Here is a 72,089-nt window from a genome sequence, read left to right on the forward strand (position 1 = left end):
TTGAGAGTCTCTTAATAGCATGGTACTTTTCCTAATAATAATATGATTGGTATTCAAGATTTGCGAAACTTTTCTTTTGGGTGAGTTGAATACTAAGAAAAGATTGAAGCATGATAATTGTTTTGAGATATGGAGGTGATAATATTAAAATCATGCTAGTTGAGTAGTTGTGAATTTAAAGAATACTTGTGTTGAAGTTTGTGATTCCCGTAGCATGCACATATGGTGAACCGTTATGTGATGAAGTCGGAGCATGATTTATTTATTGATTGTCTTCCTTATGAGTGGCGGTCGGGGACGAGCGATGGTCTTTTCCTACCAATCTATCCCCCTAGGAGCATGCGCATAGTACTTTGCTTTGATGGCTTCTAAATTTTTGTAATAAGTATATGAGTTCTTTATGACTAATGTTGAGTCCATTGATTATACGCACTCTCACCCTTCCACCTTTGCTAGCCTCTCTAATACCGCGCAATTTTCGTCGGTATCGTACACCTACCATATACCTTCCTCAAAACAGCCACCATACCTACCTATTATGGCATTTCCATAGCCATTCCGAGATATATAGCCATGCAACTTTCCACCATCTAGTTCATCATGACACATCCATCATTGTCATACTGCATATCCCGGTACACCGCCGGATGCATTCACATAGAATCATATTTTGTTCTAAGTATCGAGTTGTAATTGTTGAGTTGTAAGAAAAATAAAAGTGTGATGATCATCATTATTGGAGCATTGTCCCAGTGAGGAAAGAATGATGGAGACTATGATTCCCCCACAAGTCGGGATGAGACTCCGGACGAAAAATAAAAAAAGGCCAAAGAAGCCCAAATAAAAAAAAGAGAAAGGCCATAAAAAATATAAATAAAAAAATGAGAGAAAAAGAGAGAAGGGACAATGTTACTATCCTTTTACCACACTTGTGCTTCAAAGTAGCACCATGATCTTCATAGTAGAGAGTCTCTCATGTTATCACTTTCTTATACTAGTGGGAATCTTTCATTATAGAACTTGCCTTGTATATTCCAATGATGGGCTTCCTCAAATTGCCCTAGGTATTCATGAGGAAGCAAGTTGGATGCACACCCACTAGTTTCTTTTGTTGAGCTTTCATATATTTATAGCTCTAGTGCATCCGTTGCATGGCAATCCCTACTCACTCACATTGATATCTATTAATGGGCATCTCCATAGCCCGTTGATACGCCTAGTTGATGTGAGACTATCTTCTCCCTTTTTGTCTTCTCCACAACCACCATTCTATTCCACCTATAGTGCTATATCCATGGCTCACGCTCATGTATTGCGTGAAGATTGAAAAAGTTTTGAAAAAGTTAGAGTATGAAACAATTGCTTGGCTTGTCATCGGGGTTGTGCATGATTTAAATACTTTGTGTGGGGAAGATGGAGCATAGCCAGACTATATGATTTGGTAGGGATAACTTTCTTTAGCCATGTTATCTTGAGAAGGCATAATTGCTTTGTTAGTATGCTTGAAGTATTATTATTTTCTATGTCAATATAAACCTTTGTCTTGAATCTTTCTAATGTGAATATTCATACCACAATTAAGAAGATTTGCATTGAAATTATGCCAAGTAGCACTCCGCATCAAAAATTCTCTTTTTATCATTAACTACTCGAGGACGAGCAGGAATTAAGCCTGGGGATGCCTGATACGTCTCCAACGTATCTATAATTTTTGATTGCTCCATGCTATATTATCTACTGTTTTGGACTATATTGGGCTTTATTTTCCACTTTTATATTATTTTTGGGACTAACCTATTAACTGGAGGCCCAGCCCAGAATTGCTGTTTTTTTGCCTATTTCAGTGTTTCAAAGAAACGGAATATCAAACGGAGTCCACACGGAATAAAATCTTCGGGAACGTGATTTTCTCACCGAGCGTGATCTAGGAGACTTGGACCCTGCTCCAAGGAACAAAAGAGGCGGTCACGAGGGTGGGGGGCGCCCCCCCTAGGGCGCGTCCCCTGCCTCGTGGGCCCCTCGTTGCTCCTCCGGCGTACTTCTTCCTCCTATATATACACACGTACCCCCAAACGATCAGAACAGGAGCCAAAAACCTAATTCCACCGCCACAACTTTCTGTATCCACGAGATCCCATCTTGGGGCCTATTCCGGAGCTCCACCGGAAGAGGGACGTCATCACGGAGGGCTTCTACATCATCATAGCCTCTCTGATGAAGTGTGAGTAGTTTACCTCAGACCTTCGGGTCCATAGTTAGTAGCTAGATGGCTTCTTCTCTCTCTTTGAATCTCAATACAAAGTTCTCCCCCCCTCTCGTGGAGATCTATTCGATGTAATCTTCTTTTTCCGGTGTGTTTGTTGAGACCGATGAATTGTGGGTTTATGATCAAGTCTATCTATGAATAATATTTGAATCTTCTCTGAATTCTTTTATGCATGATTGGTTATCTTTGCAAGTCTCTTCGAATTATCCGTTTGGTTTTGGCAACTAGATTGGTAGTTCTTGCCATGGGAGAAGTGCTTAGCTTTGGGTTCGATCTTGCGGTGTCCTTACCCAGTGACAGAAGGGGCAGCAAGGCACGTATTGTATCGTTGCCATCGAGGATAACAAGATGGGGTTTTATTTCATATTGCATGAATTTATCTCTCTACATCATATCATCTTTCTTAAGGCGTTACTTTGTTTTTAACTTAATACTCTAGATGCATTCTGGATAGCGGTCGATGGGTGGAGTAATAGTAGTAGATGCAGAATCGTTTCGGTCTACTTGTCACGGACGTGATGCCTATATACATGATCATGCCTAGATATTCTCATAATTATGCACAATTCTATCAATTTCTCACCAGTAATTTTTTCACCCACCGTAGAATACTTATGCTCTTGAGAGAAGCCACTAGTGAAACCTATGGCCCCCGGGTCTATTCTCATCATATCAATCTCCATCACTTTTATATTGTTTTGCTATTTACTTTGCCTTTACTTTTTACTTTGCATCTTTATATCAAAAATACCAAAAATATTTTATCTATCAGATCTCACTCTCGTAAGTGACCGTGAAGGGCTTGACAACCCCTAATCGCGTTGGTGGCGAGTAGCTATCGCTTTGTGCAGGTACGAGGGACTTGAGCGTGGGCTCCTACTGGATTGATACCTTGGTTCTCAAAAACTGAGGGAAATACTTACGCTACTCTGCTGCATCATCCCTTCCTCTTCGGGGAAAACCAATGCAAGCTCAAGACGTAGCATTGTGCTCGGCTGCTCGCCCACCACTGACTCCACGAAAAAAACATTGTTATCGGGCCCAAAAGGAAAGCAAGCTCTGGTTGGGCCGTCGAATTGCGTCGTTTTTTTGTGAACATGCTGGCTCTATTTTTTTTGCATAATTTGAAATTACACAACAATTGACATTGCATAGAAAATTTAGTTCTTTTTGTTCTATACAAATGCAAAATGACCAAATTTATAAGAGCCAAATTTATTTTTATCATGCAAAATGGCCACAAGCCCTTAAAAATTGTCTCTTTTTGTTCATATAATATATATATATATATATAACCACGGATTCCCATGCGTGCAATTAGCTTCTTTTTCTTCTCTTTTCAAACCATCGTTTCCCGCGCATGTACACTCCCAATGCTGCGGTGGGTTTGAAAACGGACTACTAACTTCACCCCCGTTATTGCCACGGCCAAATAACATGTAGCGCTACGGCTATTTAAGCCACCCTCTACCTCTGCCATCTCCCACGCTCTCCCTCTGCCATCCCTCATCCATTTTCCCTTCTTGCTCTTCGACCCATTCTCCTTCTTCTACACATCCCTCAGCCATGCAGTACACCGGAACAACCTACCGCTTCTGTAATGGTATATTTATGTATTGTGTGAAGTGGCGATTGTAAGCCAACTCTTTATCCCTCTCTTATTGAGTACATGGGATGTGTAAAGATTACCCCTCTTGCGACATGCCTACTATGCGGTTATGCCTCTAAGTCGTGCTTCGACACGTGGGAGATATAGCCGCATCGTGGGTGTTACAGCTTCCCACCCATCGTGCCGGAGAGGCTCTACCCTACCGGCGTGTACGTTGATCGCACACTACGTGTGTGGGTGATATCAAGGCCGAGGATCGCAAGGAACTTCACCGAGTTCTTCCTCGTGTCCGGCTACCACCACTCTCGAGGGGATCTCCAACGATGTTCCGCGTCGAGGAGGTCATCCAAAACCGGGTGGTGGTTGCTTTCCTTGCCCACTTCACCAATACATTCGACGCCTTCTACCTCCTCGGCTGGGTGTTTTGGTGTGGCTCCAAGTTCATCGCTTTCACCACCCACAACAGGTTCACAGAGTACACCAACATCTTCCCCACCGCGATGCACATGCACACTCTTCCGTACCCCATTGACAACGCCCCAGAGCAGCAGTGAAAAGGGCGCCTGGAGGAGGAGCGAGGTGGAGAAGGCGACAGCTAGGGTTCTAAACCCTCTATCTTTTTTGGTCTATGTTATGTTAAGTTGTAATTGAACTATGTTGGAGTTGCTATGGGCTTCCTGGCCCTTTTCTTAAGTTCTATTATTAAGTTTTCTATCTATTCTATTATTAAGTTCTTCCTAGTTTGAACTATGTGATCGTGATATGGGCTTGTTGGCCCTATCTACATATTGGGACTACATATTTGTTGATTGTTTTCTTAGAGAGCTCGGCTTGTTAGTAGGGTTCCCTTGTTAGTAACCACCTAGTGCATGCAAGCAAGCTTTGTTAGTAGGGATGAATGAGTAGAGCTAAGCAAGGGAGTGGCTCTTTTTTTACACAAGCCACAAATATGTAGCCACCTAGGTAGAAGAGAGGAACCATCGGCAGTGACCGTTGCTGCATCCCTGGCGGTTGGCATGCAAGAAAGTTGCTCAGTCAGTGCATCGTGGCGGACGCATCGGCATGCAGGCTCAGTCAGCGCATGCAGACTCGATCGGCGCATCGTGGGATCGTGACATCGGTGCATGCAAGCTCGATCGACGCATGCAGACAGGCTTTGCTTGGTGCATGCATAGCAGGCTTCTGTCCTAGCGGCACGCGCAGATGTTTAATGCAAGGGACGGCCCAACGAAACCATGGCCCAACGGTCGAACAACGACACCACCCAACGCGGCCCCACTTGTCAGGTCGAACGGACGACACGGTCCAGCGTGGCCCCATTAGTCAGAGTTAACGATCAAGCCTTTGACTCGACGACAACGTACATTGTGACCAATTATGAGGGTTTCTGGCAAAGGAGTGGAGAAAATTGAGCAAAAGTTAAGAGCGCGGGGATAAATGAGTAGAGCTAAGGAACCAGGGGCACATATGTAAAAAACCTTTGAAAGAAAGACAAACAAGATCAACAACCTATGGATGGAAAAATTGTTCTATCATCATCATCGTGACATGATGTTACAAGATAATATCAATTAACCTTCATCGTATCAATAGAAAACAAACTTATTGTATTCAACTTCTAAACTAATTCAGTGACAAAAATATCCATACTTGGGATTTCACATCTATAAAGATACTCACTTTACCTACATGCCTGTTTATTAAATTTAGGCAAGTCAATTTTCTGACCATTGATGTTTTGTCAAGATTCGTGCTATCTTTCCCCTTGTGTTGTTTCTTCACTTCTTGGGCTGAAATTTTGGCTTGCCTTTTTGGGGGTCACTCAATTTTCTTAGTGGCCTTGAAGCCTGTTACCAGTTACCTGTTTGTTCGGTCCTTTGTTTCTATGCGTTTTTGCTATTTTAATTCGTTTGTTAGTATTTTTGGGATGTTGGAATACCGTAAATGTATACATGCAAGTACTATACAGTATGCATGTAAATTATAGTAGAGTGATAAAATTGCATTATTATATGGTTATTCTATTCATATTACAAATATGCAATTTTAGTGCAGCGTTGTGGACAAGTTTATTTTTATCTTCTCAAAGAGTAATACCAATGCCATAAATTCCTTCTTACTTAAAAAGTTCAATTGTTTTTTTAGTTTTTATTTCATATGTTCTTTATTTAAGGGTAATACCAGCAGCATCAGCACCAGAGGCGGGAGTGGCCAGAATTGTCCATGGCGTCGGCGGCCAAAGCGGACGAAGTCGAGGTGCAGGTGGGCGTCCGTGGGAGGCGAACGTCAACGGGGACGGCGGCACAGGTACAGGCGGGCGCCAACGCAGGTCGCCTTCGTGGTGGTCAACGCAGGTGGGAAGCCGCGGCACAGGTCCAGGCGGGCGCCAGAGCAGGTTGCCTTCATAGCGGGTGATGCATGTTTATAAGCGTATGCGCAGGTCCAGGGCAGCTGCGCTGGTGTTGGTCACGCGCTCGGCGGTGGCACTGGTGCTAGTCGTGGCGCGGGTACAGGTAGGCGGGCGACGTAGGTGGTATGTCGAGGGTGCGAGGCGCGGGCGAGGGGACAGGAGGAAGGAAGGAGATGGAGTTCCTCATGATGGATTTAAAACTCTGCGGTTTTTTCCCGAAAAAAGCAAATACACTGCCTTGATGATATCCTTTCGGACGGAGGGAGTATTGCAAAATTGAAGGCACGGTGATATTTGCTCAACTGTTTCCCTAGCATCTATTAATGGACGAATCCATGTTTCTGTTTTCCGGTCTAAGTATTAATCCTTGATGATTTTTCAATCATTAGTGCTTTTATTTTAATAACATGATTTCTTTTTTTGTCTCAATTAATTAAAAGATCGAATACAACCGTTCATTACAACATTCATCATGCAGTGCAGAAAATTATTACATAGAAGGACGTCCGACCTATTATCAAAACTAAACTTAGCTATCTGATGAGCCATCTTGTTTGCCTATCTTTTGATCTTCGCTAGCTTAAAGTTTGGAAGAAGCTTGGTAAGGGCTAAGGCTTCCTTCTTGAGATCCACCAGAGCCAATCTATCAAGGTTAGCATGTGCAAGAAAAGAAACCACAAAAGAGCAGTCTGCTTCTAAAATAACAAGCTTATGGAGAGCGATATCGATATATAGTCCCGCTAGACACGCCCGGACTTCCGCTTCATCAATACTGGTCCATGAACCAATATAATCCCAAGAGGAAATGACAACGTCGCCAACCGAATTCCTGGCCACAACTCCCACACTCGCAGAACAAATGCTCTCCACAAAACTAGCATCCATGTTGATCTTAATATAATAACGATAAAGGGTTTCTCCCGCTTTATATTATAAAGCAAACATATGATACATCCAGCTCGCTGGGGCCGCAGCACAGAGAAGCCCAAAAGAAAAACAAGAAAAAGAAAGAGAAATAAATGCCGATACCAGCAGATCAATGAAGAAAGGAAGACTGGCAACCACTGCACCCTCCGAAGAAGTACCACCACGTTCCCAGGATCCTAAAGTGTCACACACCAAGCAACACCTTCATGAAGGAATGCGTGATGACGCTGCTATTCCCCGAACAAGTTCTAGGGCTTCCCCCAGTACACGAGGGATAGTGGGGAAGGGATATACCCGACGCCCCTCAGGAAGGTCCGACAGCGCCCGCAAGCGTCATCTCGTCGGTGCCAGACAGACCGGCAGGAGTTTCTCCCGAACCACAACCACCACCACCACCCCAGTTATTTCGAAATGCACCACCCCATCAACCGCCCACCAGCCTGTGCCACCACGATTACCAAACAACCCTCGCCGCCTCACTGGAGCTGCCAACACGAGATCTCAAGAAGGAAAGGAGACACTGGCCACGGGAGCGACCACAACTCGACTAGAGGGAAGGGACAACCTCCCCCCGTCGTAGCGGAGCCGGCCGGACATGGCAACGAGGACTTGCCGGTCCCCAACGGCCCGGTCAGCCCCACTTGGACCCGCATAGTCCTATCACCACGCTGCAGCTCGCCGATCGACGAAGTCCTCACCGACCGAGGCTGCCGCCACCACGCCACCATCAAGGAACGCCACCGCCGAACGCCGAGCCATCGGCCCACCTCAACCCATATGGGGCCCAAAAGGGCCCAGATCTGGGCTGGCGGGTGCCGCCAGCCACCGTACCACCGCGATGCCTCACGCCCAACGGCCGCACCGTCGTGTCAAGAGCCACCGTGGCCCGTGGCACCATCACCGACGCTGACCGAGGAGCACCGCTGCCAGCCACCACCGTCCGAGCAGGGGGGCCGTGCGTGGGGAAAGGAAGGCCCGCCACAGCCAGCACCACGCGCCCGAGGCCCGATGGCGGTCACCGGTGGCGGAGGGAGGAGGGAGGGGCGAGGGAGGAGTGCTGGAGGGGAGCGGGGGAGGGTCCCCCGGTCGCCTCGCTCGGGAAGGCGACGCGGGGGTACAGGGAAGGGAGGGGGAGGGGTAGGGAGCGGTAGATGGCTAGCGGTGACAGCGGGCTCCGGCGGCAGCGGTGGCTCCGTGTTGGGGAGCCGGCGGTGTGGGAAACCTGCTAGGAGCGGGGCAGGGAAGGGAGTTCTTCAGCTCGTGAGAAGATAATGCAGTCCATCTTAATACAATCAAAAGGCGGGGCACCATACCTCACAGATATTCGGTGGGGAAGTACGAGACTACAACCCCACCTCAGATCCTTACCTTTGACTCCTGTGACGGTTTTTGCATGATAGCAAGATGAGAACTTCGCCCAATAGTTATCCCCAAAATTAGCCGAGTTTGAAACAGACTCTTTCAAACAACAATAACAACAACAAAGCCTTTAGTCCCAAACAAGTTGGGGTAGGCTAGAAGTGAAACTCATAAGATCTCGCAACCAACTCATGGATCTGGCACATGGATAGCAAGCTTTCACGCACCCCTGTCCATAGCTAGCTCTTTGGTGATACTCCAATCCTTCAGGTCTCTCTTAACGGACTCCTCCCATGTCAAATTTGGTCTACCCCGCCCTCTCTTGACATTCTCCACACGCTTTAGCCGTCCGCTATGCACTGGAGCTTCTGGAGGCCTGCGCTGAATATGCCCAAACCATCTCAGACGATGTTGGACAAGCTTCTCTTCAATTGGTGCTACCCCAACTCTATCTTGTATATCATCATTCCGGACTCGATCCTTTCTCGTGTGGCCACACATCCATCTCAACATACGCATCTCCGCCACACCTAACTGTTGAACATGTCACCTTTTAGTTGGCCAACACTCAATGACATACGACATTGCGAGTCGAACCGCCGTCCTCTAGAACTTGCCTTTTAGCTTTTGTGGCACTCTCTTGTCACAGAGAATGCCAAAAGCTTGGCGCCACTTCATCCATCCGGCTTTGATTCGATGGTTCACATCTTCATCAATACCCCCATCCTCCTGCAACATTGACCTCAAATACCGAAAGGTGTCCTTCTAGGGTACCACCTCGCCATCAAGGCTAACCTCCTCCTCGTCACACCTAGTAGTACTAAAACCGCACATCATGTACTCGGTTTTAGTTCTACTAAGCCTAAACCCTTTCGATTCCAAGGTTTGTCTCCATAACTCTAACTTTCTATTTACCCCCGTCCGACTATCGTGAACTAGCACCACATCATCTGCAAAGAGCATACACCATGGGATATCTCCTTGTATATCCCTTGTGATGTCATCCATCACCAATGCAAAAAGATAAGGGCTCAAAGCTGACCCCTGATGCAATCCTATCTTAATCGGGAAGTCATCAGTGTCGACATCACTTGTTCGAACACTTATCATAACATTATCGTACATGTCCTTGATGAGGGTAATGTACTTTGCTGGGACTTTGTGTTTCTCCAAGGCCCACCACATGACATTCCGCGGTATCTTATCATAGGCGTTCTCCAAGTCAATGAACACCATATGCAAGTCCTTCTTTTGCTCCCTATATCTCTCCATAAGTTGTCGTACCAAGAAAATGGCTTCCATGGTCGACCTCCCAGGCATGAAACCAAACTGATTTTTGGTCACGCTTGTCATTCTTCTTAAGCAGTGCTCAATGACTCTCTCCCATAGCTTCATTGTATGGCTCATCAGCTTAATTCCACGGTAATTAGTACAACTCTGAACATCCCCCTTGTTCTTGAAGATTGGTATTAATATACTCCGTCTCCATTCTTCTGGCATCTTGTTTGCCCGAAAAATGAGGTTGAAAAGCTTGGTTAGTCATACTATCGCTATGTCCCCGAGACCTTTCCACACCTCAATGGGGATACAATCAGGGCCCATCGCCTTGCCTCCTTTCATCCTTTTTAAAGCCTCCTTGACCTCAGACTCCTAGATTCACCGCACAAAACGCATGCTGGTCTCATCAAAGGAGTCGTCTAGTTCAATGGTAGAACTATCATTCTCCCCATTGAACAACTTGTCGAAGTACTCCCGCCATCTATGCTTAATCTCCTCGTCCTTCACCAAGAGTTGGCTTGCTCCATCCTTGATGCATTTGACTTGGCCAATATCCCTCGTCTTCCTTTCTCGGATCTTGGACATCTTATAGACGTCCCTTTCGCCTTCCTTCATGCCTAACCATTGGTAGAGGTCCTCATATGCCTGACCCCTTGCTTCACCAACAGCTCGCTTTGCAGCCTTCTTCGCCATCTTGTACTTCTCTATGTTGTCTGCACTCCTATCCAGGTATAAGCATCTGAAGCAATCTTTCTTCTCTTTAATTGCCTTCTTGACATCATCATTCCTCCACCAAGTATCCTTATCTTCGCTTCTCCTTCCCCTAGACACTCCAAACTCCTCCGAGGCCACCTTACGAATGCAAGTCGCCATCTTCATCCACACATTGTCCGCATCCCCTCCTTCCTCCGAAGGGCCCTCCTTAATGACCCTCTCCTTGAATGCCTGAGCTACCTCCCCCTTGAGCTTCCACCACTTCGTTCTAGTGACTTTGGCACGCTTATCCCGCTGGACACGAATCTGAAAGAAGAAGTCAGCAACCACCAGCTTATGCTAGGGTACAACACTCTCTCCAGGTATCACCTTACAGTCTAGGCACACACACACACCTATCTTCTCTTCTAGAGAGGATGAACTCAATATGGCTAGAGTGTTGGCCACTACTAAAAGTCACCAGATGTGATTCTCTCTTTCTAAAGAGGGTGTTAGCTACAGTCATGTGGTAGGTTAGAGCAAAGCTTAAGACATCTTCTCCTTCTTGATTCCTGTTGCCATAGCCAAAGCCCCCATGCGCCCCTTCAAAACCTGTGTTAGATGTACCCACGTGGCCATTGAGGTCTCCTCCTATGAAGAGCTTCTCACCAATCGGTACACTCCTAACCATGTCTTCCAGGCCTTCCCAAAACTCCCTCTTGGTGTTCTCATTGTGGCCTACTTGCGGGGCATACGCGCTGATAACATTGAGAACCAAGTCCCCAACTACCAGCTTGACCAGGATAATTTGGTCCCCGCATCTCTTGACTTCTACCACTCCATACTTGAGGCGCTTGTTGATCAATATACCTACGCCATTTCTATTTGCAGCCGTCCCCGTATACCACAGCTTGAAGCCAGTATCCTCCACCTCCTTCGCCTTCTGTCCTCTCCATTTGGTTTCTTGTACGCAGAGGATATCAACACCTCTCGTCACTTCTGCATCAACTAGCTCCCGAAGCTTCCTTGTCAGAGACCCTACATTCCAGCTACCTAAGCGAATCCTCCTAGACTCGGCTAGCTTCCTTACTGTTCGCACTCGTCGAGTCAAATGCGAAGACCCTTGCTCATTTTTCACTACATCCGGGCGCCGATGTAGCGCGCCACTAAGGATGCGACGACCCAATCCTCGCTCACTTGCCACTGTATCCGGATCAAGATACGGCGCGCCACCTGGGGGGCGGCCCGGCCCTTGCCCATTTTCCACCACACCCGGGTTCAGATGTGGCGCGTCGCTCACAGGGTTACGCCCCAACGAAAATCTTTTGGGTTTCATCTTCATGAGAGTGGCTGAGTTTTTACGTTGGCTCGCCAAGCCTATCACAACCCTCCTCCTTTACCCGGACTTGGGACCGGCTATGTTGAGACAACATAGGCGAAGTTGAAACAGACTCTTTCCCTTTGGCAAAAATAAGATCATTGCGTAAGTGCCGAGCTCTCCAGAATATGAATAAGATTTGCTCATGAACAGTAGTGGTTAATTGGTCCAACAAAATAAGCATCCAATCGGGTCCTGAGCAACTGAACACTTCTTCTCTGGGAATATTCCACACCCACCTCAACTCCATGCGTAGAGCTCTCACCTTCGGACATGTCGCCAAAGCATGAAACACACTTTCATCCTCCATACCACAAATAGAGCACAATCCCGAAGTAGAATGATGGTGCTTAACTCTATTAACATGTACCGCTAGGTTATTAGAAGCCGCCTGCCACGCAAAAATTCTGATCTTTTGAGGGACATTGGCTTTCCAAACGAAAATCGAAAGCTTCCTATCCCCATTCACACCTCCACTAGATTGCCCTTACTCTTCCTTCCCCTCCTTGAGACTAAGAGCTGGATTATATGCACTTTTTACTTTGAACAAATAACTCTTCTCATAGTGCCAAGCAATAAAATCACCCTCACCCTAGGACTGGATACGCAACTTGAAAATCTCATCAGCGTCATGGGGAAAGAACAAGTGATTGACTAAATCCACATCCCATCTCCTTGACCCAGACAAGAATAACTCTGAGACCCATTTAATCCCGGTTCTATTCATCTCCACTCCTATGAAAATCTGAGTTGGTGATGATGGTGTGCTTGCCATCTTTCACCAATAGCCGTCGAATTTAGATCTGACGCATACAAAGCAAACTGCTACAGTTTTTGCAAAAAGATGTCCACACTTGTTTCCATATTTACAAACTCCTTGTCTATCACAATCAGCCTTATCTCTTCCCCACCACATCTAGAAGGCCATGGAACAATCTTGGTGTTCTGTGCAATGCATGGGCATCTTACTAGTTTTAGCTGAAATTTTAAGTACAGACATCCTAGGTAGTCAGTTGTCTCTCCAAATATTTATAATAGGTCCATCAAAAACTCTCCAGATAACCCCCTTTTGAGAAGGTCAAGACCATGCATTATACCTTGCCAAGTCGTCGAAGTTGACTGCGAAAAAACCGTATCAAGAAGTTGTCCTTGAGGGTAATACTTTGCTTTCACTAGCTTTGTGCAAAGTGACTCTGGATTTATCAACAATCACCAAGCTTGTTTAGCCAATAAAGCCTGATTAAAAAGCCTAATATCACGAAAACGCATACCTCCTTCTCCTGTTGGTCTTCTTAATTTGTCCCAAGCCAGCCAATGGGTTTTTCTTCTGTTCTCTCCATCTCCTCACCAAAAAATCCTAACAATCTAGGACAAGTCCTCAAAAAGAGAGGCCAGAAATTTAAAGATTCCCATTGCAAAGACAGGAAGGGCTTGAATAACAGATTTAATCAGGATTTCGGTCACCCCACTTGAAGTATATTTTTTAATCCAATCACAAAGCTTTGCCTTTGGTCGATTGAAACTTACCAGCCTTCATTCTTCCTTCTGGAACAGCTAAGCCCAAATATTTGTCATCGAAATTGTCAGTCGTAAATTTAAAATAACCATAGTGGATACTTGATTTTCCATACTACAACTCTTCCCAAACAAAATGGAGCACTTGTCAGGACTCAACAACTGACATGTTCAATCTTCATAAATATTCAGAATGTTTTTAATGACCAAAGTTTGATCAATGGTCCCCTTAAAGAAGACCAGACAATCGTTAGAGAACAACAAATGGGATATACCTGAAGCCTGCCTGTTGAGATGAAAATTCCGAAGGGTCCCATTATCACACGCATTCTTAAACAATAACAATAAGACCTCTCCCACAAACAAGATATGGAGATAAGGGATCCCCTTGCCTGAGGCCACGAGAAGAAGAAAAAGAATCCAACAACTGCCGTTAAAACGTACCGAGAATTTTACTGATGTAACACAAGTCATAATCCAGTTGATCCAGACCGGCGCAAAACCAAAAGCGCCAAGCATACTTTTCAAGAAATTCCTATCCAGACGATCATATGCTTTAGCCAGGTCTAACTTATAGGCACAAAATTTCAATCCACTCAATAACATGCTTTCGTGTTTTCTTTGTGTCAAGCAGTGATATATCTGTGTGGTGGTTCCGGTGCGGATGGGAGCTTTTTGGTATCTGGTGACGACGGCTTGGATGGAAAAGTATGAATCTTGTTGTAAAATGTACTAATATATTCAAACCATGTTTTCCTAATTTTCTAATCTTTTTTTCTGTGGCTATCATAATTTTCTAATCTAACCAGTATATTTTGTATGATTAATGTGCGTAGTACATCCAAAGGCTGCAGCCGGGTACGCCTACGTGCGAGTAGCTTGCGGCGATGTAGAGGGTTACGGCGACTTTGACCCTTCCGCCGGACTAGTGGACGTGCTGCTCATCAAGGACGAAAGGGACGTTGGGGCGATGCGTGCTCGGGTGTGAGTGCGTTGCTTAGAGCAGCTTCAGCCGTGTCCTCAACAAGACCCTTTAAGTGATATTACGGCTGTCGGCGTTGAAAAATCGGCCTAGTCGCATCTTCAAAGACTTTTTTTTCGTCCGGACTGACAAGTCTGGTCAGCGCTTCATCAACTTCGTCTTCGTCCGTCTACGCATGCCCGGTGCTGGCAACATGGTGCGTACCTTCGTCCACAATGTGTCTTCGGGCTTGGCAAACCCGCCGCAACGCGTCGTCAACCACATCTTCTTCCCGGCGCACCACTACTTCGACACCACTGCGCCCATGCTAACTTAGCACCCCCTTGCGCCTGCGGCTCCACAGCGACTTTCTCGACACCGGCCACCCCAACTCGACATCGACCACGGTATTCTTCACACGGCTACCTCGATAATGGCTCCACCACTCACGCTCTTGACTACATCGACAAACGGCACAAAGGGCTACCGTCTGCTTGAGCAACCTCGTTGGTTTCCACTCCAACCACGACTCCGTGATGCGTCGACCGTTACGACTGTGGGGGGGGGGGGGGTCCGTCGGCTTGCCTTCGGATTCTTCTCCAGTCTCACCGTCTGCGTCGCTACCGTTGTGACTGCGGGGGATGTTGAGTATAATGTTTATTAGGAAAGACAAGATAGACTAGGATTTGTTCTGACTTGTCTTGTACTCCAAGTAGATGATTGTACTCCTATATATATGCCCACGAGGCTCAAGCAATACAACAAACTATTCCACCAATCCCTCTCTCCCTTCTAACACACCCCACTTGAAGTATATTTTTCAATCCAATCACAAAGCTTTGTCTTTGGTCGATTGAAACTTACCCGCCTTCATTCTTCCTACTGGAACAGGTAAGCCCAAATATTTGTCATCGAAACCGTCAATCATAAATTTTAAAATAACCATAGTGGATACTTGATTTTCCACACTACAACTCTTCCCAAACATAATGGAGCACTTGTCAGGACTCCACAACTGACCTGTGCCCTCTTCATAAATATGTAGAATGATTTTAATCGCCAAAGTTTGATCAATGGTCCCCTTAAAGAAAAGCAGACAGTCGTCAGAGAACAACAAATGGGATATATGTGAAGTCTGCCTGTTGAGATGAAAATTCTGAAGGGTCCCATTATCACACATATTCTTAAACAAAAACGATAAGGCCTCCCACACAAACAAGAACAGATATGGAGATAAGGGATCCCGTTGCCTGAGGCCACGAGAAAGAGAAAAAGAATCCAACAACCGGCCGTTAAAACGTATCGAGAATTTTACTGATGTAACATAAGTCATAATCCAGTTGATCCAGACCGGCGCAAAACCAAAAGCTTCAAGCATACTCTTTAAAAAATTCCAATCCACATGATCATTAGCTTTAGCCAGGTCTAACTTATAGGCACAAAATTCCAATCCACTCAATAACATGCTTTCGTGTTTTCTTTGCGTCAAGCAGTGTGGATGGGAGCTCTTTGGTATCTGGTGACGACGGCTTGGATGGAAAAGTATGAATCTTGTTGTAAAATGTACTAATATATTCAAACCATGTTTTCCTAAGTTTCTAATCTTACTTTTTTTTGCGGCCATCCTAATTTTCCAATCTAACCAGTATATTTTGTACGATTAATGTGTACATCCAAAGGCTGCAGCCGGGTACGCCTACGTGCGAGTAGCTTGTGGCGATGTAGAGGGTTACATCGACTTTGACCCTTCAGCCGGACTAGTGGACATGCAGCTCATCAAAGACGAAAGCGACGTTGCATTGCTTGCCATTTTTTTCTTGAGCGAACGTTGCTTGCCATTGGGTCTGGGAGAGCGAGGGGGAGAGGACGAAGTGGACAGCCGTGCCAACAAGCGTATTAAGCTGGAGTAAGACAGATGGTGTGGATGAAACGTGTTTGTCATTTCATTAGTGTTTAATCGATTTCCCTTTGTATTAACTCAGTGCTGTTGTAGTCACAACTTGTGACACAGATATTGTGACAAATCAAGTCTTTGAATGATATTTATCTTGCAACCATGCAGTGTATTAAAAAAATACCTACATTTAGAAAGAAAAAATTGGTGGAAGCAAACTTGATGTAATGATTGATTTACTTATATTGGAATTCATTTTGTATTTGGTTTTGCTATTCTTCGGTTGTAAGCAAAAAAAATAAGTGCAAAACATTTGCAACACAAATGATTCACCAAAATATACGAGAGATTTTGTGTTCGTGGTTCAACTGCACCTTAGCTCCATCCTGAAGCCTTACAAAGTCGTTTCCGTCATCGTCGAACGTTCTTCTTGTCTCTACCCCTTTACTTCACAGGTTTCTTCCATGGATGAAGAACTAGCCCTTCGATATATGCGTATGTCCATAACCATGCAATCCTTAATGTGACAGAGCTTTGCTGTGAGTAACACGTCAATAAGGCCAACTCCACCGCGTGACCCTATCCTGTCCGCACGCGTTTGTTTGGGTAAAACGAACGAACAGCGCGGCCCAGCGCACGGGCGTAAACGGACAAATGTTCGGATTCCGTTCGTTTTCAATCCATCTCCGGCCCAAACTTACGCTCGGTTTGGGATGAAACGGACGCGTGCGGATGGCCTGGACGCACGCCCTTGTCCCTCCCCTGGCCCGCATGTCAGGGACACTAGCAGTCCCTTCGCTCCCAACGCTTCCACCCCTTCCTCCCGCCCCGCCCCGCCGCCGGCGCCGCCGCTATTCTCCGGCCACCTCCTCACCACGCAGCCCCTGGCCGTTCCTACCAAACCACATCTCGACATGGCCGTCACCATGCCCGCGCTTTGGCCGTAGTTTTGGCCGTCGATCGGAGGAGGTTTGGCCGTTGCCGTCTTTGCCGGTCGTAGAGGGGACACGACCGCCGGCGACGTACCACGGCGGCCTCGGCAGCTTCCGACGAGAGCTCCAGAGCGGCCAGTAGCTGCCCGACAACCACCTCTGCTGTGTCGAGGTGATCATCGCGGCCTCTTCGCCAGCACGACCGCAAGGTGTTCGACATTTTGCCCACAAAGGTATGGACAGTGGACGATTCGTCGTCGGATGATGAAGATCTTATGGTGGCTGCACTGGTCGTTCACGACCACATTCAACGACAACTTCCTCGATACAGGGGGTCAGTCCCTGGCCGTGCTCCCAACCTGAACCGCAACAGGGAGAGGGGCCACGTCCTGCTCTATGCCGATTACTTTGCGAACACCTTGCTTTTCAAGCCGGATAAATTTCGTCGCCGTTTTTGTATGGCAAGTCATATTTTCAATCGTATCCGAGAAGGAGTGGTTTCTCATGACCCATACTTCGAGTGCAAGACGGATGCCCTTGGCAAGCTTGGATTCTCCTCTTACCAGAAATGCACCGCGGCCATCCGCATACTTGCATATGGAATTCCAAGCGATCTGGTGGATGAGTATGTGCGTATGAGTGAGACAACATGTCTGATGTCAATGTACAAGTTTTGCCAGGCTGTGATCGAGGTGTTTGGCCCAGAGTACTTGAGGCAGCCAACAGCCGCTGATACAAAGAGATTGTTGGCGACCAACGCAGCTAGAGGCTTTCCAGGCATGCTTGGCAGCATAGATTGTATGCACTGGGAGTGAAAGAACTGTCCATTTGCTTGGCAGGGCTAGTACAAGGGGCATGTCAACGCGTGCACTGTCATATTAGAAGCGATGGCTTCGCGAGATCTTTGGATATGCCATTCTTTCTTTGGCATGGCAACGTGCTGCAGTGCTCTCCAGTCTTCGCAAGGCTTGCAGAAGGCCACTCCCCACCTGTCAACTTTGAGATCAACGGCCACCAGTACAACAAGGGATACTATCTAGCTGATGGTATATCCTCAGTGGTCAGCTTTTGTGAAGACAATCTCGAAACCCCAAGGTGAGAAGAGAAAGAGATTGTGTGAGTTAATTCCTTGTGCAATAAATTAGAAGGAATTTTCAAACATATTGGTCTCACGAGACGGACACATGAATACGTATGCATGGAGTGACATGGCATTTTAATTCAAAAAATAGAAAAATGATGAGAAACACATGGAACCTTTGTTGATGTAATGTCATGCCATCAAGATGATGTCGTAAAGAAATTGGCATGTTTGACGAACGTTTGGACACGCACCCCTCACAAACTGGAGCAACTCACTAGAAGCTTCGTTGTTCCGAGAGGGAACAATGCATGTTTGATGACGAACGGGAGATAGCTTCCTCTTACGGCCTTCAATTTTTTCCTACATTTAACATGCACTAATATAACTGTCTTGTGAAAATTTGGTAAATTTCAGGGGTCATTTGACCTTTTAAAGACATTTAAGTGATTTTCTAACCATTTAATGGCTGTAATTCAAATTTGAACTACATCTACATGCAACGCCTAACCATAACATGTTGAAAAATCATATATGTGTACTTTTGTGTGAGTTAATTCCTTGTGCAATAAATTAGAAGGAATTTTCAAACATATTGGTCTCACGACACGGACACATGAATACGTATGCATGGAGTGACATGGCATTTTAATTCAAAAAATAGAAAAATGATGAGAAACACATGAAAGCTTGGTTGATGTAATGTCATGCCACCAAGATGATGTGGTAAGGAAATTGGCATGTTTGACGAACATTTGGACACGCACCCCTCACAAACTGGAGCAACTCACTAGAAGCTTCGTTGTCCTGAGAGGGAACAATGCATGTTTGATGACGAACGGGAGATAGCTTCCTCTTACGGCCTTCAATTTTTTTCCTACGTTTAACATGCACTAATATAACTGTCTTGTGAAAATTTGGTAAATTTCAGGGGTCATTTGACCTTTTAAAGACATTTAAGTAATTTTATAACCATTTAATGGCCGTAATTCAAATTTGAACTACATCTATATGCAACGCCTAACCATAACATTTTGAAAAATCATATATGTGTACTTGTGTGTAAGTTAATTCCATGTGCAATAAATTAGAAGGAATTTTCAAACATATTGGTCTCACGACACAGACACATGAATACGTGTGCATGGAGTGACATGGCATTTTAATTCAAAAAATAGAAACATGATGAGAAACACATGAATCCTTGGTTGATGCAATGTCATGCCACCAAGATTGCCGGGGTTTCTGATCCACGGGCACCTATGGGACCGGCGAACCGGGTCCCTTTTGGTTCGGCGGGGAGCGGAGGTTGCGCAAAGAGCAGATCGAGGCGAAGCAAGCGGGCGGTTGGTCGTGCGAGGGGTAAATCGAGGACGAAGCACGCGAGCGATTTACCCAGGTTCGGGCCGCAAGGATGCGTAAAACCCTACTCCTGCTTTGTGGATTGGTATTGATTTCTAGCTCGGGAGCGAGCGTGAGTGTGTGGAATTGCTGAACCTCGTGAGAGCTCTCGAGGTGGCCGACCCCCTCTACGTTGCACACGGGCCTCCTTTTATACTCAAGGGGTTACCGACATAGAGCAACGGGGGCCAAGGGCAAAAATGGAAAGGGTGCCGTGGGTAGGCATGGCTAGGTGCTGTAGTAGGCACAGCTAGCTGCTAAAGTGTTATCATACCTAACCCCGATGGCAGGGGACAAGGGCATTAAATGCCTGTCTGTATCGCCTAGACGGCACCGAAAGGGACCGCTAGGGACGCCACTGTCTTGCCACGACGGTTGTCTTGTCAGCGCCTGCGTGCCACTGCACGCCCCTAGCTGCACAGCCTCCTGCCACGTGCGCTCGGGAGGGGCCCCGGAGCGACATGTGGGTGGATGTGCTGGAGCGCGGGCGTGGAGTGGGGGCTTGCCGCGGCAAGCGCCTTGCCGCGGCCGTCGACTTGTCGCTTCCGGGAGCTTGTCGCTCGCCGGGCCTTGTCGGGGCGCGTAGCGCGCCGCGGCAAGTTCCTTGGAATGCCTCGGACGGCCTTCCCGGCAAGCGCCTCTTGCCGGGGTCTTGGGATGCTTCTGATGGCCTTCCCGGCAAGCCCCTCTTGCCGGGGTCTTGCCTTCTTCCCGGCAAGCTCCTCTTGCCGGGGTCTTGTCTTGAGTACTTTGTTCTTGAATGGTCTTCAGAGGGACCACAAGGAATCTTGGCGGTGACCTGGCAGGCCTTGCCGTGGGACGCTGCGACTTTCCGTGCACAAGTTCGGGGTACAAGGGTACCCCTACTCTAGTACACCGACAGGAGCCCCCGAGCCTGGGCCAGACACGGTGCCGAGCGCTGTTGGGCCAGGCCCAAAACAGTGCACGGGCACGCGCGGCCTAGGTCACGCCGCATATCTCTCCGCTTCCATCGTGCACGCCCGTAACGGCGCGCGTCGAACGCGGCGTCGTGGGTGACGCGGGCGGCACGCGCGCGTGGGGCTAAGCCCCGCGAGCATGCGTCAAGCCATGATGAAGGTGAACGGCCCACGCCCTCTTCTCCACACGGAGGTAGGCGTGGGGGCGTGGCGCATTTACTGGACGGGGCCGGTGCGCGATTTCTGAAGCGCCCACTCCCCGAGATCACGGGGTAGGGTGAGGCCGCCCCATCCGTCGCCTCAGTTCTGCATCTCCGCCACGCGGCTCCCATGCATTTGGGATCGCGGACGGCGGGAGCGGGGACCCGGGCCGTTGCGAGCAGAGGGGACGGGTCGGCCCACCTCCCTGCTCTTCCTGTGCCTTGATTCGCTGAGCGGGGCGGCTGGGCTCCCACTTCGCTCCTTTATAAGGAGCGGGAAGGGAGCACCGAAGCCTGCACTCTCCCGCCTCCTCCTTTCTTCAGCTTCTACTCCCCTTTCTCTCATTCGCCATGGAGAAAGGGAATCCTGGGCCTTCATCGGTGGCGGCGAGGGTCGCCGCCAGACAGCGCACCCTCCCCTTTTCGCCTGCTTGTTCTACCTCCTGAAGAGAGGGACAGGAAAAGGATTATGGGCACCTTATCTTTTTAATTGTAAGCCTTCGGGCCTTTAGCTGTATCTTGTAATCCTCTCTTTCATGTTTTTCATCCTCTATGGACTGTACCTGTATGGGATGTTTTTTGATGAAAAGGGGATGTTTGCCGGGTTATTTGCCTCGCGGGTCGAACCCACGCCAAGGAGCAAATCCTTGGTATCTCTCGGACAGGCATTCCATTCCCTGACAACAAGCCCCGCCGCCTTCCCACGCCGCTCGACCTTTCTCACGCCTTTGACGGAGGTGGGAACGATGTGGGCGCGGCCTCCTCGTTTCGTCCCTTCTGCTGCCGCGACTACGACCAAACTTGGCCCCGGGAACGCGCTCCAGGGCCTAGAGTCGGGGGAGCATGGCAGTTTCCGGGAATAAACGGGGTTTCGCATTCCCCAGTCCATAAGAGGATACATGAAGTGGGATAAAAGACTTATCTGATATTGCAGCCCCCGGCAACTCTGGCTTGCCGGGGGGGGGGGGGACATCTTGGCATTCGCAGCCCCCGGCGTTCTTGCCGGGGCCCAGGTGCCGGCACGCCCTTCTCCTCCTTTTCGCCTCCAGGTGGCCTGGCCAGGACGTGCGAGCCCTGCGAACGAAGGAAAAGCAAAGGGACGGACACTCGACCTCTAAGCTAGGGGTTAACTGCTGTTAGGGACTATCGACCCTAACCAAGGACGAGACTCAGACTCAATCTAGCATGCATGCTATAGCCCCCGGGGTATGCAGCGCTTCATTTTCTGGTGCCAGGGTCTGCGCCTGGCTCTGTACAGAGGTTTACATGCAACAGCGGCAAGACTCGCACAGAGAGGTGGTTGCCGGACGGGGTCCGACAACCGCGCCTTACGAACGAAACTTGCGAAGAGGCTCGATGTCCCAGGAGTTGCTCACTGGCGTGCCATCTTCGGTCTCCAGGCGGACAGCGCCAGGCCTGGTGACTCGTTTCACCCGGTAAGGGCCTTCCCACTTCGGCGTCGACTTGTTTGGATCTTGGCCGACTGAACGCGCCAAAGAACAAGGTCGCCTTCCTCGAAGCTTCTGGCACGGGCTGGGAGCGACGGCTCGCACAGCGGCCTGAAGACGATCTTCCTCAAGGAGCAGCGCGTCATCTTGCCGCAGCCGCTCTTGCTCAAGTTCATCATGAGCGAGCACTCGAGGTGACCCATATACGAGTTCCGTGAGGATATCTGTTTCTGCGCCAGGGTCTGCGCCTGGCTCTGTACAAAGGATTACATGCAGCAGCGGCAAGACTTGCACAGAGAGGTGGTTGCCGGACGGGGTCCGACAACCGCGCCTTACGGGTAAAACTTGTGAAGATGCTCGATGTTCCAGGAGTTGCTCACTGGAATACCGTCTTCGGTCTCCAGGCGGACAGCGCCAGGCCTGGTGACTCGTCTCACCCGGTAAGGGCCTTCCCACTTCGGCGTCAACTTGTTGGAATTCTTGGCGGACTGAGCGCGCCGAAGAACAAGGTCGCCTTCCTCGAGACTCCTGTTATTGACTCTGCGGCTGTGGTAGCGGCGCAGAGCTTGCTGGTAGCGAGCAGCTCGCACAGCAGCCTGGAGACGGTCTTCCTCAAGGAGCAGCGCGTCCTCTTGCCGCAGTCGCTCTTGCTCAAGCTCATCATAAGCGAGCACTCAAGGTGACCCGTATACGAGTTCCGTGGGGGTAACTGCCTCTGCTCCATAGACTAGAGCAAAGGGTGTCTGTCCAGTGGCTCGATTTGGCGTCGTTCTGATCGACCAAAGAACCACCGGTAGCTCCTCGATCCAGTTTCTTCCACACTTGTGCAGCCTGTCGAAAGTTCTGGTCTTGAGCCCACGCAGCACCTCAGCGTTTGCCCTCTCCGCTTGACCGTTGCTCCTTGGGTGAGCAACAGAGGCGAAGCAGACTTTGGCGCCGAGATCTTGGATGTACTGCATGAAGGCGTGGCTCGTGAACTGTGTGCCGTTGTCGGTGATTACCCGGTTAGGGATCCCGAAGCGACAAACAATCGACCTGAAGAACTTGACGGCTGACTGTGCGGTCACCTTCCTCACTGGTTCCACTTCCGGCCACTTTGTGAACTTGTCGATTGCGACGTACAAGTACTCAAAGCCCCCGACAGCTCGGGGGAAGGGGCCGAGGATGTCGAGCCCCCAGACCGAAAATGGCCAGGATAAAGGGATCGTCTGGAGAGCTTGAGCTGGTTGGTGTATCTGCTTGGAATGGAACTGGCACGCTTCACACTTGGTTACTTGTGCAGTTGCATCCTGGAGGGCTGTTGGCCAGAAGAAACCTTGCCGGAATGCTTTGCCGACGAGTGCTCTTGTGCCAATGTGGTGACCACATATGCCTCCGTGTATCTCTGCCAACAGCTTCTGTCCGTCTTCCCGGGGGATGCACCTCAATTTCACACCGTTGAGTCTTCTTCTGTACAGCGTCTTGTCGACGAACTGGTACATACTTGACTGCCGGGCTACTCTTTCGGCTTCTTCTTGCTCTTCGGGAAGTTCTCCTGTCTGAAGGAAACGGACAATCTGCTGCGCCCATGTTGGAGCCTGTGGCTCGACAACAAGGACTAAAGGCAACTCTGCTGCTGCGGGAACGTCCGCTTCTACGGCGAGAAGCTGTGTCTCTGCCGGAGCTTGACGTTCCGCGACAAGCTTGCCGGGAGCTTCAGCTTCAACGGAACAAACCCTAGGGCTTGCCGGAGCATCTGGTTCACCGGCGCTCTTGGCGTTGATCTTGGAGGTTGCTGCGGGAATATCTGCTTCGACGGCAAGAAGTTGTGTCTCTGCCGGAGCGTGACATCCCGCGACAAGCTTGCCGGGAGCTTCAGCTTCAACGGAACAAACCCTAGGGCTTGTCGGAGCATCTGGCTCACCAGCGCCTTCGGTGTTGATCTTGGGGACCTTCTTGGCGGCGGCTTCGGGAAGCTCTGCCGGCAGGTAGTCACCAGGAATCAACTTCCTCTTCTTGCTTTGTCCAGTTGATGGTGTTACGGACGGTTGAGTCAGCTTGAGCACAAAGGTCCCTGGTTCCACAGGTAACTTAAGTGCGGCGCACTTTGACAGGCCATCAGCAATGGCGTTCTGAGTTCTCGGAACGTGCTCCATTTGCAGGCCGTCAAAGCGCTCTTCTAGCTTTCTCACTTCGTCGACGTAAGCTTCCATCAACGGGCTCTGATAATTCTTGTTTACTTGGCGGACGACAAGCTGTGAGTCACCCCTGACAATGAGCTTCTTAATCCCAAGGTCTGCCGCGATCCTGAGACCGGCAAGCAATCCTTCATACTCTGCAGTATTGTTTGTTGCTTGCTCCTTGGGAAAGTGCATCTGGACTATGTACTTGAGGTGCTCTCCGGTGGGCGCGATAAGCAGCACACCGGCGCCGGCGCCTTGCAGTGAGAAAGCACCATCAAAGTACATCAGCCACTCTTTGCTTGCTTCTTTGTCGGGGATGCTCGTCTCCGGGATTTCTTCGTCCGGAGTTGGCGTCCATTCCGCTATGAATTCTGCCAATGCTCTGCTCTGGATAGTTGAAGTGCTTTCAAACCTGAGACCAAAGCTTGACAGTTCCAGTGCTCACTCAACAATCCTGCCTGTCGCTTCAGGATTCTGCAGTATCCTCTTCAGCGGAAAGCGAGTGACCACTGTGATCTCATGTGCTTGGAAGTAATGGCGCAGCTTTCTCGAGGCCATGAGAAGGCCGAAAAGCAGTTTCTGCACACCAGAGTACCTTGACCTAGCCCCCTGCAAGAGGGAACTGACAAAGTAAACTGGGCGCTGCACCGTTTTCTTCCGTATCTCCTCGTGTATCAGCGCGGGTTCATCTTTGTCGGGACCAGAGCTTGTCGGGGAAGCCCCCTGCTTGTCGCTGGATGCGCTTGCCGCGGTTGCTGGCTCATCATCTGCCTCCCTCTCTGCCACTAGCGCAGCACTAACCACTTGATTAGTTGCCGCTATGTACAGCAGCAACTTCTCTTGTGGCTTAGGCGCGACAAGTATTGGAGGGGAGGACAGGTATCTCTTCAGGTCTTGCAGCGCAGCCTCCGCGTCCGGAGTCCATTTCATTGGACCTGCCTTTTTCAATAGTTTGAAAAACGGCAGGGCACGCTCAGCAGACCGAGAGATAAACCTGCTGAGAGCAGCCACGCAACCGGCAAGTTTCTGAACATCTTTGACGCGCTTCGGGGCTTCAATCTGCTCAACGGCCCTGATCTTGTCGGGGTTGGCTTCAATTCCCCGCTGAGACACGAAGAACCCGAGAAGCTTGTCGGAGGGAACTCCGAACACGCACTTCTCTGGATTGAGCTTGAGGCTGATCTTGCGTAGATTTGCAAAAGTCTCGTCCAAGTCTGGGATCAGGGTTGCTCTGTCCTTGCTCTTGACCACTATATCATCCATGTAGGCTTCCACATTTCTGTGTATTTGTGGCTCAAGAGAAATATGGACTACTCTTGCAAATGTTGAACCGGCATTTTTTAATCCGAAAGGCATTCGTACAAAGCAGTACGTGCCACATGGAGTAATAAATGCGGTCTTCTCTTCATCCTCCTCTGCCATGAAGATCTGATGATACCCGGAGTATGCATCAAGAAATGAAAGCAAATCACACCCAGCTGTGGAGTCAACAATCTGGTCAATGCGCGGCAAAGGAAATGGGTCTTTGGGACAAGCTTTGTTAACATCGGTGAAATCGATGCAAAGCCTCCATTTCCCGTTTGCCTTGCGCACGACTACAGGATTGGCCAACCACGTGGGATGGAGCACTCCTCTGACGAGGCCTGCTGCTTCCAGTTTCTTGATTTCCTCCGCAATGAATTCTTGGCGCTCCACCGCCTGCTTCCGGACTTTCTGCTTGACGGGCCGCGCATGAGGACAGACGGCAAGGTGGTGCTCAATCACTTTCCTGGGAACACCGGGGATGTCAGACGGTTGCCATGCAAACACGTCGACGTTCGCCCGCAGGAAAGCAACGAGCGCGCTTTCCTATTTAGGGTCAAGCGTGGCGCTGATGGTGAAGGTACCACCAGCGCCATCCTCCTTGGCGGACACCTTCTTCGTCTCTGGCGGAGCCGCCATCGTCTTCTTGTGCTTGCCGGCGGAGCTCGATGGTGCGCCCTCGACGGCAGCGCAACACTCCGAAGAGGCGCGCTTGCCGGAGTGGGCACCAGAGCTTTTGCCGGACTCGGTCTTCTTGCCGGTGGAGCTTGATGGTGCGTCCTCGACGGCAGCACAGCACTCCGAAGAGGTGCGCTTGCCGGAGTGGGCACCAGAGTCCCTGCCGGACTTGGTCTTCTTGGTCCCGGGAGCTTCAGCGGCAAGTGGATCATGGTCTGCTGTGGCTGCTGCTTCCCGGTAGATCTTGTCGGCACAGATAAGAGCGTCCTTCTTGTCGCCAAGGACAGAAATGACGCTTATCGGGCCTGGCATCTTCAGCATGTTATACGCGTAGTGAGAGGCCGCCATGAACTTGGTGAGCGCTGGACGGCCAAGTATCCCATTGTAAGGCAACGGGATATCGACAACGTCGAACGTGACCCTCTCAGTCCTGAAGTTTAACTCGCTGCCAAATGTTACCGGCAGCGTGACCTTCCCCTTCGGCTTGCTCCTTCCCGGGTTGATTCCTTGGAATGTGCCGGTCTCTTCGAGCTCACCGTCAGGGATCTGGAGTTTTCGGAGCACAGCGGAGGAGATCAGGTTTAAGCCAGCCCCGTCGTCGACTAGCATCTTGGTGACCTTGAGGTTGCGGATGGTTGGTGAAACCAACATCGGCAGACACCCGACCGCGGTTGTGCGATCAGGGTGGTCCTCAATGTCAAAGATGATAGGCGTGCTGGACCACTTCAGAAGCTTGCGCGATTCGATGGGTGGCTCCGCTGCATTGACTTCCTGCACCCACTGTTTGAGTTGGCGGTGCGAGGTATGCAGGGAAGCACCCCCGTCAACGCACAAGACCTCTGTGGCTTTCTGAAACTCCTGCTCACTGGTCTCAACGTCATCCATGTCTTCATCCTCGTCGTCGTCGTCGTCGTTGTCGCGACCGCGGGGAGGTCTGTCTCCTTGCCGCTGCTTGGCCTTGCCACGGCGTCCTTCCTGGCCGGTGCGCTTCTGGCCAGGTTTCTCGGCACCCCCTTGGGCTCTCTCTTTGTCGCGCCGCTCGTACTCAGCCCTCTGTTGCTGGACGAGCTGCTCGACCTTCTTGCAGTTCTGGAGGTCATGGCCCTTGGTGCGGTGAATCTTACAGTATCTCTTGCCGGAGCCGTCCCGCTTGTCGGCGACCGCCACGGCCTGACAGTTGGTGCATGCGGCAACTTCCTTGCCGGAGCTACCAACTGTAGCCTTCGTGGCGTCACCTTCATTGCCGGACTGCTCAACGACCAGCACCTCGTTGTTCTGCTTCTTCCTATTGTTGCGCCGCCGGCTTCTCTTTGCCGGGGCGGCATCCTCACTGTCAGATCCTCCTGCTCCAGTGCTTTCTCCGGGGAATTTCCTCCCCTCCTCAGCGCGTGCACATCTGTCGGCCAGGGCATAAAGCTCGCTGACGTCCCGAATCTTGCACATCGCCAGCTCCTCCCGCATCCTGCGGTTACGCAGGTTCTGATGGAACGCGCTGATTACCGCGGCGGGGTGGATATTTGGGATGTTGTGGTGTACACGGCTGAACCTCTGGATGTACTGGCGCAGGGGCTCTCCTTCCTTCTGGACGAGCAGATGAAGATCGCTCTCTTGGCCATGAGGTTTGTGGCCGCCTGTGAAGGCGCCAACAAACTGATGACACAGCTCAGCCCAAGAGGATATGGAGTTGTCCGGCAAGTGCATGAGCCAGGACCTGACGTTGGGCTTGAGTACCAGCGGGAAGTAGTTGGCAAGGATCTTGTCGTCTCGCCCCCCAGCAGCCTGCACCGCGATGGTGTAGATGCTGAGGAACTCCGACGGATGCAACTTGCTGTCATACTTCTCTGGTACGTCGGGCTTGAAGTTCTTCGTACTGGGCCACTGGACTTGCCGCAGCTCACGAGTGAACGCAGGGCAACCTACCGGGTACGGCAGGTCACCTGGTTCCCCTGGTGCATGCATGTCGACAGAGGGTCCAGCGCGCTGGTCTGACTGACGTCGCGCTTCTCTCCGGCGCTCGATGCGTGTACGAGTGTCTTCCCGCTGCCGTTCTTGAAGAACTTGTCGTTGGTCGCGACGAGCTCGCGGATCCGACGACGCGGTGGAGTCGCTGTCGTGGCGGATCCGGCGGGTCGGCGATCTTGGCCTTCGGGGTGGGGAGTGCACAGTAGTTGCACCCCCACCAGTCTTGTCTCCACCGGTTCGCGCCTGGCTGACTCGCTGCGGCTGCAACGTGCTCGGCTGCCGAGGAGTGTCGCCGTTGGCGAAGCCGATGAGACTCTGGATAGTGGCCCTCCAGTCGTCGATCTTGTCCGCCGCTGGAGGGTAGTCTAGGAGCAGCTGAGCTCGTGCCAGAGCTTCCGCTGCGGTGGCGGGCGGCGGTAGCGAACGGTGCGAGGAGCGGGATACGCTCGGACTCCTAACCACGTTAGAAGGAGCAGTATCCCGTCCAGGCGACCGTGCCTCGCTCGCGCCGGCTTATTGACGCGCATGGTGGTCCTGGGCGCTCCGGGATCCACCAGCTCGATCTTGATCCAGCGAGCGCATGGTACCGTGAGTACCATGACGCTGCCGGTCCCGCGCCTCCTGAGATGGGCGCGGTGCATGCACGGACGCCGAGGTCTTGGAGGGCGCTCGGTCGTTGTGGGAGCCGGCCACGCCGCCGATGGGCAGCGCAGCCTTGCCCTGGGACCTGGCAGCACCAAGAGTTCCCTCGTCGATGCGTGCCCTCCCGCCGGCGCCTGCCCCACCGTCCGTTTGCTCCGGCGGTGGGTGGCTCGGCGCAGACGGGGCAGCTGCCTCCGAAACTTTCTTCTTCGGCGGCATGTTGATGAAGATGGTGAAGATCGATGAAGAAGATGAAGATCTAGCCCGCAAGAACGCCGGATCTGATTTGCACAACTTCGACGCCCCCTACCTGGCGCGCCAGAGATGCCGGGGTTTCTGATCCACGGGCACCTATGGGACCGGCGAACTGGGTCCCTTTTGGTTCGGCGGGGAGCGGAGGTTGCGCAAAGAGCAGATCGAGGCAAAGCAAGCGGGCGGTTGGTCGTGCGAGGGGTAAATCGAGGACGAAGCACGCGAGCGATTTACCCAGGTTCGGGCCGCAAGGATGCGTAAAACCCTACTCCTGCTTTGTGGATTGGTATTGATTTCTAGCTCGGGAACGAGCGTGAGTGTGTATGAATTGCTGAACCTCACGAGAGCTCTTGAGGTGGCCGACCCCCTCTACGTTGCACACGGGCCTCCTTTTATACTCAAGGGGTTACCGACATAGAGCAATGGGGGCCAAGGGCAAAAATGGAAAGGGTGCCATGGGTAGGCATGGCTAGGTGCTGTAGTAGGCACAGCTAGCTGCTACAGTGTTATCATACCTAACCCCGATGGTAGGGGACAAGGGCATTAAATGCCTGTCTGTATCGCCTAGACGGCACCGAAAGGGACCGCTAGGGACGCCACCGTCTTGCCACGACGGTTGTCTTGTCAGCGCCTGCGTGCCACCGCACGCCCGTAGCTGCACAGCCTCCTGCCACGTGCGCTCGGGAGGGGCCCCGGAGCGACACGTGGGTGGATGTGCTGGAGCGCGGGCGTGGAGTGGGGGCTTGCCGCGGCAAGCGCCTTGCCGCGGCCGTCGACTTGTCGCTTCCGGGAGCTTGTCACTCGCCGGGCCTTGTCGGGGCGCGTAGCGCGCCGCGGCAAGTTCCTTGGAATGCCTCGGATGGCCTTCCCGGCAAGCGCCTCTTGCCGGGGTCTTGGGACGCTTCTGATGGCCTTCCCGACAAGCTCCTCTTGCCGGGGTTTTGCCTTCTTCCCGGCAAGCTCCTCTTGCCGTGGTCTTGTCTTGAGTACTTTGTTCTTGAATGGTCTTCAGAGGGACCACAAGGAATCTTGGCGGTGACCTGGCAGGCCTTGCCGCGGGATGCTGCGACTGCCCGTGCACAAGTTCGGGGTACAAGGGTACCCCTACTCTAGTACACCGACAAAGATGATGTCGTAAAGAAATTGGCATGTTTGACGAACGTTTGGACACGCACCCCTCACAAACCGGAGCAACTCGCTAGAAGCTTCGTGGTTCCGAGAGGGAACAATGCATGTTTGATGACAAACGGGAGATAGCTTGCTCTTACGGCTTTCAAATTTTCCTACGTTTAACATGCACTAATACAACTGTCATGTGAAAAATTTGTAAATTTCAGGGGTCATTTGACCTTTTAAACACATTTAAGTGATTTTCTAACCATTTAATGGCCGTAATTCAAATTTGAACTACATCTACATGCAACGCCTAACCATAACATTTTGAAAAATCATATATGTGTTCTGGTGTGTGAGTTAATTCCTTGTGCAATAAATTAGAAGGAATTTTCAAACATATTGGTCTCAAGACACGGACACATGAATACGTATGCATGGAGTGACATGGCATTTTAATTCAAAAAATAGAAAAATGATGAGAAACACGGGGAACCTTGGTTGACGTAATGTCATGCCACCAAGATGATGTCGTAAAGAAATTGGCATGTTTGACGAACGTTTGGACATGCACCCCTCACAAACCAGAGCAACTCACTAGAAGCTTCGTTGTTCTGAGAGGGAACAATGCATGTTTGATGACGAACGGGAGATAGCTTCCTCTTAGGGCCTTCAATTTTTTTCCTACATTTAACATGCACTAATACAACTGTCTTGTGAAAAATTGGTAAATTTCACGGGTCTTTTGACCTTTTAAAGACATTTAAGTGATTTTCTAACCATTTAATGGCCGTAATTCAAATTTGAACTATATCTACATGCAACGCCTAACCATAACATTTTGAAAAATCATATATGTGTACTTGTGTGTGAGTTAATTCCTTGTGCAATAAATTAGAAGGATTTTTCAAACATATTGGTCTCACGACACGGACACATGAATACGTATGCATGGAGTGACATGGCATTTTAATTCAAAAAATAGAAAATGATGAGAAACACATGAAACCTTGGTTGATGTAATGTCATGCCATCAAGATGATGTCGTAAAGAAATTGGCATGTTTGACGAACGTTTGGACACGCACCCCTCACAAACCGGAGCAACTCACTAGAAGCTTCGTTGTTTCGAGAGGGAACAATGCATGTTTGATGACGAACGGGAGATAGCTTCCTCTTATGGCCTTCAATGTTTTCCTACATTTAACATCCACTAATATAACCGTCTTGTGAAATTTTGGTAAATTTCAGGGGTCATTTGACCTTTTAAAGACATTTAAGTGATTTTCTAACCATTTAATGGCCGTAATTCAAATTTGAACTACATCTACATGCAACTCCTAACCATAACATGTTGAAAAATCATATATGTGTACTTTTGTGTGAGTTAATTCCTTGTGCAATAAATTAGAAGGAATTTTCAAACATATTGGTCTCACGACACGGACACATGAATACGTATGCATGGAGTGACATGGCATTTTAATTCAAAAAATAGAAAAATGATGAGAAACACATGAAAGCTTGGTTGATGTATTGTCATGCCACCAAGATTATGTGGTAAAGAAATTGGCATGTTTGACGAACGTTTCGACACGCACCCCTCACAAACCGGAGCAACTCACTAGAAGCTTCGTTGTTCCGAGAGGGAACAATGCATGTTTGATGACGAACGGGAGATAACTTCCTCTTACGGCCTTCAATTTTTTTCCTACGTTTAACATGCACTAATATAACTGTCTTGTGAAAATTTGGTAAATTTCAGGGGTCATTTGAACCTTTTAAAGACATTTAAGTGATTTTATAACCATTTAATGGCCGTAATTCAAATTTGAACTACATCTACATGCAACGCCTAACCATAACATTTTGAAAAATCATATATGTGTACTTGTGTGTGAGTTAATTCCATGTGCAATAAATTAGAAGGAATTTTCAAACATATTGGTCTCACGACACAGACACATGAATACGTGTGCATGGAGTGACATGGCATTTTAATTCAAAAAATAAAAACATGATGAGAAACACATGAATCCTTGGTTGATGCAATGTCATGCCACCAAGATGATGTCGTAAAGAAATTGGCATGTTTGACGAACGTTTGGACACGCACCCCTCACAAACCGGAGCAACTCGCTAGAAGCTTCGTGGTTCCGAGAGGGAACAATGCATGTTTGATGACGAACGGGAGATAGCTTCCTCTTACGGCTTTCAAATTTTCCTACGTTTAACATGCACTAATACAACTGTCATGTGAAAAATTTGTAAATTTCAGGGGTCATTTGACCTTTTAAACACATTTAAGTGATTTTCTAACCATTTAATGGCCGTAATTCAAGTTTGAACTACATCTACATGCAACGCCTAACCATAACATTTTGAAAAATCATATATGTGTTCTTGTGTGTGAGTTAATTCCTTGTGCAATAAATTAGAAGGAATTTTCAAACATATTGGTCTCAAGACACGGACACATTAATACGTATGCATGGAGTGACATGGCATTTTAATTCAAAAAATAGAAAAATGATGAGAAACACATGGAACCTTGGTTGACGTAATGTCATGCCACCAAGATGATGTCGTAAAGAAATGGGCATGTTTGACAAACGTTTGGACATGCACCCCTCACAAACCAGAGAAACTCACTAGAAGCTTCGTTGTTCTGAGAGGGAACAATGCATGTTTGATGACGAACGGAAGATAGCTTCCTCTTAGGGCCTTCAATTTTTTTCCTACATTTAACATGCACTAATACAACTGTCTTGTGAAAAATTGGTAAATTTCACGGGTCTTTTGTCCTTTTAAAGACATTTAAGTGATTTTCTAACCATTTAATGGCCGTAATTCAAATTTGAACTATATCTACATGCAACGACTAACCATAACATTTTGAAAAATCATATATGTGTACTTGTGTGGGAGTTAATTCCTTGTGCAATAAATTAGAACGAATTTTCAAACATATTGGTCTCACGACACGGACACATGAATACGTATGCATGGCGTGACATGGCATTTTAATTCAAAAAATAGAAAAATGATGAGAAACACATGAAACCTTGGTTGATGTAATGTCATGCAATCAAGATGATGTCGTAAGGAAATTGGCATTTTTGACGAACGTTTGGACACGCACCCCTCACAAATCGGAGCAACTCACTAGAAGCTTCGTTGTTCCGAGAGGGAACAATGCATGTTTGATGACGAACGGGAGATAGCTTCCTCTTACGGCCTTCAATTTTTTCCTACATTTAACATGCACTAATATAACTGTCTTGTGAAAATTTGGTAAATTTCAGGGGTCATTTGACCTTTTAAAGACATTTAAGTGATTTTCTAACTATTTAATGGCCGTAATTCAAATTTGAACTACATCTACATGCAACGCCTAACCATAACATGTTGAAAAATCATATATGTGTACTTTTGTGTGAGTTAATTCCTTGTGCAATAAATTAGAAGGAATTTTCAAACATATTGGTCTCACGACATGGACACATGAATACGTATGCATGGAGTGACATGGCATTTTAATTCAAAAAATAGAAAAATGATGAGAAACACATGAAAGCTTGGTTGATGTAATGTCATGCCACCAAGATGATGTGGTAAAGAAATTGGCATGTTTGACGAACGTTTGGACACGCACTCCTCACAAACCGGAGCAACTCACTAGAAGCTTCGTTGTTCCGAGAGGGAACAATGCATGTTTGATGACGAACGGGAGATAGCTTCCTCTTACGGCCTTCAATTTTTTTCCTACGTTTAACATGCACTAATATAACTGTCTTGTGAAAATTTGGTAAATTTCAGGGGCCATTTGACCTTTTAAAGACATTTAAGTGATTTTATAACCATTTAATGGCCGTAATTCAAATTTGAACTACATCTACATGCAATGCCTAACCATAACATTTTGAAAAATCATATATGTGTACTTGTGTGTGAGTTAATTCCATGTGCAATAAATTAGAAGGAATTTTCAAACATATTGGTCTCACGACACGGACACATGAATACGTGTGCATGGAGTGACATGGCATTTTAATTCAAAAAATAGAAACGTGATGAGAAACACATGAATCCTTGGTTGATGCAATGTCATGCCACCAAGATGATGTCGTAAAGAAATTGGCATGTTTGACGAATGTTTGGACACGCACCCCTCACAAACCTGAGCAACTCGCTAGAAGCTTCGTGGTTCCGAGAGGGAACAATGCATGTTTGATGACGAACGGGAGATAGCTTCCTCTTACGGCCTTCAATTTTTTCCTACGTTTAACATGCACTAATACAACTGTCTTGTGAAAATTTGGTAAATTTCAGGGGTCATTTGAACCTTTTAAAGACATTTAAGTGATTTTCTAACCATTTAATGGACGTAATTCAAATTTGAACTACATCTACATGCAACGCCTAACCATAACGGTTTGAAAAATCATATTTTTGTGTACTTGTGTGCGAGTTAATCCCATGTGCAGTAAATTCGAAGGAATTTTCAGACATAATGGTGTCAAGGAATGCGCACATGCGTGGAGTACATGCCATGGCATTTTAATTCCAAAAAAATGACCAGAAAAACATGAAGCCTTGCTTCATTTAATGTCATGCCACCAAGATGATGTGCTAAAGAAATTGGCATGCTTGCCGAAAGTTTGGACACACATCCCTCACAAATGGAGCAACTCGCTGGAAGGTTCGCGGTTTCGAGAGGAAACAATGCATGTTTGATGACGAATAGGAGATTGCTTCCTCTTATGATCTTGAAATTTTTTCAATGTCTAACGTGCACTACTACAACTGTAATGTGAAATTTTAGAAAATTCTATGGATCATTTGACCTTTTGAAGACATTTAAGTGATTTTCTAAGCATTTAATGACCGTAATTCAAATTTGAACTACATCTACATGCAACGCCTAACCAAAACATGTTGAAAAACCATATATGTGTACTTGTGTGTGAATTATTCCATGTGCAATAAATTAGAAGGAATTGTCAAACATATTGGTCTCACGACACAGACACATGAATACGTATGCATGGAGTGACATGGCATTTTAATTCAAAAAATAGAAAAAGGATGAGAAACACATGAAAGCTTGGTTGATGTAATGTCATGCCACCAAGATGATGTGGTAAAGAAATTGGCATGTTTGACGAACGTTTGGACACGCACCCCTCACAAACTGGAGTAACTCGCTAGAAGCTTCGTGGTTCCGAGAGGGAACAATGCATGTTTGATGACGAACGGGAGATAGCTTCCTCTTACGGCCTTCAATTTTTTCCTACGTTTAACATGCACTACTATAACTGTCTTGTGAAAATTTGGTAAATTTCAGGGGTCATTTGACCTTTTAAAGACATTTAAGTGATTTTCTAACCATTTAATGGACGTAATTCAAATTTGAACTACATCTACATGCAACGCCTAACCATAACGGTTTGAAAAGTCATATTTTTGTGTACTTGTGTGCGAGTTAATTCCATGTGCAGTAAATTCGAAGGAATTTTCAGACATATTGGTGCCAAGGCATGCGCACATGCATGGAGTTCATGCCATGGCATTTTAATTCCAAAAAAATAAAAAAATGACCAAAAAAACATGAAACCTTGCTTCATTTAATGTCATGCCACCAAGATGATGTGCTAAAGAAATTGGCATGCTTGCCGAAAGTTTGGACACACATCCCTCACAAATCGGAGCAACTCGCTAGAAGGTTCGCGGTTTCGAGAGGAAACAATGCATGTTTGATGACGAACGGGAGATTGCTTCCTCTTACAGTCTTGAAACTTTTTTTCAACGTCTAACATGCACTACTACAACTGTAATGTGAAATTTTGGAAAATTCTAGGGATCATTTGACCTTTTAAAGACATTTAAGTGATTTTCTAACCATTTAATGGCCGTAATTCTAATTTGAACTACATCTACATGCAACTCCTAACCAAAACATTTTGAAAAATCATATATGTGTACTTGTGTGTGAGTTAATTCCCTGTGCAATAAATTAGAAAGAATTGTCAAACATATTTGTTTCACGACACAGACACATGAATACGTATGCATGGAGTGACATGGCATTTTAATTCAAAAAAATAGAAAAATGATGAGAAACACATGAAACCTTGGTTGATATAATGTCATGCCACCAAGATAATGTGGTAAAGAAATTGGCATCTTTGACGAACGTTTGGACACGCACCCCTCACAAACCGGAGCAACTCACTAGAAGCTTCGTTGTTCCGAGAGGGAACAATGCATGTTTGATGACGAACAGGAGATAGCTTCCTCTTACGGCCTTCAATTTTTTTCCTACGTTAAACATGCACTAATACAACTGTCATGTGAAAATTTGGTAAATTTCAGGTGTCATTTGACCTTTTAAAGACATTTAAGTGATTTTCTAACCATTTAATTGTCGTAATTCAAATTTGAACTACATCTACATGCAATGCCTAACCATAACGGTTTGAAAAATCATATTTTTGTGTACTTGTGTGCGAGTTAATTCCATGTGCAGTAAATTCAAAGGAATTTTCAGACATATTGGTGTCAAGGCATGCGCACATGCATGGAGTACATGCCATGGAATTTTAATTCCAAAAAATATAAAATGACCTGAAAAACATGAAATCTTGCTTCATTTAATGTCATGCCACCAAGATGATGTGCTAAAGAAATTGGCATGCTTGCCGAAAGTTTGAACACACATCCCTCACAAATCGGAGCAACTCGCTAGAAGGTTCGCGGTTTTGAGAGGAAACAATGCATGTTTGATGACGAACGGGAGATTGCTTCCTCTTACGGTCTTGAATTTTTTTTCAACGTCTAACATGCACTACTACAACTGTAATGTGAAATTTTGGAAAATTCTAGGGATCATTTGATCTTTTAAAGACATTTAAGTGATTTTCTAAGCATTTAATAACCGTAATTCAAATTTGAACTACATCTACATGCAACGCCTAACCAAAACATTTTGAAAAATCATATATGTGTACTTGTGTGTGAGTTAATTCCATGTGCAATAAATTAGAAAGAATTGTCAAACATATTGGTCTCACGACACGGACACATGAATACGTATGCATGGTGTGACATGGCATTTTAATTCAAAAAATAGAAAAATGATGAGAAACACATGAAAACTTGGTTGATGTAATGTCATGCCACCAAGATGATGTGGTAAAGAAATTAGCATGTTTGACGAACGTTTGGACACGCACCCCTCACAAACCGGAGCAACTCACTAGAAGCTTCGTGGTTCCGAGAGGGAACAATGCATGTTTGATGTCGAACGGGAGATAGCTTCCTCTTACGGCCTTCAATTTTTTTTCCTACGTTTAACGTGCACTAATACAACTGTCATGTGAAAATTTGGTAAATTTCAGGGGTCATTTGACCTTTTAAATACATTTAAGTGATTTTCTAACCATTTAATGGTCGTACTTCAAATTTGAACTACATCTACATGCAATGCCTAAACATAACGGTTTCAAAAATCATATTTTTGTGTACTTGTGTGCGAGTTAATTCCATGTGCAGTAAATTTGAAGGAATTTTCAGACATATTGGTGTCAAGGCATGTGCACATGCATGGAGTACATGCCATGGCATTTTAATTCCAAAAAAATAAAAAATGACCTGAAAAACATGAAACCTTGCTTCATTTAATGTTATGCCACCAAGATGATGTGCTAAAGAAATTGGCATTCTTGCCGAACGTTTGGACACACATCCCTCACAAATCGGAGCAACTCGCTAGAAGGTTCGCGGTTTTGAGAGGAAACAATGCATGTTTGATGACGAACGGGAGATTGCTTCCTCTTACGGTCTTGAATTTTTTTTCAACGTCTAACATGCACTACTACAACTGTAATGTGAAATTTTGGAAAATTCTAGGGATCATTTGACCTTTTAAGGACATTTAAGTGATTTTCTAAGCATTTAATGACCGTAATTCAAATTTGAACTACATCTACATGCAACGCCTAACCAAAACATTTTGAAAAATCACATATGTGTACTTGTGTGTGAGTTAATTCCATGTGCAATAAATTAGAAAGAATTGTCAAACATATTGGTCTCACGACACGGACACATGAATACGTATGCATGGTGTGACATGGCATTTTAATTCAAAAAATAGAAAAATGATGAGAAACACATGAAACCTTGGTTGATATAATGTCATGCCACCAAGTTGATGTGATAAAGAAATTAGCATGTTTGACGAACGTTTGGACACGCACCCCTCACAAACCGGAGCAACTCGCTAGAAGCTTCGTGGTTCCGAGAGGGAACAATGCATGTTTGATGTCAAACGGGAGATAGCTTCCTCTTATGGCCTTCAATTTTTTTCCTACGTTTAACTTGCACTAATACAACTGTCATGTGAAAAATTGGTAAATTTCAGGGGTCATTTGCCCTTTTAAAGACATTTAAGTGATTTTCTAACCATTTAATGGTCGTAATTCAAATTTGAACTACATCTACATGCAATGCCTAAACATAACGGTTTCAAAAATCATATTTTTGTGTACTTGTGTGTGAGTTAATTCCATGTGCAGTAAATTAGAAGGAATTTTCAAACATATTGTTGTCAAGGCATGCGCACATGCATGGAGTACATGCCATGTCATTTTAATTCCAAAAAAATAAGAAATGACCTGAAAAACATGAAACCTTGCTTTATTTGATGTCAATCCACCAAGATGATGTGCTAAAGAAATTGGCATGTTTGCCGAAAGTTTGGACACACACCCTCACAAATTGGAGCAACTCGCTAGAAGGTTCGCGGTTTCAAGAGGAATCAATGCATGTTTGATGACGAACGGGAGATTGCTTCCTCTTACGGCGTTGAAATTTTTTCAACGTCTAACTGCACTACTACAACTGTAATGTGAAATTTTGGAAAATTCTAGGGATCATTTGACCTTGTAAAGACATTTAAGTGATTTTTTAAGCATGTAATGACCGTAATTCAAATTTGAACTACATCTACATGCAACGCCTAACCAAAACATTTTGAAAAATCATATATGTGTACTTGTGTGTGAGTTAATTCCATGTGCAATAAATTATAAGGAATGTTCAAACATATTGGTCTCACGCCACGGACACATGAATACGTATGCATAGAGTGACATGGCATTTTAATTCAAAAAATAGAAAAACAATGAGAAACACATGAAACCTTGGTTGATGTAATGTCATGCCACCAAGATGATGTCGTAAAGAAATTGGCATGTTTGACGAATGTTTGGACACACACCCCTCACAAACCGGAGCAACTCGGTAGAAGGTTCATGGTTCCGAGAGGGAACAATGCATGTTTGATGATGAACGGGAGATAGCTTCCTCTTATGGCCTTCAAATCTTTTCCTACGTTTAACGTGCACTAATAGAACTGTGATGTGAAAATTTGGTAAATTTCAGGGATCATTTGACCTTTGAAAGACATTTAAGTGATTTTCTAACCATTTAATGATCGTAATTCAAATTTGAACTACATCTACATGCAACGCCTAACCATAACGGTTTGAAAAAAAATCATATATCTGTGTTCTTGTGTGCGAGTTAATTCCATGTGCAATAAATTAGAAGTAATTTTCAAATATATTGGTCTCACAACATGGACATGTCCATATGTATGCATGGAGTGACTTGGCATTTCAATTCAAAAAATATAGAAAAATGATCAGAAACACGTGAAACCTTGGTTGTGTAATGTCATGCCACCAAGATGATGTGGTAAAAAATAGGCATGTTTGACGTACGTTTGGACACACACCCCTCACAAACCGGAGCAACTCGCTAGAAGGTTCGTGGTTCCGGGAGGGAACAATGCATGTTTGATGATGAATGGGAGATAGCTTCCTCTTACGGCCTTCAAATTTCTTCCTACGTTTAACGTGCACTAATACAACTGTCATGTGAAAATTTGGTAAATTTCAGGGATCATTTGACCTTTTAAAGACATTTAAGTGATTTTCTAACCATTTAATGACCGTAATTCAAATTTGAACTACATCTACATGCAACGCCTAACCAAAATGGTTTGAAAAATCGTATTTTTATGTACTTGTGTGCGAGTTAAAAAATCATCAGACGATGTGAATATCTTGTGCTCAAAAAAGAAAATGTAAAGATCTGGCAAGACAACCGCCCCCCACATGATTGGCAGTCTATCTCGCGGCTCAAGGTTTGGTAGGTGAATAGCGGGGATCTTTAATCAGAGCGGTTCTGCATTGGAAACTGTCAGCTATTATGTTCACACATGGATTTTGGCTATTATGTTCACACATGGATTTTCTGTGGGAATTGTGTGTAATTCAAACTACAGTACTTGAAATTCCGGCGACCGACGTGTGTACTGTCCCCGTCGATCTAGATTCCGGCTGACAATAAATACTACCTTGCTCACGTCGTCCTGCCTACATTCTCATCTACATCCTCCCCTCGCTCTCCCTCTATCTCTCTCTCTCTCTCAAATCTCTGCCATGGCGCCGCCGGTCTGCCCATGTGCCGACGAGGAGTCGCCGCCCCCCGAGGACGCTCACTAGATTAGCAACGACGAGGACCCCTACGCGCCGCCTGACGAGGTTGCACCGGACCCCCAACTTTGGATTGGTTTTGGGGTCAGTACAATCTTTGTCTATGGAAGTTGGTGCCGCCGGCTGAGAAAGCTAGGCAAGTGGTGTTCAAGAAGGAGATGGCGGAGGAGGAAGCCAAGTACCAGGCCGCATGTGAAGCCTGTGATGCCGCCTGGAAAAAGGAGGCATCGAAGCTTTGGGGGAGGGTGCGTCGTCATGCCGAGGAGGTGTACGAAGATGGGTACTTCGCGAGGAAGGTCTTAGGCGCTGGGCGCCTCGTCACTGCGTGGAGGTGGGCCAATAAGCTCTAGTGTGCCACCGACGAGAAGCTCCGATGGGCGCCCAACGAAATGGCAAGATCGTCCGCGCGTGTTCGCCAGCAAGAGGCACATCGGTATGTCAAGCGCTGTGAGGCAGAGGAGTCGGAGTACTGCCTCCGCACTGGGAAGACGCCGCGCACCAGGGAGCTGCTGGTGAGGGGCTGCCGGAATACTGGCCCCAGGATGGATTATTAGTTTTAGTATTGTTCATTTTAAATTTTATGCATTGTACCTAGTAGTTAAGTATCATCACGTATATGTGATGATATTATATATATATATATATCTGGGCTATTCTGTTTCGCGTAACAGAATATTATTCTGTTACCCTACTTGAACTGACGTAGTTTACAGGTTAGACTAACATGGTTTTCTACTTGAACTGATCTTCCTGCGTGTATGATGGGCGGAAACAGGGGATGCAATGTGGAGCTTGCGGGCGTTCTCCGACGTGGTGCTGCGGGCCAATCGTTGGTAGAGGAGACATGTAAGGGGTTCCGCACGTGCGCGCGCTCACCTGGTCGTGTTTTGCGATCTCAAGTCACCGGAGGTAACGGCGTGGGTATTTGGCAGCGGACGTGCACTACTAGGGAAAAGCACATACACAGAAGCTTACCAGTAACGCGGTTTAAAAGGAGGCGCTACTGCTAATTAGTAGTAGCGAGGGGTATAAAACCCGCGCTACTACTAAGTTGATAGTAGTAGCGAGGGGTATAGACCCGCGCTACTATTAAGTGGTCTTCACCATGCCTCCCGGGACAGGCCATAATAGTAGCGAGGGGTGTAAAACCTGTGCTACTACTAAGTAAGTAGTTATAGCACAGGTAACACCCCCACGCTATTACTAAGCGTGTCCACTGCTGCACCATCCACCCCGGCCCGATCCACTCCCACCCCACCACTCTCTCTCTCTCATCCTCGGTCCACCCCATCCCGGGCGTCTCGCTCACCGGAGGAGTCTCGCTCGGCCTCCCCTCTCCCTGACATAGCCGCCACCTCTCGCCCTCCCGTGAACTCCATGATGACGGCTGCCTGATCTCCATCCTCGCTTGCACTGCTGCCTCGCCGCAGCCCTGGTCTTCAAATCGTGGCTGCCCCACTTCAACCTGCCCGCCGCCAGGTCTAGCATACCATCGCCGCCGGCCGGTAGAGGTAGCTACTCCGCCTCCTCCTCCCCTCTTCCTTCCCCTACCTCCCACCTTCCTGCCTCAGCCCGGCGAGCCCCTGCTGCGTGCGTGACTAGGGACAAGCCCTTGATTTTTGTTTAACAAGGGATGAGGCCTGCCAATTTGTTTCTACGGAGAGCCCTTGTTGTTTACAGAGAGCCTACACTTATGTCAATATTTTTTTGTCAACTACTGTATCTATCTTCTGTACGGAGAGCCGTATATGTTTTAGACCAAAAATTTGCTTCTCTATTCCCTTGTGATTATCATGTCTAGGTGGTCAAAACGATTACAGTAGATGGATAGACTTTTTATAGTTGGACCAAATGGACGAGATGCAGTGCCAAACTGGTACCTGTGAATTTTGCCTCAGTTTTGCTTCCTGCTAATCTGAATTTAGGGGAAGCTCTGAATTTTGTTATATTTTGCAGGGAGAGGAATAGACGCTCCAGCAACAGTGGTATTCTGTATGCACTCAAACAATAAGCATTTAGTGTTGTTTCATCGAATCAAAAGATACCAAAATCGGACCACATATGATTGCAGATTATGCGTGTGTATGTGGAGAAGATAACTGGGTCGATTGATTTGATGTTAATTTGTTTGCTTCACTCTGTTTATTTATGGCTACGATGGCGGCGGCGGCACACGAGGTAAATTAAACCCAGCCCCCTTCGCGTTCCCGTCCATTCCATCGCCCACCTTGTGTTCCTAGCTGACGAACCCCTTTCCTGCTCCCCCCTTTCCGGCGATTGAAGATGAGGCGCAGGTGGGCGCCGAGGGGGAGACCCAGCAGCCGGCGCTGGAGTACGAGGAGAGGATCCACAAGTTCCCCGGTGTGGTAAAATTACCGACCTAACTCTGAATCCTAGTTAATTTCGCTACTTTCCTAATCACTCTGCGAACAAGCAGATCGGCCAGAAACCTTATGTTTGCTGTCCAATGTCAATGGTGGGGCTCGAAACCCTGGAAGCATGTTGAACCTCATGAATAGACCTGAATATTTGTTTTAGGTAGATGCTTGACCATTATGCTTTGGAAGAGTGCACGTGAGTCTACCATTTGAAACTATAGTTGACCAATCTAATTTGGCATGACCAGTTGTAGCGTCTCGGTGATAAAAGGTTTAACAATATCGAGGGATTTTGTTCGACCTTTGCATTTTCCTCAGGTTGCAATTCGTGTTGCACAAAGTAGTATATTTATTGGTCCATGTGTTTGTAGATAATAATGGATTTGAATGTCTGAATGTCACATTATGTCACTATAAATGTCGTTTTGGACTTTGATATGGTCTTCCAGTGTACAGGTTTGACATCATTTATCTTTAAAATATGCTTCGTCGAATAAAATAGGCACATATAAGCAGAGTACATTTCATTAGGCTTGTTTTATCGGTTTGGTGTTATAGATGGTTGACGGGGAGAGACGACACTGCCGGTTTGCTGAAGTGGTAGGTTGCCATTCAGGTCAGTCCCCAATACTCTTCTTCCTTGGGCTCGAGAATTTACTTGCATTAGGGAGTTAGCCGAGCCACATTAAACCTGGTGAAGACAATATTATGACTTTAGTACATTGGTAGTCAACAGAAGAACACAACTAAAATATGCACAGAAGTTAGTTAGGCTGTAGCCAGAAGCTGTAGAGACTGTTTGGGTGTGATTCCTATCGGTGGACTGATGAAATTTTTGGTAGTTGGATGGATGAATATACCTTGCATACATCTCTAGGATTTACATAATGAAGCTAACAATTGCTTGAGCCTACTATGTTATATATGTTAGCAGTATCCTCGGCCAGGTTAATTCCTAATGATCTGAATTGCTCGAATAGATGCAAACTTGTGGCCACACAAGTTAACTTTTTATATTTTACCTAATGATTTTTATACTAGCTAGCATTTCTCATATCACAAAAGTTGTTGCTGCACTTGGGATAGAATACATGATTTTCTGAAAATGAAAGCAAGTTCACCATGAATACGACAGATACTAGGTAGTTTAGCTTGGGATAGAATACAATGCACGGGTTACAATAGAAGTTATTTCTTGTCTCACAATTACTGATTTCTCTTTGTTCTCATTTTCCTTTGTTAGCTGAAACTATGCCTTGTCTACAGATAAGTGGAAGCCGGGTTTGGAGCCACCGACATTGTCTTCCTTGGATTCGTTCGTGCAATAAGGAGGGGACCCGACCTTCTTCATGTGTCGATCAACAAGTAAGGACTAGCCTTCGGCTGTTACTATTGATTCATGTGCATGCGCAATAAAGAAAGAAAATACAATACTAGATTTGGACATAGGACGTGAACCAACAAGTTTTCACTTTCCTAACGTGGGTGCGGGGGTGATCGAGGAGAATTACCGTGGCCTGGTGGGTGTCGTTCTCTTCAACCACTTGGAGGTGGACTTCACCGTGAAGCCCGGTGACTACTGCACACGGATGATCATCCAGGTGATCGCGCCATAGGAAATCGCCAAGGTGGAGGTCCTCGACGCCATCGTCCGGGGGGAGGTCCACCGGCTTCTGAACTCCAAGCCTTGGTAGATACATCTAGAGAAGTGGTTTGTTTAGGTTGGTGGTGGAATGCTAGGGAAGGTACCCACCTTTTAGATGATGGTTGTGTTCGTCTGATGTTAAATGGGATGTCGTGATTTCTTTCAGTTGAGATGTTGTTCCTTTACACGAGTTTATTTTGCACCGGGCATGTCTATTTCTATCTAGGAATAATGCATCTAAATTTTATTTTTTAATTCCTAATTAGCTAGTAGTAGCATGGGAGGAAAAGTGCACGCTACTACTACTTAGGGTAGTAGTAGCACTGGTTGAGCTAGTAGTAGCGTGGGAGGAAAAGTGCATGCTACTACTACTTAGGATAGTAGTAGCGTTGCTTGAGATAGTAGTAGCATGGTTCCATCCACGCTACTACTAACAGACGTAGTAGTAGCGTGGGTTGCATCCGCGCTACTGTTATCTACTTAGCTGTAGCGCGATACTAGGAGCGCGGGTACCCGCGCTGCTAGTAGCCAGTTTACCTGCGCTCTAGTAGCCTTTTCTGTAGTAGTGGTGTTTTGGGCGTTGGTGTTTACCGTGGTGTTTGTAGGCCTCATTTTTACGTCTGGTTTGTTGTTTTGGATGTGAGAATTAACGGTATGTTAGAGTTTTTGGAGATTAATTTCATCTGTAATTTCTGATTACAAGTTTTGGTGTTCTTGGTCGTTTTCCACACCCGCCATGCAAATGTGTTCTTCTTTTTCTGTTGTTTTACTTTCGAATTGGCGTTGTAGGGAGAGATATGAGGATTGTATGAAAATATTTGCGTTGTCAATTTTGCTTCTTTGAGTTGTTTCTACCCCGGATTCCAATTTTATTTGGTCGTTGGCGGAGGTGGTGTATGGCGGCTGACTGCAGCCTACAATTTCTTGTAATCTGGTCAAACTGTGTAATTAAGTTGCATGTTTTTCAGTGTTGTTTGAATTGATGCCATATGTGTAGTTGGACTCCTCCATGTCAAAGTTGTCTTACTGTGCGTTGACATCGGAGTAAGTATTTTCTACTAGCTGCCTATTGATACCTCTGCACTTTGAGTATAAAGCCTGAGCCCTCTGTCACTTTCATTCTACCAGCTGCAACCAAAGAAAAGCGAGATGGATCCTAAGCTGGGAGAGGTCACAGAGGAGGAGGTGGAATACATCGTTGTGAGGGCTGCAACAGCGGAGCAGAGAAGGAGGAGGCACAGGTGCAGGCAGATGGCACGACGTGCTGCGGAGGAGGAAGTGGAGGCAGGGTTCAACAGACGCCGTGCGTGCAAGGTGATGGATACTTGCAACTCCAATGAACTGGAGCTTCTTTTCCCAGATGGTAGGGGAAGGAACCATATTCAGATCATCAGTTGGGCTAGGGCGAGAGCAGCCACGGCTCCACATCCATCCCACCAGGGCTAAATGGCGTCATTTCTTTGATCGTTATGACTGAAGTACTAAATATTATGTTTTTAATATTGTGTTGTGAGGGAGCAGATGTTTGAATGACTAAATGAATTCAACTGTCTAGCTCTGAATGTGTTGTTTTATCTTCATATGTTTGTCATGTGCAGCTTTTGAACTGCTGCTTTATCTGAAGTTGAACTGATTTGCGGTCAAATATTGCATGACTTGTATAATAATTATTTTCTACCAGCTGGCTGCCCACCTGCCTATTTATTATTTTTATAATCTGCGAGTCTCCATGGCTATAAATTCTATCCATCTATGTGTGGTGTGGGCTCAGTCTCCCCATCCTTTTTCTTCCTTCTTCCAGAATCAAATCAAGGTTCCTCCCTCTTCTCTCTGTTGTTTTCTTCCCTGTTCCTGTGTTTTCCATGGAGGATGCCTGGCAAAGAAGGCGCGCATAGCTAATGGCTATGTGTACCAATCTGGTTTGGAGCTCACCCAGACTCAGCGCCGTGGCCAAATTTCTTGACTGTTGTACATCAACCATGGTTTTCGTGCACCCTATGTGTCACATCCCTGTTTTTAGTCATGCATTAGGATTGGTTGAACCTGTGCATCATGTTTAAATTTATTTTAAACTTGAAATGGGGGCTAATCAACCCCAACACCCCCCTGAAAATGCTAATTTCCAACAATTGGATTTTCAATGAACCCAAAATGCCCTTCATAAAAGCCCACCATTTTTGGTTTTGGTTTAAACCTCTGCCAAAAATGGACTTGCAAATTATGGAGCCAATCTGGATTTTTGAACAAGCCATAAGTATTTGAATTTGGGCATTTTAAATACTATAAATATTTCAAAGTGCTCAAATATCTTGGAAGTATTTTTAGGCAGTTGAGAATATTCTCAAATGTGCCTCTGAATATTTCCAGGATTTTCAAAAATGAAATAGTATTTATTCTATTTCAATACACATAGCAGGAAATAAATAAAAGCAAACAGAAAGAGAGAGAGAATTAGAGTTTACATGTCGCCCTGGCCTGGCCCAGCTCGGCCCAGCCCACTGTCTACCGCCAGTGATCCTCCTCTCGCCAGGAGGACGAGGGGCGCGTGGCCGCCGCCCGCAGCCACACGCCGGCCACCTCCTGCTTCTGCCGACGCCCAGGACGTCGTCTACGAGTGCCACGCACTCTCCCTCGTCCCCCTCTCACTTTCCCCACTCATCCCGTGCCCCTCTCCCTCCTCTGGCTCTCTTCCATCCCCTGCCGAGCGCAGCTCGTCGCCACCGACGCCGTTCACCGCGGCCACCGCCTCTCCCTCGCTTCTCTGACCGGCCCAGAGGCTCCGCCTCGACCCCCTCTTCCTTCCACCCCGAGCCACGCCACCGCGGGAGCCCCACATCGCCGCCACGAGTCGTCTTCCCCGAGCACGGCCGCCGAACTCCATCGACGGATTCACCGTCGCCAAGCCGTCTCCGAGCAAGCCGAGCCCCTATTCGTGATCGCTGTGAGCTCCACCACCGTTTCCCCCTCTCCCCGCGCTCGTCCGCATCCTCTAACCACCATGGCCATCGGAGCAGATAGCTCCTCGCCGCCGGCCATGTCGCCACCGTGGCCACAGCCGTGCAAGCTTGCACCCAAGCTCACCAGTGCACTCAGTACATCCCCACGAGTCGAACGCGGCCACCCCAACGTCCTGTTGTGCAACCTAGCATGTTTTCCGCCGCGGACATGCTCGCCGCCGTCGTTTCCGGCCTCCCCGAGCTCCACCTCCACCACCAAACGCCACGGTTTGTCCCCAGCTACTCGTAGGACCAAACCGCAGTCGATTTGGTCGACTGTGGGCAAAACCCGAGCCCCTCCACCGCGTCTGTCGTCGCCGGCGTCAAGCCGCCGGCGAGTTGACCACGTTTTGACTGTGGACTGACGCGTGGGCCCAGGTTGACTTCCCCCTGAGCCTATGACAGGTGGGGCCGGCCTGTTAATTAGTTTAGGATTAGTGTTAACTAATTTTAGTTAGTTTAGGTCACTGACATGTGGGCCCAGGCCCCACTGACAGTTAATTAGTACTAATTTAATCCTATTAGTTAGCTGAGTCACTGATAGACAGGGCCCACTGTAAGTGCATCTAGTGCCACCCCTAGTTGGTTTTGGAGTATTGATGACAAACCTAGTTGAGGGACTAATGTGTTTGTGAGAATTGCAGGATAACACAGGTAGAAGTCCCTCATTGATTCGGTTTTACTACCAAAGATGACCCCTAAAATTGTATGAAGACATTGAAGTCAAAGGTGGTATATGAAGATATTCACATTGAAGTCTATGACAAGAGAAGACACGATATGAAGCCAATGGAGCTCGAAGACTTAGATCTTTCGTAATTCTTTTTCTCTTGTGTTGAGTCATAGGAACCACCGTAGTGTTAAGTGGGGTCCAGGAGAACCAGTCAGAATGACTGAAGTGATGCCTAAACCAAAAAAACCTATGTCTTCGAGTGAAGACAATGAGAGCAAATCTTGTCCAGAGCCGGACAAGTCAGCTTTGCTTGTAGCCCAGGTAAAGTTGCCATGTGAGTTTAAAATCTGACCGTTGGGACACGTGTCAGTTCCTTAGTGACCCAGGGTCATTTTGGACAAATCAGGTCGGGTTGCCAAGTGGCTATAAATAGCCCACCCCCTACAACCATCAACGGTTGGCTGCTCAGATTTCAGTGCACGGCTTTTGTCGTTTGAGAGCAACCCACCTCGAAGCCTTTGAGAGAAAATTCCTAGCGAGGAGAAAGCCCTAACCACCCAGAGCCAGAGTAAATTGGGCATCACTTAAGTCTTCTTGTCTGAGTGATCTGAAGACTTATTACACTTGAGGACTGTGCATCCTCCAGACGGTTAGGCGTCGCGTTCTGAGCATCCAAGAGACATTGTGGATTGCCAGTGAACGAAGTCTGTGAAGGTTTGGGAGTCTACCTTGAAGACTTACCTGAGTGATTGGGCGAGGACTATGTGACCTTAGCTCAAGGAGAATACGGTGAGGACTTGGTGTCCTGAGCTGCGTGTTCAGGACTGGGTGTCCGGGACTGTGTGTCCTAAGGTTTAAATACCTAGCCGCTCCAACCAGACATACAGTTGTCACAGCAACTGGAACTGGTCCAACACATCATTGTCTTCAACGAGTCACTTGTTTCATCTTCACTTCCTTTTACTTACTGTTACTCATTGTGAAGCCATTACATGCCTGCTATATCCTTTGTCTTCACAACATAACTGTATGATTTGTTTGGCTTCATAACTTCTTCCTACCTGATCCTTATTACACTGCAGCTACTTGTCATTGTGCTTTCACTCTATTGAATACTTGACCATGGCTTGTCTAGTGTAATCTAACTTCCGCTGCATAGTAATAGGCATATCTCAGCTGTTTGTCTTCATAACTTCCATGTTTTGAAGACTTTCATAAAAATCGCCTATTCACCCCCCCTCTAGTCGATATAATGCACTTTCACCCACCAGTCAGGTTTGACTGGCTCTGGCACCTTTGACTCGCTGATGTCACAGTGACGCAATGCTGACGCAATTATTATTTTTCTGGATTTATTTTTATATAGGAAATTCCAGAAAATAGCCAAAACTTCTAAAAATCATAGAAATCAACCATAGCTCCAAATCAAACAATTTATATATGAAAAATGATCAAAAAAATTCAATCTATCCATCTGTAATGGTTTCATGCATGACAAACCACTTTAACCTTGCTGTTTAGGTGAAACAAGCTAATACACTTTTTATGCATAAGAACTTTAACTTCCATTTGAATCTTTGGTTCAAATGGACCCATTTCAACTTGTTTCACATTGCATTAGGCAGGACACATCATTTTGCCATGTCATAGCATGCATCATATTGTTGCATATTGTCATGTGTTGATTATGTTCTGTGTATCCTTCGTGGTAGGTTCTGCCTCCGAGGATATCTCCGAGTATCCAACTGAAGGGCAGTACCCTACTACCACTACATCAGGCAAGCAACCCATTGATCATTCTGATACAAACCCATGTTCTCGCTTTTGCTCTTGTTTACTGCATTAAGACAACGCGATTCAAACTGCTGTGTGCTACAGTAGTTGAACCCTTATCCTCTGCATGACCTGTCATTGCCACAGTAACTATATGAAACCCACTAGCATGTGTAGGTGTTGTTTGAGGCATGTATGTGTTTCCTACCTTGCTATGTCTGCTATGCTTAGAGTTGTGTCAGGTCTGGTTCATCTGGGTGATGGGCTAGAGTGAAATGATTATGTCGGTAATGTGAGGGATGTATTGAACATGATTTGGTAAAGGTATCGATGAGAGGCCATGTAGGAGTACATGGTGGGTTGTTTCATTGAGGCCGTCCCTAAGAACTGAGATATGTATGTGTGATTTTAAGAATCAGCTACTACCATGCATTGGGATCCTTAATTGACCCTCTCGGCTTCTTAATCACCCTAGTACTCTGTCCAGGAGTTGCAATTAGTTTCTGGTGTTTGTAGGTTATGTGTTGGCGGCCGAGCGTAGCGCTGACCCTAGGGGTGGGCTATGTTGCGGTAGATACACCGTGGCACGGTGTACCGAGTCACCCGTTTGGTGTCTTGGGAACCCTGTTCACATCATTCGGGGCCGTATGTGGAAACCTCAGCCAGACTCCATGCGGATGGAACCTGGATAGGCGATAAACCTGGACTAGAGGCTTGAGTGTTTAGGTAGGCCGTGGCCGACACCCTCGTTGGGCTTCCGCTTGAAGGTTGCCGAGTACATGTCGTGTAAACGACGGTAAGTGGTGGGATCATGTATGAAGGAGTACACTCCTGCAGGGTTAACATCATCTATTCGAATAGCCGCGTCCGTGGTAAAGGACTACTTGGTTGCCTATACAGTTCAGAGACAAGTTAATGGATACTACTAAAAGACTCAAGATAAGTGTGAGTACCGAGGATGGCCCTCTCATAGGATGACGAGGGAGGATCCCCGATGGAGTATTGTGTTGGTGATTAGTGGACTCGTGTGTGAAAACTATTTTACTAGTGGAGTCTCGTAGGATAGCTTAGCCAAGAGTCAAAGCTGGCTTGCTGCAATAACTCCACAACCTTTTTGAGAATGAGCATGTATAGTAGGTTCTGATGTAAGACTTGCTGAGTACCTTTGTACTCATGTTTGCTTAATTACTGTTTTCAGACGACAACACCACCCCCTCCGATGGGTTTTATGTAGATCTCGACGTCGATGAGTGAATTGCCACCTAGGTGGTGATCCTGGCCATGGAGGGCCCTATGTAGATAGACAGGCTTCGAGAAGCCTTCTTGCTTTCTCGTGTCTGTACTCAGACTATTTGCTTCCGCATGTGCTTGTATGCTTGTATGACTTGAGTGTCGGGTCATGTGACCCCTACCTGTATGAACATGTTATGTATGCTCTTTGGAGCCTTTAAATAAAGTACTTGAGTTGTAGAGTTTTGTTGTGATGCCATGTTGTATTTGCACATATCGAGCATATTGTGTGTATGATTGAAATGCTTGGTATGTGTGGGATCCGACAATCTAGTTGTTTATCCTTGGCAGCCTTTCTTATGGGGAAATGTAGTCTATTGCTCGTCGAGCCATAGTAGTCCGCTACAGGCCGGTTCACCAGAGTCCTGCTAGCCCAGCACTACTGCTCAGGACACTTGACTGGCCGGCATGTGTTTCACTTCGTTCCTATGTCTGTCCCTTCGGGGAAATGTCATGTGGTGACTTCCGGAGTCCTGCCTAGCCTCCTACAGCCCGGGTTTCCCAGAGTCCTGTTATCCCAGTGCTACAGCCCGGATTCACACGCTGATGACCGACATGCTCGATGTGATTCACGTATGCCTGTCTCCATAGGTCTGTGCCGCTTTGGGTTCACGACTAGCCATGTCGGCCCGGGTTTTCTGTTATATGGATGCTAGCGACACTATCATATACGTGAGCCAAAAGGCGCAAACAGTCCTGGGCCATGGTAAGGAGACACCCGTGGGGATACCGTGCGTGAGGCCGCAATGTGATATGAGGTGTTACCGGCTAGATCGATGTGACTTGGAATCGGGGTCCTGACAGCGTTGGTATCAGAGCCGGACTGCCTGTAGGTTCGTTGAGCCAAACTGGTCGATGTCGAGTCTAGAAATGCTTTAGTTATATGTAGGGGAATTGATTGTGGGAGGGAACATAAGGCTCTTTTTACTCCTTTACCTTATGCCTCTGATCTAAGTCATTCTCTTCTCATTGAACGTGGGTTATGGACTAGGCTCTCTTCTTCTATCAGGTTCACTTGTTACTAATCCGTAGTAGCTTATAGGGTTGTTGCTACAAGCCTCAGTACAGTTTCTAGTACTTTTAGTATGTTGCCAGTTGAATCAGAACCTTGATATGATGTTGTTGAGTGGTATTGCAAACTGTTGTGGATGTCTCAAATCCTTTTCTGAGCATTTACAGCTGTTATGCTGTCCAATTTTCCCTAGAAATTCTAATGTCTTTGCATTGTGGTTGTGCTTTCAGATGGCCACTCGTGCTCAAAACCAAGTGGTTCGCCTGACCCGGTGCCTCGATGTGCCCGGTCATACTGCTATGTTAGTCCGGGTAATGATCGAGACGGGTTACCGTTGGTATCCCAAATACACTATCGAAGAGCAATTCTGAGACTTCAACCAGAGCCAGTACCTCTGTACCGTCAGGATATATCCCTCTTATCCTTGAGCCACTGAGCCCCTTCACTGTTCCTATGGACTCGGGTTTACTATTGAGATGGTTGTGCAGGATGCTGCCTATTCCATGATGACCATCATGCGAGTCCGGACTGGCCTGCTTCGGAACACCGACTTCCGTTATATGCCAGCTTCACTTTTGGGAGCGCAAGGGTATCTCCAGGCTATCTATGCTGACCCCACACATGAGGAGTCACTACTCCGCACCACTGCTCGAGGATAAGGACCGTGAAAATCGGGCCTTGCGTATGGAGCTTTTTAACTCTCGTGCTGATCACTGGGCCACTTTGACTCGGTTTGCACCGACGGTACAGGCAGGATACATGGATCTGAGGGATCTGTACCCTGTACGGTCTGGATTGCCAGATTGTATGGAGTGGCACGATGTAGGAGGCATCACCCCTCCTCGTGGTCCCCGTCTGCCACCACCTGTGGGACCAAGGCCACATCCGAGTCCCTATGGTCCGCAGGCTCCGCAGGACCGTCTGTTCCCAGATGATCATGTTCCACTTCCAGGTTTTGGTGGCGACTTCTATGAGGATTACTACGGAGCCATCTGAGTTAGTAGTAGTTTCACTAGTATTGTAGTAGTTGTATTCTCCACAGTCCTGCGTGACCGTGGGATACGACTTGGTGTGTATCACGCTCCGGAGGTGTAGGAAAATAATGTATAGGATCTTGGAATGCCTTCGATGAGATGTAATGTCTTTCACCGTAGTTGTACTCTAGCCTGGGCTTGTACTAAACTATGTACGGTGTGTATGACCAATGGTATATATATGGCAGTTTCTATATTACCATGTCGTGCAATGAACATCTTAGCATTCCATGTTATCCATTACATTCTGCACTTCCTTGCTAAGTTTGTGCCATCCTTATCTAAACCGTTGTCTTGTTTTCTTCTAGGATGGTCAACACCCGCAGCAACCCTGCTGCCCCGGAGCAGGGGGGAGCCAGTGCAGCTAGGGGTGAAAATCTGCCTCACCCGCCTTCTCTGGCCGAAGTGATGCTGGAGGCGGAAAGAAACAAGCGTGAGACTAACCACTTGCTGGAGCGGATTGAGCAGAACACTACACGCCATCAGCGAAATGACTTGGTGTCAATCAATGACTTTATCAAGCTGTACCCACCAAAGTTTAACCATTCCGTCGAGCCCTTCTACGCTGATGACTGGCTTCACAGCATCACCCACAAGCTATGTTCTGCCAACGTAGCCGAAGCTGATAAGGTTACTTATGCTGCCTATCACCTCGAAGGCCCTGCTAGCCTTTGGTGGGAAAATTTTGAAGCTATGCGCTCGGTCGGCCAAATCACTACTTGGGCTGAATTTAGTGAGGCTTTCCGTGAGCATCACATCCCGGAAGGTCTCATAGATCGCAAGAGGGAAGAGTTCTGCAATTTCACCCAAGGAAGACTGACTGTGGATGCATATAGTCGTGAATTTGGGAATCTGGCACGATATGCTCCTGAAGAGGTATCCACCGACGCTAAGAAGCAGGCAAGGTTCCGCAAGGGACTTAGCCCTGAGCTTCGCCGCGATCTTTGTCTGCACGAGTGCACCTCCTTTCAGAAGTTGGTCAATAAAGCCATCAGTGCTGAGACAGGCCAGTCTGACTATGACGCTTCACGCAAGCACTCTCGTGATTTTGGCTTTCATCCGGCTCTGGATCTCAGAAGCGCCGGGTGTGGATTCCAAGCACGGCACTGCCACCCAGGTTCATTCCGAGGCCATCCTTTGAGGCGCCTCGTCCCAACCAGCAGTTTGCACCGCCCAAGCCCTATGGTGGCCCCGCTGCTAATGCTGCTCCACGCCCCAATGTTGTGACATGTTTCAAGTGTGGAGAGCCGGGTCACTATAGTCGAGAGTGTCCCTAGAACAACAACCCCAATCAGTCTGGAAAGTCCGTTGGCCGTGGTAAGCCAGCGGGAAAGACATTCTACGCCAAGCCGGTCACCACTGCACGTGGCCATGTCAACTATGTCTCAGCCGAGGAGGCTCATGAGGATCCTAACATCGTCCTTGGTACGCTTCTTGTTAATTGCCATCTGGCATCTGTTCTTTTCGATACTGGAGCATATCATTCATTCATATCTGAGAACTATGCTCGATTGCATAACACAACATTCTGTGACATGCCCACTTCCATGGTAATTCAAACTCCGGGTTCCAAATGGCAAACTTCTAGAGAAAGCCATGGGAACGAAATTCTTGTCGATAGACTTGTCTTCCTTGCATCCTTAATAGCTCTCAAGTCCTCGGATATAAACATCATCTTGGGTATGGACTGGATGTCAGCTCATTACGCTAAGATTGATTGTGCCACTAGAACCGTTCAACTTACTCACCCATCGGGCAAGACAGTCAATGTCTTAACTCAAGTGGCCAAGCGCCAGCTTTACTCCCTAAATGCCAACCCCCTTCCAGACCTTGAAGATATTCCGGTAGTCCGGGACTTTCCGGATGTCTTTCCAGAAGAACTGCCAGGTGTTCCACCTGACAGGGATGTCGAGTTTGTGATAGACCTTGTTCCAGGAACCGTTCCAATTTCTAGAAGACCCTATAAGATGGCACCCTTAGAACTAGCCGAGCTTAAGAACCAACTCGATGAGTCCTTGAAAAAGGGTTTCATCTGTCCTAGTTCCTCTCCTTGGGCTTGCCCCGTCCTCTTCGTCAGAAAGAAGGATGGAACGGATCGGATGGTTATAGATTACCGACCTGTCAATTTGGTCACTATCAAGAACAAGTATCCGCTTCCCAGGATCAACGATCTGTATGACCAGCTCACTGGATCCTCAGTCTTTTCCAAGATGGATTTGAGGTTGGGCTACCATCAAATCAAAATCAGAAACGGGGACATTCCCAAAATGGCCTTTGTTACTCGCTATGGCCAATACGAGTACACTGTTATGTCCTTTGGTCTAACCAATGCCCCATCCACCTTATCTCGGTTAATGAACTCGGTCTTCATGGGGTATTTGGATAAATTCGTCGAAGTGTACCTCGTTGACATACTCATCTACTCCAAGAATGAAGAGGAACATGCTGAACATCTAAGGCTGGTATTGACGAAACTTCGAGAGCATTGCCTTTATGCCAAATTCTCCAAGTGTGAATTTTGGTTGCCAGAAGTGACCTATCTAGGCCATGTAATCTTTGGTAAGGGTATTGCTGTCAATCCCGAGCGAGTTCAAGCCGTCCTTGATTGGACTCCACCTGAGACGGTCAAGCAAGTTCGGAGCTTCCTTGGCCTAGCGAGCTATTGCCGCCGCTTCGTCGAGAATTTCTCCAAGGTTGCTAAACCTCTAACTGAACTCCTCAAGAAAGATAAAAAGTTTGAGTGGACCCCACAGTGCGAGTTCAGCTTTCAAGAACTGAAAAGACGCCTGACATCTGCACCCATACTTGTACCACCAGATTTCTCCAAAGACTTTATTATCTATTGCGATGCCTCGCGACAAGGACTAGGTTTCATACTCATGCAAGATTGTCAGGTAATTGCCTATGCCTCACGGCAATTATACCCACATGAGGAAAATTATCCCACACATGATCTAGAGCTTGCAGCTGTAGTCCATGCACTTAAAACTTGGCGACATTACCTCCTCGGTAATCGTTGTGAGATCTTCACCGATCACCAAAGTTTGAAATATATCTTCACCCAACCAGATTTGAATCTTAGGCAACGACGTTGGGTCGAGTTGATCTTAGATTACGACTTAGGAATAACTTACACCCCGAGCAAAGCCAATGTCATGGCTGATGCGCTAAGTCGTAAATCTTATTGTAACAACCTGATGTTACAACAAAGTCAACCACTTCTCCACGAGGAATTTCGTAAGCTTAATCTTCACATTGTTCCTCAAGGATTCCTATCCACCCTGGTGGAGAAGTCTAACCTCATGGATCAGATCATAACTGCCCAGCGGTATGATAAGGGCATATCCCAGATTAAGGAGAACATCGCTAGCGGAGTTGCTAAATGTTTTTCCATGGATGAGCGAGGTGTTGTCTTCTTCGAGAACCGCTTGGTGGTTCCCAAGAAACAACAGCTACAACAATTGATCCTTAAGGAAGCTCATGAATCCCCTCTCACCATTCATCCGGGTAGTACTAAAATGTATCAAGACCTACGCCAGAGGTTTTGGTGGACTAGGATGAAGAGAGAAATTGCTCAATACATTGCTAGCTGCGATGTCTATTGTCGTGTTAAAGTAGACCATCAACGGCCTGCTAGCACCCTTCAACCTTTGGCTATTCCTGAGTGGAAATGGGATAAAATCAGTATGGATTTCATTACTGGGTTTCCCAGGACCAAGAGAGGGAGTAATGCCATCTTCATCGTGATCGACCGTCTTTCCAAAGTAGCCCATTTCCTACCTGTTCGTGAGAGTACCACCGCTAGCCGGCTAGCTGATTTATACATCTCCAGAATAGTGTCTCTTCATGGTGTCCCATTGGAAATTAACTCAGACCGTAGGAGTCTCTTCCCCTCTCGATTTTGGGAAAGTTTCCAAAATGCTATGGGAACTCGTCTCTCTTTTAGCACCACCTTCCATCCTCAATCATGTGGTCAAGTAGAGCGAGTCAATCAAATTCTGGAAGATATGCTCCGAGATTTTGTCATCTCATTCGGAATGGGTTGGGAGAAATGCCTTCCATTCGCGGAGTTTGCTTATAACAATAGTTATCAAGCTAGCTTGGGCAAAGCTCCTTTCGAAGTTCTCTATGGACGAAAATGTCGAACGCCTCTTAACTGGTCAGAAACTGGGGAAAGACAACTCTTTGGCCCGGATATGATTCAGGTAGCAGAGAGCAGGTTCGCGTTATTCGTGAGAAATTGAAAACAGCCCAATCTCATCAAAAGAGCCAATATGATCGTAAACATAAGCTCATGACTTATGAAGTCGGCGAGAAGGCTTACCTTCGGGTTACTCCGTTAAAGGGAACCCATCGTTTCGGTATCAAAGGCAAATTGGCTCCTCGTTACATTGGACCCTTTCGCATTCTTGCCAAACAAGGAGAAGTTGCCTACCAATTGGAACTACCTTCGCATCTTTCCAGAGTTCACGATGTCTTCCACGTTTCTGAACTCAGGCGTTGCTTCGCGGATCCTATCCGTCGAGTAGACCATGAAATGCTTGATCTACAAGATAACCTCTCATATCGGGAATATCCCGTTCGTATCCTTGATCAAGCCGAGCGTACCACTCGACGCCATAATATTAAGTTTCTCAAGGTTCAATGGTCACACCATTCTGAGAAAGAAGCCACTTGGGAAAGGGAGGATCGTCTTCGACTCGAGTACCCCACCTTCTTCCCGGAGGATCCTAAATCTCGGGACGAGATACTTTTGAGTGGGGGTGAGTTGTCACATCCCTGTTTTTAGTCATGCATTAGGATTGGTTGAACATTTGCATCATGTTTAAATTTATTTTGAACTTGAAATGGGGGCTAATCAACCCCAACACCCCCCTGAAAATGCTAATTTCCAACAACTGGATTTTCAGTGAACCCAAAATGCCCTTCATAAAAGCCCACCATTTTTGGTTTTGGTGTAAACCTCTGCCAAAAATGGCCTTGCAAATTATGGAGCCATTCTGGATTTTTGAACAAGCCATAAGTATTTGAATTTGGGCATTTTAAATACTATAAATATTTTAAAGTGCTCAAATACTCTTGGAAGTATTTTTAGGCAGTTGAGAATATTCTCAAATGTGCCTCTGAATATTTCCAGGATTTTTAAAAATGAAATAGTATTTATTCTATTTCAATACACATAGCTGGAAATAAATAAAAGCAAACAGAAAGACAGAGAGAATTAGAGTTTACCTGTCACCCTGGCCTGGCCCAGCTCGGCCCAGCCCACTGGCTACCTCGTCATCTATGAGTGCCACGCACTCTCCCTCGCCCCCCTCTCACTTTCCCCACTCTTCCCGTGCCCCACTCCCTCCTCTGGCTCTCTTCCATCCCCTGCCGAGCGCAGCTCGTCGCCACCGACGCCGTTCACCGCGGCCACCGCCTCTCCCTCGCTTCTCTGACCGGCCCAGAGGATCCGCCTCGACCCCCTCTTCCCTCCACCCCGAGCCACGCCACCGTGGGAGCCCCACATCCCCGCAACGAGTCGTCTTCCCCGAGCATGGCTGCCGGACTCCATCGACGGATTCACCGTCACCAAGCCGTCTCCGAGCAAGCCGAGCCCCTCTTCGTGATCGCTGTGAGCTCCGCCACCGTTTCCCCCTCTCCCCGCGCTCGTCCGTGTCCCCTAACCAACATGGCCATCGGAGCCGATAGCTCCTCACCGCCGGCCATGTCGCCACCGTGGCCACGGCCGCGCAAGCTTGCACCCGAGCTCACCACTGCACTCAGTACATCCCCACGAGTCGAACGCGGCCACCCCCACAACCTGTTGTGCAACCTAGCATGTTTTCCGCTGAGGCCCAAACTCCGGCTGCCGCGGACGTGCTCGCCGCCGTCGTTTCCAGCCTCTCCGAGCTCCACCTCCACCACCAAACGCCATGGTTTGTCCCCAGCTACTCGTAGGACCAAACCAGAGTCGATTTGGTCGACTGTGGGCAAAACCTGAGCCCCTCCGCCGCGTCTGTCGTCGCCGGCGTCAAGCTGCCGGTGAGTTGACCATGTTTTGACCGTGGACAGACGCGTGGGCCCAGGTTGACTTCCCCCCTGAACCTATGACAGGTGTGGCCGGCCTGTTAATTAGTTTAGGATTAGTGTTAACTAATTTTAGTTAGTTTAGGTCACTGACATGTGGGCCCAGGCCCCACTGACAGTTAATTAGTACTAATTTAATCCTATTAGTTAGCTGAGTCACTGACAGACAGGGCCCACCAGTCAGGTTTGACTAGCTCTGGCGCCTTTGACTCGCTGACGTCACAATGACACAGTGCTGACGCAATTATTCTTTTTCTGGATTTATTTTTATATAGGAAATTCCAAAAAATACCAAAACTTCTAAAAATCATAGAAAATTAACCATAGCTCCAAATCAAACAATTTATATATGAAAAATGATCAGAAAAATTCAATCTATCCATCTGTAATGGTTTCATGCATGACAAACTACTTTAACCTTGTTGTTTAGGTGAAACAAGCTAATACACTTTTTATGCACAAGAACTTTAACTTCCATTTGAATCTTTGGTTCAAATGGACCCATTTCAACTTGTTTCACATTGCATTAGGCAGGACACATCATTTTGCCATGTCATAGCATGCATCATATTGTTGCATATTGTCATGTGTTGATTATGTTCTGTGTATCCTTCGTGCTAGGTTCTGCCTCCAAGGATATCTCCGAGTATCCAACTGAAGGGAAGTACCCTACTACCACTACATCAGGCAAGCAACCCATTGATCATTCCGATACAAACCCATGTTCTCGCTTCTGCTCTTGTTTACTGCATTAAGACAACGCGATTCAAACTACTGTGTGCTACGGTAGTTGAACCCTTATCCTCTACATGACCTGTCATTGCCATAGTAAGTAGATGAAACCCACTAGCATGTGTAGGAGTTGTTTGAGCCATGTATGTGTTTCCTACCTTGCTATGCCTGCTATGCTTAGAGTTGTGTCAGGTCTGGTTCATCTGGGTGATGGGCTAGAGTGAAATGATTATGTCGGTAATGTGAGGGATGTGTTGAACATGATTTGGTAAAGGTATCGATGAGAGGCCATGTAGGAGTACATGGTGGGTTGTTTCATTGAGGCCGTCCCTAAGAACTGAGATCTGTATGTGTGATTTTAAAAATAAGCTACTACCATGCATTGGGATCCTTAATTGACCCTCTCGGCTTCTTAATCACCCTAGTACTCTGTCCATGAGTTGCAATTAGTTTCTGGTGTTTGTAGGTTATGTGTTGGCGACCGTGCGTAGAACTGACCCTAGGGGTGGGCTATGTTGCGGTAGATACACCATGGCACGGTGTACCGAGTCACCCGTTTGGTGTCTCGGGAACACTGTTCACATCGTTCGGGGCCGTATGTGGAAACGTCGGCCGGACTCCATGCGGATGGAACCTGGATAGGCGATAAACCTGGACTAGAGGCTTGAGTGTTTAGGTAGGCCATGGCCGTCACCCTCGTTGGGCTTCCGCTTGAAGGTTGCCGAGTACATGTTGTGTAAACGACGGTAAGTGGTGGGAGCATGTATGAAGGGAGTACACCCCTACAGGGTTAACATCATCTATTCGAATAGCCGCGTCCGCGGTAAAGGACTACTTGGTTGCCTATACAGTTCATAGACAAGTTAATGGTTACTACTAAAAGACTCAAGATAAGTGTGAGTACCGAGGATGGCCCTCTCGTAGGATGACGAGAGAGGATCCTCGGTGGAGTATTGTGTTGGTGATTAGTGGACTCGTGTGTGAAAACTATTTTAGTAGTGGAGTCTCGTAGGATAGCTTAGCCAAGAGTCAAAGCTGGCTTGCTGCAATAACTCCACCACCTTTTTGAGAATGAGCATGTATAGTAGGTTCTGATGTAAGACTTGCTGAGTACCTTTGTACTCATGTTTGCTTAATTACTGTTTTCAGACGACAACACCGCCCCCTCCGATGGGTTTTATGTAGATCTCGACGCCGCTGAGTGACTTGCCACCCAGGTGGTGATTCTGGCCATGGAGGGCCCCATGTAGATAGACAGGCTTCGAGAAGCCTTCTTGCTTTCTCATGTCTGTACTCAAACTATTTGCTTCCGCATGTGCTTGTATGCTTGTATGACTTGAGTGTCGGGTCATGTGACCCCTACCTGTATGAACATGTTATGTATGCTCTTTGGAGCCTTTAAATAAAGTACTTGAGTTGTAGAGTTTTGTTGTGATGCCATGTTGTATTTGCACATATCGAGCATATTGTGTGTATGATTGAAATGCTTGGTATGTGTGGGATCCGACAATCTAGTTGTTTATCCTTGGCAGCCTTTCTTATGGGGAAATGTAGTCTAGTGCTCCTCGAGCCATAGTAGTCCGCTACAGCCCGGTTCACCATAGTCCTGCTAGCCCAGCACTACTGCTCAGGACACTTGACTGGCCGGCATGTGTTTCAGTTCGTTCCTATGTCTGTCCCTTCGGGGAAATGTCACGCGGTGACTTCCGGAGTCCTGCCTAGCCTGCTACAGCCCGGGTTTCCCGGAGTCCTGTTAGCCCAGTGCTACAGCCCGGATTCACACGCTGATGACCAACATGCTCGATGTGATTCACGTATGCCTGTCTCCATAGGTCTGTGCCTCTTTGGGTTCACGACTAGCCATGTCGGCCCGGGTTCTCTGTTATATGGATGCTAGCGACACTATCATATACGTGAGCCAAAAGGCACAAACGGTCCCGGGCCATGGTAAGGCGACACCCGTGGGGATACCGTGCGTGAGGCCGCAATGTGATATGAGGTGTTATCGGCTAGATCGATGTGACTTGGAATCGGGGTCCTGACACTATGTTTGTCGCCTGACGGCTGGGGACTTGAAGGAATCATGGGTATGTGTTTCTATTCGTTTTTTTTCTTCTTTTTTGCAGGTCTCTTTTTGAATCCCATGGACTGAATCTGTACTTTAGTTTTATCAATAGTTTGTCTACAATTTTTATTTGGTTTAGTCAGAATTTAACAGTAGGGATTTATGTGTGTATTTGTTCATTACTTAACAATATTTTATCCATTTTTGTATAATCCTCGTTCTATTTTTTGTCAGATGTTTTTACTGTAGTTGTATTGATATGTATATTTCTTTAGTTTAGTCAGTTCATACACCTAGTTAGTTAGGTGTTTTTGTTTTGGTTCAGATTTTTCCTTTTTTAGTTTGTTATGCAACTGTTCCTAGATCTATGTAAAAATTCAGTTATATCAGGTGTTCTTGTTTTCTACTCCCATGCCCATTTGCAGAAAATGTCGCCCAAGATCAAGATTGTTGCTCCTAGTTCCAGGATACTGAAGATGGGGACTTCAGACAAAAACGGGTATCAGTTGATGGAAGTTGCCTACCACATTGACTTTGATGGTTGCATCAACCTAACTACTGGGTGGAAGGAGTTTGTGGCAGAGTCTAGATTTGAGGATGGTGATGTGGTTATGGTTATGTTCTCCAGGGAAGATGACTCTCTGACGTTCAGAATTTATGTGCTATAGGTTTAAATGTGGAAAATGACGCCGGTTGTGACATTTGTGTGTGTTTGATTATGTTGCAGTATTTTTTCTTTAAAACATTTGCATGTGAGATGGTTCAGATGGTTTGGAACAATTTATGTAATGCTTCCTATTGTTTTGCTCAGGTGTAACTTTTTTTATATATTCTTTATATTTGAACTGGAACAATTAGTTGAACTGATGGGCATCCTTTGTTTTGACTAGGATATTTTCATGTACATAGCCCGCAGACGGAACTATACGCTGATGATGTTTGTAGGACCCTTTTTGGGTTTTGAGTTTTGCTGAACTTACATGTTGTTAATGATAGTACTGAACTATTTAGGTTGTCAATTACCAATCAAATTTGTTTGTTGTATAGCATTTTTCTTACTTTTTTACATGAATTTTAGAGCACAATTTTTCTTTTTACAGTTGAATAATGATAGTTCTAGTAGTTTTTTAAACTAAAAAGAATTTAATCTTCGCTGCACAATACCTTTTTACTTGAACCTTATGAATTGTAGTACTTGAACTTTTTATAAATTTGTTTCTGAAATTTTTATTACAATCTTCTACGTTTAATTTTCCAAATATATATATATATATATAGTTCTTACAATTAACATGTGTTTGGACTTTTCTAGTGAGGTTTTTTTTTAAATTATCTGCATTTGTTTTTTTATTTTGGTCATGTGTGATCGGCTGGAATTTTGTAATGGGGCGAACTTCTGTGTTGGGCCATCTGCCTGAGTCATCGTTTTCGGCCCAGATAGCTTGTCCGCGCGGCTATGCAGTGCAGCGTGCGCGTGCGCTCTGGATTTAGTCCCACCTCGCTAGTCGAGGGGGCTCTAGACCTGTTTATAAGGGCAGCTGAGGCTCACCGGTCGAACTCCTCTGAATACTTACCTGATCGCTTATACATGGCGCTCGCTCTCTCTCTCTTGACCTGTGGGCCCTGGTCGGTAGGCCCTGCATTGTGCGAATTACTAGGGATTCGCCTACGGGCTCGAGTTCAAGTATCTAGTAGTGTTAGGGCCTGCGCTTGTCCTTGAGAGGTCAATTTTTTCTTTTTTTGTTTAAATCTAGTAATTGACTCCACCAGTAACTTGGACTGATTCTTTTTTGTTCTAGTTCTTGTGAGTTTTGTTCTAGGAACGAGTCGTAGCAGGCGACGACGCGGCGTGCCGTGGCGTCGCATGCGGAGGCGAGTCCGTCACATGACTTGCCCCCGCACCGCACCGAGGGGCATAGTTGTACTGACACATCTTCCTTGTATGGACTTACCCCCATTATCTATCTTAGGGGGATGTGTGAATGCGTGTGGTGGGAAATAGAATAACCGCACTGCACCTATCAAACGAGCGCATTGCCGCTTTAGCGCGAGGCCGAGCCGGGGGGGTCCCGACCCCCCTCCCCCATCCCGGCGAGGCCGAGCCAGGAACGAGCCGTAGCTAGCGAGAACGCGGCGTGCCCCGGCGTCGCATGCGGAGGCGAGTCCGTAACATGTCTTGCCCCCGCAGCGCACCATGGGGCATAGTTGTACTGACACATCTTCCTTGTACGGACTTTCCCCCATTATCTATCTTAGGCAGTGTGTGGGTGCATGAGGGGGGGGACAGAATAACCGCACTGCACCTGTCAAACGAGCGCACTGCCGCGTTAGCGCGAGGCCGAGCCAGGGGGAGGGGGTCGGGACCCCCTCCCCCATCCCGGTGAGGCCGAGCCAGGAACGAGCCGTAGCAGGCGACGAAGCGGCGTGCCGCGGCGTCGCATGCGGAGGCGAGTCCGTAATATGACTTGCCCCTGCACCACACCGAGGGTCATAGTTGTACTGACACATCTTCCTTGTATGGACTTGTCCCCATTATCTATCTCAGGGGGTGTGTGGGTGCGTGTGGGAGGGGCGACAAAATAACCGCACTGCGCCTATCAAACGAGTGCACTGACACGTTAGCGCGAGGCCAAGCCGGGGGGGGGAGGGGGTCGGGACCCTCCTCCCCCATCGCCGTGAGGCTGGGCCAGGAACGAGCCGTAGCAGGCGACGACGCGGTGTGTGATGAAGCTATGTACCTAGGGTAGGGTCATGGACCTGTCCTAACTGCCCTACCCAAGGACATCTCTAGAAGAAATCACCTTTCAATCGACTTGGAGGTGTTCCACTCGACAGTCTCAAAGACACTCGATCAAGAAGCAATCACTCGACCAAGATCCAACCACTCGACGGCCAGGAGACCTAAAGTCACTCCACACGCTAACGGTCGGTCATTAAGTAGCTTTTATGGTCATCATAGCACTTTATTACTAGCGTTACCAGTAACGCCCTGCCTTAATGTACATTGAACCCTTTGTAACATGGGCTGGCCGGGGTCCTGGAGCACTCTATATAAGCCACCTCCCTCCTCCGAGACAAGGGTTCGCACCTCTGTAACTCATACTCACATAATCCAGTCGACCGCCTCTGGGCTCCCAGACGTAGGGCTATTACTTCCTCCGAGAAGGGCCTGAACTCGTAAACCTTGCATGCTTACAACTTCTCCATAGCTAAGATCTTGCCTCTCCATACTTACCCCCCTACACTACTGCCAGACTTAGAACCACGACAGTTGGCGCCCACCGTGGGGCCGGTGTTTTAGCGTTTGTTGGAGGAGTTGCGACCTTTTCCGACTCGAATCATCATGGTTTTCGGCGGAGTTTCGATGGAGGGCCGCGAGATCCGTCTCGGCATGCTCACGTTCATCGTCGACGACTCTGCTTGGCTCCAGGAGGCTCCGCTCGACGTGGACGCACTCCCTGCTCGCGGTGCAACGCACTTGAGCGCATGCGTCCGCGGCGTTCTCCTGCGGCAACCGTCGACCCCCTACCGTTCGGCTCCTGTGTTGTCATCCCTCCCCGTTTCCCGCCGGCGCAAGCACTCCGGTTGGTCGAGACTTCAACGGTGGGTGAGGCACGCGGTGGCACGTCAGTCGGCCACCCCTCAAGTCGCGGTGATCGAGCCCGACGAATCCCTCTACGGCCTGTTCGACTGGCTCTACAGAGACCGCATCCGAGTGCGACAGCAGCGATCCGGCGGCGGAGGTTCTGATGGTCGATGGGCCACCCAGTCCTCCCGGTTTTCCCCGCACCGACGGAGGCGCGGGTGGAGGCGACCCGTCGCGTCTCCATGAGGAGTATCTTCCCGAGCCTCTCACGTCGCTGCAGAGAGAAGAACTTCGCCGCCGGAACGTGGATGCACTGCACACTCCTATCGTTGGAGAAACCCCCGAGGCTTGTGCCTTGGAGGACGCGCGCCTGGCAAACTTGGCCGAGCGCACTCGATTGGACAACCTCCAGCGAGCACTCGACGAGCGTGCGCAACAACGGGTTCCCGAATCCAGTCGATGTCAGCTCTTCCCGCCCCCGCAGGTATATCGAACTCCGATTTAGAATTTAGCAGTTGCGGCCCGTATAGCGGAGTCGATTCAGCCTTCCCAGTCAGAGGCTGGTAGAGGCTTGCTGCAGATCATAGCGTTACTCCGGGCAACAGGAGATCAGAATTCCGCTGTTTCTCAGTCGCGGAACAGGATTCACAGTAGATCCGTTGCCGCGGACACAGTCCAGTCGGCTCACAGCCCAAGATCGCCCCCGAGGCGTGAGGGACGTGGAGACTGGCGTGAACAGTATGGGAACCATGAGCAGTATGATCACCGAGTCGATCGTGACGGTCGACGTCGAGTGCCCACGCCTCCCCCGAGGAGCGGGTCGTATGTGCCTCGCCAGCAGGACCACAGACGCCCTCATAGTGGTGGGCGAAGGATTCTAGTCGACCCCAGAGGGCCAGGCTTTGACGCGAGATCCATTCTCGTCCAAGGTCTGGTCGACAGGAACAGGGCTCACCGAGAAGGTCACGACAGAGATGCACCTACCAGCAGCAGAGTACATGTTTCAGGGCCAGAGTGCTTTAGTAGAGCCATCAGGGCCGCTATGATTCCTCCCAACTTCAGGTTGGCGACGGGAGTCAGTAAGTTCACTGGCGAGTCCAAGCCCGATACTTGGCTTGAGGACTACCGAGTGGCTGTCCAGATTGGCGGTGGCAATGATGAAGTGGCCATGAAGCACCTGCCTCTCATGTTGGAGGGCTCGGCTAGAGCGTGGTTGAACCAGATAGCACATAGTAGCATTTACACTTGGGAAGATCTCTCCCAAGTGTTCGTCACCACATTTGAAGGCACATGCAAGTGACCGGCAGGACTGACGGAACTCCGGTCTTGCGTGCAGAAGCCGAATGAAACTTTGAGGGATTACATCCAGAGGTGGATCACGTTACACCACTCGGTGGAGAATGTGCCTGACCACCAAGCAGTTTGTGCCTTCAAGGAAGGCGTCAAGTACAGAGAACTGAATTTGAAATTCGGTCGAACTGGGGATATGTCCCTGAATCGGATGATGGAGATTGCCACCAAGTATGCTAATGGCGAAGATGAGGATCGACTCAGGAGTGGCAAGCTCAAGTCAGTCGCCCAAGAAACCGGAGGCAATTCCAATCAGAAACAGAAGCGGAAAGCCGAGCCAGCGGCTCCCGGGGAAGCCTTGGCTTTAACCCAAGGAAAGTTTAAAGGGAAACCTAAAGGGCCTTGGAACCCCAAAAAGGTTAAAGACCAGGACGGAAATGATGTGTTGGACTTCCCATGTCTCGTCCACACAAAGAAAGATGAAGAGGGTAATTTCATTTAGCTGAAACATACCACTCGACAGTGTCGACTCTTGATCCAGCAGTTCCAGGGCAAGCAGCCCAAAGGTAAGGAAAAGGAGTCGGACAAGGTCGAGGACAAAGAGGATAGTGACGACGGATACCCTCAAGTCAATTCCACCCTGATGATTTTTGCTGATGTTGAGAGCAAAAGTCGACTGAAAGTCATCAACCGAGAGGTGAATATGGTTGCTCCGGCGGCTCCAAGTTATTTGAAATGGTCCTAGACTGCTATCACGTTCGACCAATCTGATCACCCAACGCATATTGCCACCCCTGGGAGGCAAGCTCTGGTGGTCGACCTAGTGGTTGAAGGCACTCGAATGACCAAAGTCTTGATGGATGGTGGCAGTGGTTTGAACATATTGTATGCAGAGACGTTGAAAGGGATGGGCATTCCGATGTCCAGACTCAGTGCCAGCAACATGAGTTTCGATGGAGTCATTCCTGGGAAGAAGGCTAAATCACTCGGCCAGATTGCTCTTGATGTGGTTTTCGGTGATTCCAAGAATTACCGCAAAGAGAAGTTGACATTTGAAGTTGTAGACTTCCAGAGTGCCTGCCATGCTATTTTGGGCAGGCCGGCTTATGCACGCTTCATGGCCCGACCATGTTATGTGTATCTCAAATTGAAGATGCCTGGCCCCAAAGGTGTGATCACTATTACGGGCAATCGGAAGAAAGCAGAAGAATGTTTTCAGAAAGGTTCAAAGATCGCTAATGCTCAGATGGTAGTGGTGGAGTTGCAGGAGTACCAGAGGACTGCAGACCCGAGTGATTTGTTGCGAACCAAGAAGCCCGCTACAGAGTCAGCTTTTCAGTCGACTGGCGATACGAAGACAGCTCACATCCACCCGACTGACCCCAGCGCTGCTCCAACTCATATCTCGACAACACTCGACTCCAAATAGGAAGAAGCGCTCATCCAGTTCCTCCATGAGAACTGGGACATTTTTGCATGGAAGCCCTCTGACATGCCAGGTGTTCCCAGGGGGTTGGCTGAGCACCACCTAAGAGTCGACTCAAAAGTAAAACCTGTCAAGGAACATCTCCGACGGTCCGCCGTCCAGAAGAGGAAGGCCATTGGCGAAGAGGTGGCTCGGCTCTTAGCGGCGGAGTTCATCCGAGAAATCTACCACTCCGAGTGGCTCGCCAATGTTGTCATGGTCCCCAAGAAGGAAGAGTCACTTCGCATGTGCATTGACTTTAAACATATCAATCGGGCCTGCCTGAAAGATCATTTTCCTCTCCCCCGCATCGACCAGATAGTCGACTCGACTGCGGGATGTGAGCGACTGTCTTTTTTAGATGCCTATTCCGGGTACCATCAGATCCGTCTGTATGGGCCTGACGAGATCAAAACAACTTTCATCACTCCATTCGGGTGCTTTTGTTATGTTACCATGCCATTCGGCCTCAAGAATGCCGGAGCCACATTCATGAGGATGATTCAGAAGTGTTTGCTCACCCAAATCAGTCGGAATGTGGATGCGTACATGGATGATATTGTGGTCAAGTCACGGAAGGATTCCAACCTGCTGACTGACCTTGCTGAAACCTTTGCCAACCTTAGAAGGTTTGATATCAAGCTTAATCCATCAAAATGCACATTCGGGGTTCCTGGCGGAAAGTTACTCGGTTTTCTCGTTTCCGAACGGGGAATCGACGCCAATCCAGAAAAAGTCGGTACTATACTCCGAATGAAAAGTCTTGTGCAAGTGCACGATGTTCAGAAACTTACTGGTTGCTTGGCCGCCCTAAGTCGATTCATATCTCGTCTCGGTGAAAAGGCATTGCCTCTTTACCGATTCATGAAGAAGTCTGACAAGTTCGAGTGGACTCCTGAAGCTGACGCAGCGTTCGCAGAGCTCAAAGCTCTGCTCTCCACCTAGCCGGTGCTTGCTGCCCCAATCAGCAAGGAGCCTTTGCTGCTTTACATTGCAGCCACAGGACAAGTCGTCAGTACGGTACTTACAGTCGAGCGGGAAGAAGAAGGGAAAACCTTCAAAGTTTAGCGCCCAGTGTATTATATTTCTAAAGTCTTGACCCCATCGAAGCAAAGATATCCTCATTATCAGAAGCTCGTATATGGGATTTATATGACCACAAAGAAAGTTGCCCACTACTTCTCTGATCATTCCATTACAGTCGTCAGCGACGCTCCGTTGTCAGAGATCTTGCATAACAGGGATGCAACTGTTCGAGTGGCAAAATGGGCGATTGAACTCCTTCCTCTAGATATCAAGTTTGAGGCAAAGAAAGCTATCAAGTCCCAGGAAATCGCGGATTTCGTCGCCGAGTGGATTGAACAGCAACTACCGACTCAGGTTCACTCGGAGCATTGGACCATGTTCTTTGACGGTTCCAAGATGCTAAATGGTTCCGCCGCCGGAGTGGTGTTGGTCTCCCCCAGAGGAGATAAACTCAGATATGTTCTTCAAATCCACTTTGATTCCTCTAATAACGAGGCAGAATATGAAGCACTTTTATATGGGTTGCGCATGGCCATTTCACTCGGCGTCCGTCGCCTCATGGTCTATGGCGACTCAGATTTGGTGGTCAATCAAGTGATGAAGGAATGGGACGTCAGAAGTCCTGCCATGACTGGTTATTGCAATGCAGTGAGAAAGCTGGAGAAGAAATTCGAGGGATTAGAGCTTCATCACATACCCCGACTGAAAAATCAAGCAGCTGATGATCTGGCAAAAATAGGTTCCAAAAGAGAAGCCATTCCCAGCAATGTGTTTTTGGAACACATCCACACACCATCAGTCCAGGAGGATCCCTTCACTGAAGAGGCCCCGCAATCAAAAAGCGCCACGGATCCGACTGAAGTTGAAGTTCTAGCTGTGGTCGACCTGATCATGGAAGTCTTGGTTATCATTCCCGTCTGGACAGAACCGTACATCGCGTACATCCTAAGGAAAGAACTCCCAGAAGACGAAGAAGAGGCTCGACAGATCGTCCGTCGATCCAAGGCCTTTACAGTCATAAAGGGACAGTTATATAGAGAAAGCGTGACCGGGGTCGGCCAGAAGTGTATTACACCAGAAGAAGGTCAGATGATCCTTAACAATATCCACTCGGGGACCTGTGGTCATCATGCGTCCTCTCGGACCATTGTGGCTAAAGCATACCGAGCGGGGTTCTACTGGCCAAGAGCCAATGAGATGGCAAAAGAGATAGTCGACAAATGTGAAGGATGTTAGTATTACTCCAACATGCCACACAAGCCCGCGTCAGCCCTGAAAACCATTCCACTCGTCTGGCCTTTCGCTGTTTGGGGGCTGGACATGGTTGGACCACTGAGAACAGGCAGGAGCGGCTTCACTCATGTTCTGGTAGCAGTCGACAAGTTCACCAAATGGATTGAAGCCAAGCCTATCAAGAATCTTGATGCTTGCACCGCTATCAGTTTCATCAAAGAGTTGATATTCAGATATGGAGTTCCACACAGCGTCATCACCGACAACGGGTCAAACTTTGATTCCGACAAATTCAGGGCCTTTTGCGCCTCTCAGGGCACTCGGGTCGACTATGCTTCGGTCGCTCACCCTCAGTCAAATGGGAAAGAAGAAAGGGCAAACGGCCTAATTCTCAAAGGACTGAAACCCCGATCGATGCGCGATCTCAAGCACGCAGCAGGTGCATGGGTCGACGAGCTTCCATCAGTCCTTTGGGGATTAAGGAAAACCCCGAATTGATCGACCAGAAGAACCCCATTCTTTCTGGTCTATGGAGCCGAGGCAGTCTTACCGAGTGACCTGCTTCACAACGCTCCCAGAGTCGAGCTCTACTCAGAAGATGAAGCAGAACAAGCTCGGCAGGACGCAGTTGACCTCCTATAAGAAGAAAGAGAAATGGCCTTGATTCGATCGACCATCTATCAGCAATACTTGCGTCGATTCCATGCCAGAAACGTAAGAGCCGAGCCTTCCAATAAGGAGACTTAGTCCTCCGAGTGGATCAGCAGAAACCACACAAGCTCGCTCCTACTTGGGAAGGCCCCTTCATAGTCACCAGAGTCCTCCCCAATGGAGCATACCACCTCTACAATGTC

General features: G+C 47.6%; 1 long non-coding RNA gene across 5 annotated transcripts; it reads left to right on the forward strand.

The window, feature by feature from the left end:
• Positions 1–42,163: 42,163 nt before the first annotated feature.
• On the forward strand, positions 42,164–46,568 carry LOC125513525. Of its 5 annotated transcripts, none has more exons than XR_007285979.1 (8): positions 42,164–42,476; positions 42,922–42,957; positions 43,037–43,143; positions 43,249–43,331; positions 43,902–43,959; positions 44,610–44,708; positions 44,781–46,032; positions 46,117–46,568. It is a non-coding gene; the product is annotated as an uncharacterized LOC125513525 (long non-coding RNA). The 5 variants fall into 5 exon arrangements; XR_007285996.1 differs by having other exon boundaries at positions 42,170–42,476; positions 42,922–42,950; positions 45,957–46,032; XR_007285995.1 differs by having other exon boundaries at positions 42,171–42,476; positions 45,986–46,032.
• Positions 46,569–72,089: the final 25,521 nt, after the last annotated feature.

Source organism: Triticum urartu, chromosome 1 (assembly GCF_003073215.2).
Source record: "Triticum urartu cultivar G1812 chromosome 1, Tu2.1, whole genome shotgun sequence".
Taxonomy (NCBI): Eukaryota; Viridiplantae; Streptophyta; class Magnoliopsida; order Poales; family Poaceae; genus Triticum; species Triticum urartu.